At 54.8% G+C, this 59,017-nt stretch overlaps 4 protein-coding genes across 7 annotated transcripts; 1 reads left to right on the top strand and 3 right to left on the bottom strand.

Annotated features, from left to right (window-relative positions):
• Positions 1–768: 768 nt before the first annotated feature.
• On the bottom strand, positions 769–6,230 carry ARL5C (ARF like GTPase 5C; the record flags this gene model as incomplete). Its single annotated transcript, XM_079725101.1, is given in 9 exon segments — positions 769–817; positions 2,792–2,829; positions 2,831–2,941; positions 2,945–2,950; positions 3,468–3,494; positions 3,498–3,551; positions 4,262–4,409; positions 5,548–5,608; positions 6,185–6,230. Coding segments are annotated over 9 exon segments (540 nt in total).
• A 6,686-nt stretch (positions 6,231–12,916) lies between these two features.
• On the bottom strand, positions 12,917–30,219 carry CACNB1 (calcium voltage-gated channel auxiliary subunit beta 1; the record flags this gene model as incomplete). 4 transcript variants are annotated; one of them, XM_079725302.1, is made up of 14 exons in its annotated part: positions 12,917–13,378; positions 15,135–15,320; positions 15,744–15,839; positions 19,353–19,504; positions 19,654–19,763; positions 19,950–20,008; positions 20,452–20,532; positions 20,799–20,818; positions 22,194–22,270; positions 22,497–22,633; positions 23,202–23,324; positions 24,459–24,578; positions 27,611–27,697; positions 30,136–30,219. In XM_079725302.1, the coding sequence occupies 14 exons, from the start codon at positions 30,217–30,219 to the stop codon at positions 12,917–12,919; spliced, it is 1,794 nt and encodes a 597-aa protein (XP_079581428.1). The 4 variants fall into 4 exon arrangements, with proteins under 4 accessions (XP_079581428.1, XP_079581427.1, XP_079581430.1 ...); XM_079725301.1 differs by lacking the exon at positions 20,799–20,818 and adding an exon at positions 21,634–21,788; XM_079725304.1 differs by lacking the exons at positions 12,917–13,378; positions 20,799–20,818 and having other exon boundaries at positions 14,945–15,320; positions 20,452–20,528.
• A 3,260-nt stretch (positions 30,220–33,479) lies between these two features.
• RPL19 (ribosomal protein L19) lies at positions 33,480–37,742 on the top strand. Its single transcript, XM_079725815.1, has 6 exons — positions 33,480–33,505; positions 34,465–34,571; positions 35,919–36,041; positions 36,676–36,796; positions 37,166–37,276; positions 37,536–37,742. The coding sequence occupies exons 1-6, from the start codon at positions 33,501–33,503 to the stop codon at positions 37,657–37,659; spliced, it is 591 nt and encodes a 196-aa protein (XP_079581941.1). The 5' UTR covers positions 33,480–33,500; the 3' UTR covers positions 37,660–37,742.
• A 6,232-nt stretch (positions 37,743–43,974) lies between these two features.
• On the bottom strand, positions 43,975–56,113 carry STAC2 (SH3 and cysteine rich domain 2; the record flags this gene model as incomplete). The annotated part of the gene is made up of 11 exons (XM_079724629.1): positions 43,975–44,079; positions 44,783–44,920; positions 45,289–45,340; positions 45,727–45,824; positions 46,299–46,360; positions 46,453–46,525; positions 46,621–46,733; positions 48,138–48,228; positions 48,407–48,504; positions 48,843–49,149; positions 56,024–56,113. The coding sequence occupies 11 exons, from the start codon at positions 56,111–56,113 to the stop codon at positions 43,975–43,977; spliced, it is 1,227 nt and encodes a 408-aa protein (XP_079580755.1).
• Between the last annotated feature and the right edge of the window lie 2,904 nt (positions 56,114–59,017).

Below are 59,017 nucleotides of genomic sequence, written 5' to 3' on the forward strand. Positions count from 1 at the left end.
TTATTACACCTTCATAAAGTTCCTACTACAGTGTGAAAAAAATCACTAAGAAAAGACAAGAGAAGCAGATGCTCTAGGAATCTGAGATATTTGGGAGGGGTAGGATTCACACTGGAAGGACACTGGGAGTGAAGGTGTGGCTTAAAGCTCAAAAGCTGTGGTCAGAGGGAGTGGGAGGGTGAGGGAGGAGTGGAAGTCCCTGCAGTGTGAGGGACTGTCCCTGGCCAGGAGGTCCTGTCCTCTGTGCCTCCCCTCCCAGCTTTCGGCCCTGCCCTCCTTCTCCTGAGCCGACCCCTCCACCTTTCTGGAATCTCCTCTGATCAGAGGGTAGGGGACAAAGATGGCTAAGGGGCCAGAAAGCTGGAGTGGGGGTGAGAGGGGTTAGGGTTAGGGTTCTAGGAAATGAAGAAAGATTCCAGGGTTTCTTACTCGGTCCTCCATGTTTCCTACAGAGAGGTTGAGGGCTGAGGGGAGGGGGCTCCACTTCCTGATCCCCCAGCACATCCAACAGCTTCCCTGGTGTCTCCAAGAAGGATACCTGCTCCCATGGGGTGAAGAGCAGCTTTTACTGTTGTCCCGTCTGCAGCAGTTCCGGGTGCTCAGTCCAGCTCCTCAGTGGGGATTGGGTGGATTGTGGCAATCTCACTGTCCATGGCTGCCCCTGGTCCCACCAGAGAATCACAGAAAAATAACAAATAGTCACCTGGGTTTTCCACCCACATAGTCCATGCAAAACCCTCAAAGTTTCTGGTTGGCCTCAGGCTGACATCAGTTGACAGTGGCCCAAGACTGCATCCACTGAAGCCCGGCAGGCAGCCTACAGGAACAGAAGAACAGGGCAAGGATCAACATGTCCCATGAGGGTGATGGCCTTCCCAGCCCCCAGCCCCTGCTGACTGATGGAGCGACCAAATTTATACCCAATTTTGTGTTCAGTTAACAAATATAAACGGACTGTGTACCTACCATGTATCAGGTACTGTGCTAGGGGTTACTGGTGAAAGAATAGATGTGCCTTCTAGGGCTTACAGTCTAGCAGAGGAGATAGCTATTAAACAAATGATCAAACAATTCTGTAACTACGTACTGTGATAAAGGTTAGAAAGGACATGTACAGAGGCCTCTGGATGTCTGGGAGTCAGGGAGGGCTTCTTTGAGGAAGAGGCCTGGAGACCCACCTTAGCAATGTCTTTGGGCAAGGCTCCAGTGCCCCCTTGCCACCCGCTCCATCACTGGGTCAGTACCAGGGTGGCTTCAAAGGCCTGGGAAGAGGCTCCATAAGCCAGTTCTTCCATTATACTGTGAGCAAGCCCAGAGAAGGAGGAGAGCTTGGCCATGTCTGTATCACTTGGCACAGTGCCTGGCACATGGGGGTTACTTAGGAAATGCCGATTGAACTGAACCAACTGTGGTTTGGGGGAGGGGGTCCTCCTGACCCAGGAGTTGGCAAGGACGCTGCCAGAAATGTGCGGTTCCTTGGGCTGGCCTGCCTAAAGTCTCCCCTTCTTCAACTGGGCATCCAGGCCCCCAGCCTGCTGGGACTCCACTTGAGAGGGAAGAGGAAAGGGAGCTCTCCAGGCCTGATTCGAGGTCCTTTCTGTAGGGCCATGACCTAGCTCCCTCACATCCTTCAGGTGTTTAAGCAGCTACCTTCTCAGCAGCCCCTCCCTGGACACCTTATCTAAAACTGCAACATTCCCCACAACAGACATCCAACTTCCCTTTCCTACAGATTTTTCCCCTTTACGCTTATCACTTTTTAACTTACTGTATATTTTTCTTATTTTTATTGTTTATTGTCTGTTTCCCACCCCCCCACACACCCCACCCCCGCTGGAAAATAAGCTCCACAAGGGCAGGGATTTTTGTCTGTTTTGTTCACTGCTGTTTCTCAGGTGCCTAGAACAGTGCTTGGCACAAAGTACAGTCATTTCTCCATATCCATGGGGGATTGGTTCCAGGATCCTCGCAGACACCAAAATTCTCGGATACTCAAGTCCCTTATATTTGCATATAACCTAGGCATATCCTCCTATATACTATAAATCAACTCTAGATTACTCATAATACCTAATATAATGTAAATGCTATGTAAATAGTTGTAAATACAATATAAGTGCTATGTAAATCATTGCTGGAACACGGCAGATTCAAATTTTGCTTCTTGGAATTTTCTGGCATTTTCTTTTTCGAATATTTTCAATCTGCAGTTGGTTGAATCTGAGGATGTGGAACCCATGGATATGGAGGATGGACTGTAGGTGCCCAGTGAATGTTAAATGAATGATATCATTTATTCTCTATAGGAACTCTGGGAGGGAATAGGTATAATCACCCTCCTCTTTACAGATAAGGAAATTCAAGGCCAAAAGGACTCAGAGATTCCTGCCTGGAAGGCTTGTCCCCCAGGTCTTCCCATGGCTGTCTCTCCATTCAGGTCTCAGCTCAGAAGTCACCTCGTAGTAGAGATGGTCCCTGACGACCAGAGCTAAAGCAAACCCATCCCTGTTATTCAATTTCACTTTCTTCAAGCACTTCTCAGTGCCTAAAATATTTGTGTTTAGGTGGAGTGTCACCTCCCTCCCCACTAGAACAAACCCCTAGAGAGCAGGGACCCTGTCTTGCTCGCTGCTTACCCACGGCATCGTAACCATGGGTAGATGCTCAGCTGTCTTGACCCAGGAGCTAACTGTGAGCCAGATTCTGACAAGAGAGACACAGGAGAAGGTTCTGATGGTCAGCACCACTGGTTAGGCCAAGCCCTGGAGGTCCAGGTGGGACAGCCATTAACCTTTCCCCAGTGAGGGCACAGCAGCCTTGTATGTGCCATGTGCCACGGGTGGTCTTTCATGGCACTCAGGGTGAGGAACTGGGAGATCTCCATGGTGGTCATGGAGTCCTTCATGTCCTGCTTATTGGCAAAGATCAGGACGGAAGCATCTCATAGAGCCTGTGGACAGAGGAACCCAGCCCCAGTCAGCCTGCCAGGATCCAGCCCCCCTTCCCACTGCCCCATGAGTCCTCCCTATCTCCCCTGCTTTCCCAGGTTGGGTGGGGATGGAGATCCTGCCCAACACTAACAACCACATCCAGTGACACCGACAGCTCCTGGAATGCCTCTCAGCCAGCTCATAGTATCCTTACAACGATCTCAGGAGGTAGGAATTGGATGATCCTCTCCGTTTATACTTGGGGAAACAGGATTAGAGAGGTGACGTAACTTGTCTGGGGTCCCACAATGAGTGAGAAGTGGGGTCAGAACCTGAACTTGCAACTCTGGCTTCTGTGATCATTTGTGCTGAGGATGTTATTGGCCTTCATCTGGGATAATCTCGCCCTGCCCAAGCTGCTGGGATAGAGGTTCTCAGAGACTGGGGCATTAGGAATGACGCTCAGAGAGGCTAAGTGAGTAGACTGAGGTCACAGAGCTGGTACACCGGCTCCTCTCCCAACTGCAGCGGTCTTACCTCATGGGCCAGCATCTTATACAGCTCCTACACAGTGGCCAGCAGTTGATCCCGATCCGTGCTGTCAATCACAAGGATGATGAACTGGCCAGCAAAGGCGAGTTGTGAGTGACGGGCTTTCTCTTCAATGAACGTGTCTCCTTGCTCCCTGTACTCTGCCCTGATGTGAGTCCCACAGAAAACAAACTGTGCATTCTCAAGACCTCACTGCCCTAGTCCCATTTGAATTCCCTTTTCTATCCAGACCCAGGGCGGACTGAGCACAATTTCTGACTGTGTGCCAGAGGTTATACCAAGCACTGGGCCTTCATGACTCCATTTAGGCCTCATCACAACCCTGTGGAACTGGAACTGTTACTATGTCCATTTACAAACTACGAGACTGAGGGTCAGGGCGGTGATGTATCTTGCCCTTGGCCACACAACCTATGAGTAGCAGTACTGGAGCTTGAAATCAGCTCTCACTCCAGGAATGAAACCACTGGATTCTGCTGCTGCCAGAATGAGAAAGTAAGGCCCCCAGAGACAAAGGGCCTACCCCACCCAAGGCATCCAACAGAAAGCTGCCAGCAAGCAGACAAAGCTGCCAGGAAGTATTCAAAAATTTTAACGGGCTTTGTGCTGCATTAAATATTTGACACATCTGAATTAGCTCTTGTTTTATTATTTAATTTTCACAACCCAGGGAGGTCATTATTATGGTCTCCATCTCACAATGGGGGAACCAAGGCTCAGAGAGGTTAAGTGACTGGCTAATATCACACTGCTCCTCCAAGCCCAGGCACCCTCCTCACCTCAGCATTGGAGTAGTATGTGTTCCAAGCGGAGCGCAGAGCCTCCTCTCCTCCTATGTCCCACATGAAGAAGTGGGTCTTTTGCAAAACAGTCTTCTCCACGTTGCTACGGACAGTGGGACATGTATGGACCACCTCATTCGTCAGGCTGGGGAGGGAGGAGAGGGTACCAAGTGCTCAGCCCAGTCCATTCCCAGCTCTGGCCCCCACCTTAAGTCAGGCTAAATCTAACTTAGAACAATTCAGCCCAGGTTGACGGAGCCTCTGCTGGGCATGAGGGAATGCAGACAGGAGTGAGACCAAGTCCTCCCTCGCTTGGACCCCAGAGAGGGGAGACTTATTAGAGCAGTCTCCCCAAACTTTAATATGCAGCTGAATCACCTGGGAGTCTTGCTAAAGTGCAGATTGTGATCCAGTGGGTCTGGGCTAGGGCCCAGCATTTTGCATTTCTAACAAGCTTCCAGAGGATGCCAACACTGCCGGTCTGTGGACCACACTTTGAGTAGCAAGGGATCGAAAAAAGGAGACAGACATAAGTGAGGACCATCAGAAAGGGGTTTTGTTTAAAGTGACTTCGAAAACACACACGTTTTTATATGTAGGAAATGCCTCTGAAAAATCTGGGAAGTGAAACTGGGAGTTAGGGGTGAGAGGGAAACTTACTTTTCACTATATATGCTTGTATTGTTTGAATTTCCCTTTTCTTCTAATTAAAGAAATATATATATATGACTTTTTCAGGGGAAAATTTTCCTAAGTAAATAGGTTCCAAACAGGAGAGATGCCATCCAGAGTAAATATCGGGAAAAGCTCCGATGGATAATTACTCAGCACTTGTGCCAGACTCTGCTAGACCAGGAGCTACAGAGACCAGGCGGACCCAAAGCTGGCCCTACCTTCTGGGTTTGAAGAAGGGGGAGAAAATGCAGACACAAGACTGGGGTGCAGGAGTTAGAAGGAGAGACCTGACGCTAGGGGGAGCGAAGAGCACGGAGACCATCGGGCAGGTTCGGACCGCTTCAAGCCCGCAACCGGGTTTGGCAGGGGCCGGGGGTAGACGGAGGGGAGCAGTGGGGTTGCTCATACCGAGCAGGATTCGAAGGCCTGGCCGAGAAGTCATTGAACTGAGCGGCCACTATACCAGGAAGGTCACACCAGGTTCCGCCAGTCAAGCCTCCTGGCTACAGGGTAACCCGAGAACGCAGGAAGGGCTCCGGTGATTGGTCCAAATGCTTGTCAGTCTGGTGGGAAGGCCCAGCCCCGCCCCCCATCCGAGAGTCGCTTACAACTGGTAGAGAAGGGAGGTCTTTCCTGCATTGTCCAGTCCCACGATGATAACCTTGTGTTCTGGAGGCATCCGGGGGAAGGGCAGGATCGGGGCCAAACCCGATGACCAAGGGACTGTGTGCTCCACCAGGCCTCCCAGGAAGGAGACAAGTGTTCCCAGCAGGCTCCCACCTTACTACTTCTGCTCCCTCGCCCCCTTCCCCCACAAAAAACCAACAGGGCAGGTTTCTTTCCCACGGGGCCGAGACACCTGCGCCACTCCTGAACAGTGGAAATGGGAGCTGAGCCCCACATTCCCCGCTCCACATTTCCAGAAAAGCGATTGTGCCAAAGGTCGGGGGCGCTCAGGGCTTGCCAAGAGACGGGGTCTGAGGAAAGAGCCGAGCGAGCGTGAAGTCACAATCGCAGGAAACCGGCGACAGCGTTGAGCCGGAGGAAGGAGGCTCGCCCAACCCTGCGCCCCTGGGCGCACCGAAGCGCGCGACTGCCGAGGAGTGGGCGGGGAGGCCCCACTCAGGACCCTCCGAGCCCGAGGTCCCCCATCACATCCTCCCAGACGACTCCAGATCGGGGGAATGGGGGGACAGGTGGGAGCCGTATCAAACCGGCCGCTTGGATGCCCTGTGCGCCCCTTACCCTGTTTCCCGAAGATGCTCATCAACTTGCTGATCAGTTGTCCCATGGCACGTCCCGGGTCAGACAGGGATAGGACTCGGGGGCCTTCGGGTGCCCGGGTCGAGTCCCGGCGCTTGGAGCTCCCCACACACACACCCCACCCCGGAGGGCCGGGCAAGCTTTACCTACGGGGTTGCGGACGCCCCATGAGTCCGTCCCCTAAAGGGCTTGGGAATCCCCTGGGACGCTGGCCCCTCGAGGGCGCTATGAACCTCACAATGACAATGAGCTACGTGTCCAGAGCCCTGGAGGTGTAAGGAAAATGGGGTCCAGACTTCACATCCTCCCCCTCACCCTGAGAAAACCCCAGAGTCCTCTGGGTGGACTACTCCCCACTGCAAATCAAAGAGACCTAGCACAGGGGCCCACATCAGATGCCAGCTCTCCCTTCTCCGAGTGCCATGTCTGAGGCACTAGACAAACAAAACCCTAGGCCACCCACCTTCTGTACTTACTAGCTGTGTGAAGCAGACAGAGCCCACCGCTCCTCTCTGAGCTGGGAGAACATTCCAACCCTCTACGGGTCTCTAGTTGTTTCACCAGTGTGGGTCCTGTAGGCCTACTCAGAGTGAGTTCCCTTGGGGAAGGGCAAGGTGTCCCCTCCTTTTGCAGGCCCCTTGGTGATGAGCAACTTCTAGTAGAGTAGGGCTGCTTCTATGGTTCACTGACAAAACAACTGCTCCAGCACAGCTTTCGGATTCCCAAGGGTGGGCATCTGAAGACAGTGACGGAGCAGAAAGAGAGCTCTCTCAGCCGGAGACCCTGCAAAGGGGTCCAGGATACTAAGACCCAGCCAAGCAGAGCCTGGGCCAAGAGAGAGCCAGGCTGGAAGAGGGAGAGGAAGGGGGAGCTGCTTGTGGCTGTTTGTGAATTTCCTTCTTTGCTTAAACTGGGAAAAACCAGAAGACAAAAAGAGAAACGGGGAAGGCAAACCAAACTCAGGCTGAGGGGTTGGTTAAGAGAGACCAGTCACCACACGGGAGACTCGACTCCCTCTAGCCCACTGCCACTGCCCTCTTACATCCCATGAGTGTTCCCCTTCCCCAAGGGAACACTTTCACTGGTCTCCCTGCCTCCCCTTTACCCAGAGCATCCTCCTCACATCCCTATTAACCTTCCTAAAGCACAGCTCAGAGTCTGTTACTCCACAGCTGATAAACCTTCAATGGCTCCCTATTGCCCACTGGAGTCAGATCAGTCTCCTCACCTGACACTGAAGAGCCTCCAGGAACAACCCCCACCTGCGTCTGCAGGTTATCCCCCATGCTCTGCATCCACGGTCCTTGCCCACACAGGCCCAACTATGATTTTGCTTCTGTATTTCCTCCACCTGAATGTCCTTTGCCACCTCAGAAAGGTGGGTTCCTCTGTCCCTTTAGGTGCCCGCCATAAAAGCCACCTACTTCCCAAGCCCTGGCCTGGTTCTCCAACTAAATGGGGCTTCTTTCTACACTGAGATGATAACTGGCATGTCTGCTTTCTCCAGTCAACTGTGAGTCCTAGGGAATTCCCTGGCAGTCCAGCTGTTAGGGATCCACACTCTCACTGCCAAGGGCCTGGGTTCGATCCCTGGTCGGGGAACTAAAATCCCATGAGGTGTGGCCCAAAAAACCAAAAATCCCCAAAAACTGTGAGTCTTAGAGGGCGGGGTCATGTCATGTTCATCTGTGTACCCCACCCCCACTCCCTGCCCAAGCCAGCGCCTGGCATACAGTGAGGATGTGTTGTTATTGGACTGAAGGGCCATAAGTTAAGTTACAGCCTGAGAAATGGTCTTTGGAGTATTAAAAAAAGGAGTATGAGCACAAGTTGAAGAGGATTGAGGAAGGCTGGGAAGTTTGTGGAGAGAAGAGGGAACAGCTCACTAAATACAGAAATTTCATCCCACCCAGGGTGGTGCCCAGAGTTAGAAGGAAGGAGAACTGACTACCAGAGCCCATCTGGGCTGATTCCATTTCAGTCCTCGTTAAACAAGAGCTGGGGCTGCGTCTGGGTGGAGCAGGATAGGGGCGCTGAGGGTGCTAGGGGAAGCAGCAATTTTAAAGCATTTTTACCATCTGTTTCCTGGAGGGGAGGCGGGAAGGAACCTCTTAATGTACCCTGACCCCACCATCAATAGCAGAATTGAAAGTGACGTTGTGCTGGCCGGAGCACATTCAGTAAACAGACAAGAGCTGCCTCTGCTGTGAGGCCCAGAGCCTGGATCCTAGGGGGTACTCATTCATTTATTCATTCATTTGACAAATGTGAGTCAGGAATTAGGAACACACCAAGGAAACAAAACAGACCCTGTCCGGGTCTTATGGAGTTTGTCATCTAGTTCGGGAGACAAATACACGCACCAAAAACCAAAAAACAACCAAAAAAAAAAAAAAAACACACACAACCCTGAGAGACAGTAGGCTGGAAGGCCTGATTTAGAAGGGAGCCAAGGCACACGTCTCTGAGGGCGTGATTACCGGGGCTAAGACAAGATTTTTGTCAAGGGTACTGGGCTGGAAACCACACTGCTTTCCACCCTGCTCCCAGGCCCTGGTGGCCTCACCTCAGCTCACTTTTACAATGGTGGAAACCTTCAGTCTCTCTGACCTCAGCTCACTCTAGGGTGGAACCTACTCAAAAGACAGAAGCAGGGCTTCCCTGGTGGCGCAGTGGTTGAGAGTCCGCCTGCCGATGCAGGGGACACGGGTTCGTGCCCCGGTCCGGGAAGATCCCACATGCCGTGGAGCGGCTGGGCCCGTGAGCCATGGCCACTGAGCCTGCGCGTCCTGAGCCTGTGCTCCGCAACGGGAGAGGCCACGACAGTGAGAGGCCCGCGTACCGCAAAAAAAAAAAAAAAAAAAAAAAAAGACAGAAGCAGCTGGTCAGGGAGGTAGATAGGAGGGGTCCCCAGCATCTTGGTTCCTGAGTTCCTGAGTCCCTGAGGTGGCTGCGGTCATAGCACCAGTCTCTGGGCCTAGTCCCAGCCGGCCTCACGGTTGTGGAAATCCTCACATGTTGACGACCACCAACGTGCTTATTGTGTGCTGGTTGAGGGCTTATGGTTACCAGGAGACGAGAGTCTCTCTCTTCAGGGACTTCCCTGGTGGTCCAGTGGCCAAGACTCTGCGCGCCCAATGCAGGGGGCCGGGTTCTATCCCTGGTCAGGGAACTAGATCCCTCATGCCGCCACTGAAGATCCCACATGCCACAGCTAAGACCCAGCGCAGCCAAATAAATAAATAAAATTTTTTTTTTTTAAAGTCTCTCTCTCCTCATCTCTCAATATCTCTAAGCCACCTAGAAATGCCTCTGCCAGCAAGTTCTGGGCAAATGTAATTTCAGGCAGAAGGCACGTGGAGAGAAGACAGAAACATACTCAGACACCTGCCTCCTCTTCCCCTGCACCCCTTCCCTTGCAGAAGCTAGGGTATCCTGGGCCAGGGGAATTAGCACGAGACTTGGGGGTCACGGACACCGCAGAACTTGAAATCCGATCTCAGTTCATGTCCTTGCTTGATGGCTGTGTTACTATGGGCAGACTGCTTAACCTCGCTGAGCTTTATCTGTAAACTGAAGCTAATGAGCCCTGCCTTTGATTTTAAAGTACCAGGGTCCACTGCACATGGAGTTCCTCTGTGCAGCCCCAGACCAAGCCTGTTTTCTGCTCTCCTCCTCTTGGACGTTCTCCCACATGCACCTTAAACCCACCTTGTCCAAAGCTAAGTATCATTTCTGCCTCTGACCTGTTTTTTCACCTGCTTCCTCTATGTCTGGGAAGACCCTCACCCACAGTCACCCCAGATGCCTCCCTTTTTCTCACGAGCTGCCTCCAATCACTCTCCAAGAGCTCTCAATCGTAACTGCTAGATGTCTCTGGCAGCCACCGCCTCCCATTCCACTGAAAACCCGCCTCATTTTTCACCTGGAGCATTGCAGCTGTTTCCAAGCTAGGCGCCCCTCCAATCTATGCTCCAAACTGCAACCGAGGCAAGCTTACCATCGCTGCTTACAGTCCTTCGGTTTCTGATACCAGCTTGAGGACAAAGCCCAAACTCCCTAGTGTGACTCAAGGCCCCTGTGACTTGCTCCCGCTGACCCCTCTCTTACCACCACCTTGAGAGCACACTTTGCTAGCAAAGTGCCAAGAACGTGTCCTGCGTGTCACCTATTTCCTCTGCCTTGAACACTTCCCCTCCTTCTCGCCCAGGTTAATTCCTAACCAGCCTTCTAGACTCCACTCAAGCCTCACCTCCTCCACGAAGCACCCCCTGATCTCCCCAGGTTAAGGCAGGGACCCCTCTTCCAGGTTCCCCCAGGACCCACTGCTTCCCACATCAGAGAGCTCGTTGTGCTGTCCTGAATCGTCTGTGGCTCCCACTTAGACTTGTGCCTGGCACATAGTAGATGCTCAATACATGTTTGCTCAATGAATAAACACAGGAAAGAAAGATCGATTCCATTGAAAGGCAGTGGGAGGAGCACTACGATGGCAGGCAGGCTGGGCTCCTGTCCCAGCAGTGCTGGCTTTGTCATCACCTCCCTGCTGACTATGGGCCAGTCACTCGACCCGTGGGCCTTCCCAGCTCCTCGTTCCTTGGGTTTGCTAACCCCTCATCTGGAGGGTCCTGACGTCTGTTGCCCTCTACACACACACGTTGCGCAGGAGCATTCAGGTCCACCACCCCAAAAACAAGAACCACGAGAGTGGAGAAATGGTGTGTGCGTGCTGGGTGAGGCAGGATACAGGCGACAGCAGGAAGGATCAACCGTCACAAGTCCACATCCAGCCAGCTGACGGTGGCAGGAACGGGCACCGTCACGATCTCTCAGTCTGGGACGGGGATGGGGGTTCCTGATTCTCTGCCCTTTCCCACAAACAGACCTCTCCCCCTCCCACCAGGTTGGTTAGCAGGGGCTGGGGTGGGTAGTTGTGGAGGCATCGGTGGAGAGAGCCGGAAGCTCAGCCCATCCCTCCCTGGGGAGTTGGGGAGCGGCTGAGGCCACAGGAGCAGAGAAGCAAGCACCGGCCTCGAAGACAGGGTGCCAGTGGCTCTGGATCTGACCCCTGAACACCACCGGGGGCACCCCACTTCCCGTCTCAGCTTCCAGCTTTCCCTGGCTCTACTTATGGGGAGACAGAGCGGACAGGCATGGGGCTTGGGGCTGAGCAGAGCCGGGACTGGCCGCGGCTGTATTCCCGCACCCACCCCTTCACTCTCCCTCCCTGCACGTCAGCAGCTCCCACACACCTAGGCTGGCAACCATGCGGCGGGAACAAAGAAGCAGGCTCAGGAGGTGGCCGCAAAGGACAGGATGGCGGTTTTATATGTGGCAAAATACTTCTCCTAGGGGAGTACAGACGGACAGACAGACAGACGGGGGCACAGGACACCAGACAGGAAGGGGAAAGGTTGGGCAGTGGTCTCTGCTAACCAGTAAGTGGAAGCTGCACCCCACCCCCGGGTGGGACAACATTGGCACAGGAGGTGGCGAGACAGGCATGAGGCGCCCATCCCTGAGGCGGGCAGCCGGGCAGGGCCCAGTCCTCGTTGGCACAATCGGCTCTCTCTGGCCCAGCTGGGTGCTGGTGGGGGTGGGGGACAGGGCTGCTGGGCTACGGGATGCTAGGCTGAGGGACCATCCAGGGCAGAGGGGGTACCAAGGCCTCTCCTGGGGGGCGGGGACATGGGTAAAGGACGGGATCACAAGAGGCAGATACAGAGCAGCAGCAGCAGCAGCAGCAGCAGCCAAGCCCCCCGGGGGAGATCCGAGGTCCTGAGGCAACCCCTGGGGTGACGATTACCTTTGGGGCACCAACCCACAGGGCCTCCCCCCTGGGGCCTCAGGGTGAAAGTGAAGCAGTTTTTTGGTTTCAAAATGAGCTGGACCAGAGTGTTCCATGGGCTCCACACCCAGGTGACAAGGGGATGGGGGGCTCAGATGCAGAGGGGCCCCCTCTTCTGATGGCTGCAGGCAAGGGATGTTGTAGGCAAAGCTCATTCCTGGGGTAGGCAAAGCCTTGAGGCATGGAGGTGGTGGGGTGGGTAGCAGCATCTCGGGTTGCCCCCTCCTCAGGGTTCTAGGTCCTGGGCGGGCACAGGGCACTACATCTGATGCCTGCCAGCTTCTACCCAGACCACTCCCGAAGACGAGATCCCGGTGGGGCTTCCAATGCTGTAGCTTTCACCTCCCAGACAATGCTGCCAGGAAGCTAGGGGGAGGGGTGGGCATGGTGAAGGACCCTGGATCTGGGGCTTGGGGAAGACAGCCCTCATGGGAAAGAGTCTGTGGTCTCCCTCTCCAGGAAAAGCCCCCCTACCCTTCCCAAATACTCCAGGTTGGAAAAAGAAAGGGCCACCCCGTTTTAGGACACTCATGTAGAGCCTGGAGTAGAAGGAGTTAAGGAGCTGCACCTTTTCTCTGGGCGAGGGAAGAGAGCCCCCTGAGGTGGGGAAGGGGATACTGCAGGAAGGTTGTCACCCCCCCATGCACCCACAGCATGTAGGTAAAAACCTACCGCTGAGGCTTAAGGGAGCCCCAGGAGCTGGCTGGAATGCTACCACCAAAGGAACCCCAAACATTGAGCAAAGGCATCTGAAAGGAGGGAGACAGCGCCCCCTGGAGGCAGGATACATCCGCAGTGGTGAGCCCCTCTGTCCCCCACCTCCCCTGGGCTCAGAGCCCTTCCTCCCACTGTGTGGCCCCTGCCTCTCAGCGGATGTAGACGCCCCGCCCCCAACCCTGCAGCTCATTCTTGTTGCGTCCCAGAACTGGACCCCCGCCCTCCGCGCAATAGCGCGCCTTATTCCGGCCGCGGTTCCGGTTGTTGGTCAGCTCCTCTTCATAGTCTTCCTCATCCTCCCAGGATCCCTGTCGGGCTGGTGGGGTGCTGCCCCCTGCAGGGTCTCCAAGCCCTGGCCCCTCGGAGGGGTCAGTCTCCATGTCCACACACGAGTCTCCCAGCTCCGTGTAGGCAGAGTTTCGGTTGCCAGGGGTGTCGGCATCAAACGTGTCTTGGTGGGACAGTGCCCGCAGGGTGCCCGCCCGGCCTGGCGGCTGGCTGCTGGGGTAAAGGCCTGGGGGCTGGCCCAGCTCTCCCGGGTACTCGTGCACGCTGGCGTGCTCCCCGGTGGCCCGTTCCAGCGACTGGTCCCCGGAAGCAAGGTATGGTCCCTGGTTAGCAGGCAGATGGCACACACCATGCAGATCAGGCAGGAGTGAGAGAAACACAACAAAGCAAGGCAGGTTAGTGAGGGCACCATGACACCCAGCCTGGCTGAAGGAGAGGAGGGTGCTGACCCTAGGGGATGGGCAGCCGGCAAACGGCTCTGGAGCCCAGCCAGAGAGCCAGAGGACAGAATTCAAGGCATTTGCTCCTCCACTAGGAGAGGGGGCACCGGACCTTCCTAAGGTGGGTGAAGGCATGAACTCTCCTGGTAACCATGGTAGAGAGCCCACGAACAATTAGCCATCAATTCCTCAAGGCACACGTTAATGCTGTCTTGGGCTAAATCATCATTAACAGCTCATCAGTATTGCCACTTGTTAGTGGTTGATTGGGTTAGTCATTGCCCCCGTTTCCCAAATATCCTAAGGGGGGATTTCAGCCAGCTCCTTCAGCGCAACCAGCCCCTAATCACAGGCTTCCGGAACCCCACACTTCCCCCCACCCCATTGCCTAGTCAGATGACAAAGTCTCCAAGGTTGATAGGATTCCTCCCCTGCCCCCAACAAAGACTCAAAGCTGCAGGCTGGGGAAGGCTGATGGGTCTCTATCCCCACTGGCAACAGTGAGATGGCCCAATGTCCTCAGCACCAAATGCCACATGAAGATGGCCATAGAGGCTGCTGGGTGGGGTGCAAAGAGACCTGGGTTCTAGCCCCATTCCCTGCTACTTCAAGCTGTGTGACCCTGAGCAAGTGACTCCCATCTCAGTGGCCCAGTGTCTCTGTGGTGGTGTGATGGGGATTAGACTAGAGCAGCAATCTCCAAACTATTCCCTGGAGATCTGGGGTGGGTGGACAGGGCACAGAGCGCTTCAGGGGTCCCCGTGGAAGCGGAATGGAGGCCAAGGCCACTAGCTCCCTCTGAGCAGAGCAAGGATGCCTTGTCTACAGACTGAGCTGCCACATAAGATTCAGTGAACAAATGGGCTCTGGTGCTGAAAACAAATTTGAAAAGCAATGGTCTAGAATGATTTCATGGGTTTCTTCTGGTTCTAATCTGGAACCCAATACTTAATGGTCTGACCTCAGAGATAGAGGCCTTGGCTCCCATGGGAGGAGATCAAGGCAGGGTGGAGAACCCACAGGAGGGTCTTTCCTGGAATCTGTTTAACTGGGAGAAGGATGGAAGGTTCAACTCATGGAAGATGCTTCATTTTGGGTCCCTACTGAGAAATCTCCTAAGATTAGGGCTCTGGAGGAGGGGGCAGTTTCTCTGGTTTGAACGGCCCTGCTCTGTGGGATTCCCTGCGTCTGAGGGCCCTTGGTCTGTTGCGTCTAAAATGCTGTGACCTCTGTTGGGTCTAAAATGGGTGTAGAGTCCAGCAAACATATATTGATTTTCCTCTGTTTCTTCCTAGTCACGTATCCTACAAGGCCCCCAGGGCAAAAGCCCCCAGGGCAGCAGATATGGTCCTATGGGACCAGGCCCAGGGAGGCCCCACCAGCCAGCCCCAATCCCATCAAAAACCACAGACACCAGAAGCTGCCACTCACCACATTTTTTACAAAATAAAACTCTTCCCTTCCTTGCCCAGTGTTCACCGTGCTCAGTTCCTCAGTTCCGAGCCCTGGGCGGGAGGGGACGTGGGCGGGGCACCTACACGGGGTGCTCCTGCTGCTGGGGCACCGCCCTGGCCCTCTGCGAGGCCTCCAGCCCTCCCCAGAAGCTGAGATTTCTCCTGAGTGAGGTGAGCACCTGTACCTGGAGGTTGGAGACAGGGGCAGGGCTGGCAGCAAGGGCTGCAGTAGCCATGGTGCGGTTCAGCAGCGGATTGGGCGGAGTGCTGCTGGGCGGGTGTGTGGCCTTCCAATAGGCTTCCAAGTACTCGGCCAAATGCTCGCAGGCATCCTCCAGCTGATTCTCATCCAGGATGATGTCAAACATTTCCTGTGGAGGCGGGGTTAAGGGCAGGGCTGGGATGAGCTGGGCATGACCAAGGGGTGAGGGTGCGGCCTGGGGCAGTGGGTGGAGTCAAGGGGTTAAAGGACAAAGTTAAAAAGAAACCTCTGGATGTCCAGGAAGAGGGGGGCTCTTAGACATATAAATCGGCAGAACTACAAGAGGTCTTGGTACCCCGATACTCCAGCTCCCTCATCCTAGATATAAGGCAACCAAGGCGTGGAGAGGGGGCTTAACTCCCCACAGAGAAGTGGTGCTTCTGGGACTTGAACATCCAGCACCCTTTTCCCAGAAAACCCGCCTGCATCTCTGGACCCCGCCCAGGCGTTCCGGTCACTCTCTGAGGCAGGCCAGAGGACACATGGAGAACCCAAACGTCGCACCCCCCTTCCCCTGGGTCTGAGCACTCACGGGGGGACACTGCGCGAGCTTCTCCGAGGCTGCTATTTGCACATTGAGGTGCTTGGACTGAGACTTCCCTCGAGACTTGATGAGCCTCTGAAGAACCTGGTTTGTGGGGGGAAGAAGAGGAGCTCGAGGGACCCTGCAATGCACCAAGCCGGAGAGGCGGGTCCTGGTCGGAGCCAGTGTGGACAGACAGCATCGGGGCCGGGGGATGTTCCATGACTCTCAGCCCTGGCCGCCTCTTCAGAAATGACCTCACCAGTCCTGTGTCCATCCTACACAGTGCTCAGGCTCTCTCCTGGGTCTCATGCCAGCCTGTCCTGGGAAGTTCCAGCAGTGGCTGTAATGAAGGGCAATGATTCTCCTTCCCAACCCCTGTAACCTTTATAGGCTTCATTCTCTGGGCCAACTTCCCCTCCACGTTAACAGCAGTAGCCATCCTTTATAGGGACACGTGCTATGTACTGGCACTATTCCGTGCTTTTTACACAATCAATTCATTTAGTCCTGACAATAATGCCATTATGCAGCCACTATGATTATTCTCATCTCAGTGATAACAGTAATAATGATGATAATAGCTAAACATAAAGCTACAACCTTAAGTAAGTGACCAAAGTTAACAGCACCAATGATGCAACAAACCGACATCCTGTGCTTCCGGATGCAACGCACTCAGAAGGACACATCGCTTTGGTGATGTTCCTACCTGAAACATAAAACCTAAATCTAGTCATGGGGAAACATCAGACAAACCCACACCGAGGAACAATCTACAAAATAAGTGATCTGTACTCTTAAAAAATGTCAGTGTCAGGCTTCCCTGGTGGTGCAGTGGTTGAGAGTCTGCCTGCCGATGCAGGGGACACGGGTTCGTGCCCCGGTCCGGGAAGATCCCATGTGTCGCGGAGCGGCTGGGCCCGTGAGCCATGGCCGCTGAGCCTGCGCGTCCGGAGCCTGTGCTCCGCAACGGGAGAGGCCACAGCAGTGAGAGGCCCGCGTACCGCAAAAAAACAAAAAAAATGTCAGTGTCATGAAAATCCAAGAAAGGCTGAGGAAAATTTTCAGCTTAAAGACTATAAAGAGATATAACAACTAAATGCAACACATGATCCTGGATCATGAAGGGGAAATTGCTATAAGGGGCATTATTGGGACAACTGGTGAAAACTGAAGATGGACAGTATTTTAGATAAGATTCTTAAATTTGACAATTGTACTGTGGTTATGTAAGTTAATATCCTTCTTCTTAAGAAATACATGTTGAAATATTTAGGGATAAAGGCATACAATATCTACAACTTACTCTCAAATAGTTCAGGAAAAAAGATACACATATATAAGCACACATATACATAATACATACATACATAAAGTAGTGGCAAAATGTTCAAAATTAATGAGTCTGAAAAAAATTAAATTGTATACTTTAAATGGCTGAATTGAATGGCATGTGAATTTTATTTCAATAAAGCTGTTAAAAAAGTAGTGAATCTGAGTGAAGGGTGTTCAAAGATAGTCCTACTATTCTTACAACTCTTCCGTAAGTTTGAAATTATTTCAAGGTAAAAATCTAAAAAAAAAAAAAAAGAATAGATACAGTGCTTAGTAGGTACCAGGCACTTTGCGTGGTTAATGTGTTTATTTAATCTTCCCAAGCACCATTTGAGGATTCCTATTTTGCAGATGAGGAAACTGAAACATAGAGAAGTTAGGTGACTTGCCAAAAGAGCACAGAGCCGGTAAGTGGTAGCACTGGTACCTAAACTCAGGCAGGCTGATTCCAGAGTCCCCACCCTTAACCTCAGTCAGTGCTCAGTGGGGGCAATGGAAGTGTCTGTTAACTTTCTAGTTCACAAAGTGTTTTTGCAGCCGTTGTCTCATTTGATCCTTTCAACCACCCCAGGTAGTACTTAAATCCCATCACCCACTTTATGCTCATTAGAAACTTAGGACTCAGAAAGATTAAGAAACTGGGTGCTCAGGGACTTCCCTGGTGGTCCAGTGGTTAAGACTCTCAACACAGGGGACCAGGGTTTGATCCCTGGTCGGGGAACTAGATCCTGCATGCCGCAACTAAAAGATCCCGTGTGCTGCAACGAAGATCCCGCAGGTGGCAATGACGATTCCGTGTGCCGCAACTAAGATCCAGGGCAGCCAAATAAATAAATATTAAAAAAAAAAAAAGAAACTGGGTGCTACCATGAGATGTTAACAGTTACCACCTCTGGGTGCCTTCATCAGACAGAACTCTGGGCTCTTTACATCATTACCTCCAACCCTCTCAATGACATATGAGAATGATTATAATTCCCATTTTGTAGGTAAAGAAATTGAGGTGCAGGGGCTTCCCTGGTGGCGCAGTGGTTGAGAGTCCGCCTGCCGATGCAGGGGACGCGGGTTCGTGCCCCGGTCCGGGAAGATTCCACATGCCGTGGAGCGGCTGGGCCCGTGAGCCGTGGCCGCTGAGCCTGCGCGTTCGGAGCCTGTGCTCCGCAACGGGAGAGGCCACCGCAGTGAGAGGCCCACATACCGCAAAAAAAAAAAGAAATTGAGGTGCAAAGGCTAAATAATCCCCCCAAGATCACAAACTCAATAAAATACAACCCAAAAAACCAAAACCAAGATTTAATTAATTAAATAAAAATAAGCCAATCAGAGCTCGGATTTGAACCCCATGCTGTCTTCTCATTTCAAATCCTTCACCTAAGCTCACCTTCCATGTTTCTGAAACCCCTACTAATGTCTAGGAGGGAAAACTAACAGAGCCGCTGTATGACCAGGAAGTAAATCAGCCTTCCTACCAATTTCATCTCTATCGAGGCCTACATGAAGGCGGTGAAGGCGGTGCAGCAAAAAGGGCTGAAATCGAAAGACAGGAAAGGTCTTTTCCCAGCAGCCAAGTAGCTGCATGACACTGGGACAGAAAGCACAGAATTCTTTCTGTTTTCTGGACTCAAGAGGAGAAGTCAACAAAGTAGAGACAGGGGACTGGCCTGCATGACCCTAATAATAATATTTAAAATAGTTAATACATGACAAGGGGGACTTCCCTGGTGGTGTGGTGGTTAAGAGTCCGCCTGCCAATGCAGGGGACATGGGTTCTATCCCTGGTCTGGGAAGCTCCCACATGCCGCGGAGCAAGTAAGCCCGTGCACCACAACTACTGAGCCTGTGCTCTAGAGCCCGCGAGCCACAACTACTGAGCCCACGTGCCACAACTACTGAAGCCCGTGCACCTAGAGCCCGTGCTCCGCAACAAGAGAAGCCACTGCAATGAGAAGCCCATGCAACGCAACGAAGAGTAGCCCCCGATCACCACAACTAGAGAAAGCCCAGGCGCAGCAACGAAGACCCAACGCAGCCAAAAATAAATAAATAAATGCTTTAAAAAAAAAACATGGTCAGGTATATTATACCAGACCCTTTGCTAAGTGCTAAGTATTCACATTAGGTTGAATCTTCACAATATCCAGACAATGGACTTCGACAGAGCAGGGAATCTGGGCTCGAGGAGATTACGTCACACAATTAGTAAGCAGTACCTGGGGTTTAAACACAGGCAGCCCAACCAGAGCACTCCTGTCTCCAACAGGGTCAGATGCCTGCACCCACCTTGGGAGAGGTGATCTTGATGTAAACAATGATGGGGGCCAGTGAGGTCTTGGAGAGCTGGGCTGGGTGGTTGATGGTGTCGGCATCCAGAGCAACCAACTGAAGGGTCCGGGCTAGCTCGAAGATGCGCTCGATCTCGCTCTGAACCTCAGCTGGGGAAATGGAGTCATGGGGCAGGGGGAAATGTAAGGGGGCCTCCCAGGAGGCCGTGGGCAAAGAGAGCATTTCTGGAGATGCCCCCTCCCCCATCCCACATCTGGCCCCAGAGCAGGGGTGGGGGTGCAGTTAAGGGTGGGCTCACCCAGGCTGGAGCGTGTGTTTGAACGCTCGATGATGATGTGTTTGCTGGGGTTGTTGAGGACCGAGCGCTTAGCCAGGGAAATGTCCGCTGTCACACGAGTGATGGAGATCCTGGGGGATGGGACAAGAGGAGCCAGGGGTCAGGGTGGCCTAGAATGCCCTGCCTACTCCCCAGGCTCCAGGACAGCCTCTTATCCCTCAGTCCAAGAGTTCCAGGATTGTCATTCAAGCCATGCTGCCCATCCCCAGCAGCAGAGAACCATGGTGGGAGTGGAGAGCCAGCTCCCGGGGTCTTACCTGCCATCAAACCGATGCTTCAAGAAGTCAAATAAAGCTTTCTGCATCATGTCTGTAACCTGAGGTTGGGGGGGTGGGGTGGGGGGAGGAGAAGTCAGGTGTTTAAAGCCCCTCAGGGAGGGTGGACTGCTAGGTATTTGCCCCCTGACATTCCATTTTCTTCTTAAATCCCTGAGATGAGTAAGTCCCTGTTGAGAGGAGGGGGCAGTCCTTTTGAGTCTGAGGGGCCTCCACTGGGGTTTCTGATTGCAAAGATCCTTTAAGGTGGGATCTCTGGGAGGACTTTTCTGGGGTTCTTTTGAGAGGACGAGACCCTTCTGGGGTCTCCCTGGGGGTTGGGTCCCCCATGGAGGGGGGTGGTCTCTGAAGGTACATAGTCCTCTGGGGAAGAAACCCTGGGAGGGCCCTGCTGGGGGATCTCTCCGGGGTCTGAAGACCTTTCTATGGAGTCTTTCTGGAGGTCTGGGCCCCTCTGGGTCCACTCGCCTCTAGGGGCTCCTACCTCATAGCCCTTGAGCGACGGTCCCACCAGGATGATGGGCCTCATGGAAGGTACCACGTCATAGGGGGGCACATGCTCTGTCTGGGGGGGGAAGCAGGGAGGGGAAACCCCAGAGTGGAGATGGCATTAGCCCCTCTTCCCCCACCTCCAGGCTCCCCCATGCATCCTTTCCTCCCCCTGGTCCCAAAGTCCAGATGTGGGGATCGGGGTGGGGGTGGGGAGGTATGGCGAGGGAGGACCAGGAAGGGTTGGGGAAAAGGGGGGCAGATATGGGAATGGGTGTTAGAAGGTCCCCCTAGCCCATCCCAGGGGGTGGGGAGGGGGACACAGAAAGCTGTGATACTCACCAACTTCTGCTTCTGTTTGGCTGGGTCCAGAGATTGCCAAGAGGAGGGCGGGGGAGGAGAAAGGGGAAGGTACCCAGGCAGGGGCAGAGGGCGAGGGAGGAGCCGGGACAAGAGAGGGAGGGAGAGCGGGCAGACGAGGAGAGATAACAAGGCATGCGTGTTAGTGACAGACAGAGCCAGAGACAGGGGATGGGACCCCGTGCCAAGGGGGAGCCAGACGTGGCCCTGGATCGGGGCTGGGAGCAGGACTGACGGCCAGTCCAGTGAACTTGGGAATATTCAGACACCCTGTACCCCCTTTCTGGGTCTTGGAAAAGAGCTGGGAAGAGTGACAGCCTCTAATTTGGTGCCCATCTCCTGGCCCCAGTGCAGGCCAAACCGCCCATTTTAAGGGTACGCTAACTGTCCTGCTCTGCAGCCAGGAGATCCCCGTGTGCCCACCGTAGCCCCATGGAGTCCGAAAAGGGCCAAGAAGGTCACCATTCCACTCTCCCCTTCACACGTGGGAGTGGGGGCAAACACGGCCTATCCCACTGGCAGTGAGGGGGAAAGGTCAGGTCTCATTACCCAGACCCTGCTTTCAGTTGAGGGGCGGGGGCGGCCTTCCAAGAGAAAGGGTGCTTCCACCGCAAGGACCATCCCTTCCGGAGAAGTGGGCCAGGGTGGAGTTGTGTGTGGAGACAGACGTGCCCATTCTCGGTGCCATCCTACCCTTCCCTCCTCCTGATTCCCACAGAATCAGGCTGATGCCACATCGGAATCCATTCCAGCCGCCCTCCCCCGCCAAAGCGCTGGGCTCTGACCTCCCCTATCGCAAGAACCCAGCGAGAATTACCTTCTTGAAGAAGGGGATGCGCGTGCCGTGGGGTGGCGGGGTGGTGACACTGCTAACGCTAGTCTTGGCAGAGCCACTATGCTCACCGAGCTCCGCCTCCTCATCCTCTAACTCCAGGGGGTCTAGTTCAAAGGCTAAGTTAGTCATTTCATTACCTGGACCGGAGAGTCAGGATGAGGGAGGAAGGAGGCGAGGTGGGGAGGAGTGAGATGGACATGGAGACACAAGTACAAAACGCAGGGATGGGATGGGGAAAAAAGAAAGAAGAGGTGAATGGAACAGGGCTGGGAGAAATGAATGGGGGGTAGGGGGCAGGGCAGTCAGGCAGAGAGATGGAGCTACCAAAGAAATGGGAGAGTAGAGACATGACAGAATGGGCGCTGATGGACAGGCCCAGCTTGTGGGGTGTCCTGCTCTTCATGGAGGGGGTACCACCGGAGGTGTCTGGAGGACTCAGGATTGGGGTACCCCCAACTGCAGGGAAAGGAGGGGACAGGCAGTGGGGAGACCACCCGGCCCAGGAGCTCCACCCGACCCCGTGGGGTGGCGGCAGCTCTTACCACTGGCAGGGGGCGTGGGGCGGCGGGTGCCAGTCACCACGTCTCCCAGACTGGAGCTCGAGTTGTCACCTGATTTGCTGTGTGGGCAGAAAGGCAAATGGAGCCGTGAGCAAAGGAGGTGGGCGTGAGGGCGGGGGATCTGTTCTCTCACAGGCTGCCCCCCGCACCCCACCCTCATTTGCCAGCCCCACTGGTGATGCCACAGACAGTTTTGTGTCCTCAGGGCAATGCGTCAACCCTCAGGGCCTACTCCTGGCTGGCTGGCTGGCCTCTCCCGGAGGTGCCCTGGCCCCAGCCAAACACCTGGAGCTGAGGCGGTTCTGGCGCAGCTTCTGTTCCTGCAGCAGGCGCAGGCTGTCCAGTTTGACAGGGCTGGGGATGAAGCCAACCTCACAGCCCTCCTTCACCAGTCGCCCAATCCACCAGTCATTATTGTATTTCTGCAAACGACAACGGCAGGTGGGGTGGGGGAGACCAAGAGGGAGATTAGAGGTACAAGCCAGCAGCCAGCTCCGGGGGACACCACCCCCAGACGTGCCTACCCCGCCCAGGGGGCGGCACCCTCAAACAGCCCTGGCACCAGCCTCGGATTACAGCCCCCAATTCTCAGGACTCTCTGGAACCAGCATCCTCTTGTGCCATGGACCACCCACACCCCCGAGCACATCCCTGTTCTGAGAGTCCTTCCTCCCCCATGTGCCAGCTCTACCCTGGAAAGGCAGGGAGAGAAGTAAATGCTGACACCTCCATGTGCCTGGCACACTGCCACCCCACTGACAGGCCTCATCACAAACCCTCCCAACCACCTTGTGACCTAGGCATTACCGTCCCATTTTACCAATGAAAAATGCGAAGCTCAGAGAGATGGAAAGATTTGCCTAAGGTCACACAGCAGATTTAGCCCAGCTCTGCTTGGCTCAGAAGTCTTTTTCCACTAGAGGTCTGACAGCCCCTCTCCTGGCACCCACTACCCTGCCCTCCCTCCAGATGCCAACACATCCTCCCCACCTCTTTGATGTGCAGGAAGTCCTTGGGCTCGAAGGTGATGGCCACTCCCTGAACAGGCACCTCATCCCCTAGAGATGGGTTGTAGCCGACATTTGTCCGCACAGCGAATGCCACTGGCTTGGTCTAGAGGAAGATGACAACCAGAGGGTTAAATCACAATGGGATGTACAACTTCCTGACTGCGGTGGTGATTAGGGAGAGGTTTGTTTTGTAAATTGTTTATTAAAACATATACTGTACACACTACTATACATAAGATAGATAAACAACAAGGACCTACTGTATAGCACAGGGTACTATATTCAAAATCTTGTAATAACCTATAATGAAAAAGAATCTGAAAAAGAATATACACATATATGTATAACTGAATCACTTTGCTGTACACCTGAAACTAACACAACATTGTAAATCAACTATACTTCAAAAAAAATTTTTTTTAATAAAAACATATACTGAATGGCTTATGCAGTTTTTTACTGCATATATTAAATTTCACACACACACACACAAAAGCAAACCATAGAACTCAGTCCTCTCAGGGTGGAGGGGGGCATCAGGGAATGCTAAGTATGGGTGGTGGGAGAGCCTAGAATAACACCAAGAAGGAATAATAATAATAGTGACAACAACAATAAGAACAAATAATAGTAATAATAATGACAGCAGCTACTGTGTAGTGTAACAGGTACTGTGTTATATGTTTCACACCCATTATCTCATTTATTCATTACAAAAACCCTATGAAGTTAAGTACTATTACCATATTCATTTTACGGGTTTTTTTCTTTTCTTTTCTTTTCTTTTGCTGTGCCACGTGGCTCGTGGGATCATAGTTCCCCAACGACCAGGGATTGAACCCGGGGCCACGGCAGTGAAAGTGCTGCTGAGTCCTGACCACTGGACTGTGGGGGGAACTCCCACCATATTCATTTTAATGAATGAGAAGACTAAAGTTCAGAAAGGTTAAGTGACTTGCCTAAGATCACACAGCTAATAAGAGCCCAGAAAATCTGACTCCAGAAATGAGTGGAAATGTTTAGCTCCTATTATGTGTAGAAATTAGGCACTTATTGTACTTTATAAGGAGGCAGGTATTATAGCTTACACTTTACAGGTGAAAAGCAGAGGCACATCAGAGGGGTACATGAGCTAGGAAGTGGCTGGGCCAAGACTTGCCCCTGGGTCTGTCCAGGCTGTCTCTGAGGCCTGGGGTAAGGGAAATAATGCCAGCACAGCCCTTCCCATCTTTCTCACCTTGGCTTTCTCGAGCTGGGCTAATGCCTGGCGCTCTGCCTCCTTCCTTAAGGCTTCCCGGTCCTCCTCCAGAGACACATCGGAGTCTGACGGACGGCTGGTATAGGACTCTGCTGATCCCTGAAAACAGACAGGGCCAGCTCAGGGCCAACGCTGCCTCCCCAGCTCCTGGGCCTCGGAAGGCACCCGTCGTGGATGCCTCAAGCCCCAGCCAGCCCAGCATGATACCACAAGGGCTAGGAGGAGGTGGTACTAGATGGGAAGAGCCGGAGGACGAGATCTGCAGGCCCCTGGAAAGAGTGTGGCCCTAGGAAGGGCGACAGCAGCAAGCAGGGGATTACGGCAGGTCCAAGGACAGCTGCTTGGGGCCCAGGGAGGGGTGGGAACCTGATAGGGGCACAGCGCAGGGGTGGAGTGCCAAGGGACAGTCTCCACTCCCTGCTCCTCCTTCCCTCCCCTGCCCCCAGCACCGGCTGAGACAGACTCAGCACAGGCCCAGTGAGTCCTTCCAGGGGCTGTAGCCACCAGCTTAGGCCTGAGCTCTCGGCACTGGCGGCAATGGGCAGCCTGCTCCATGGGCTAGGGCCACACAAAAATTTGCCATTTTCTGCTCAAGGGTGAGGAAAGATAGAATCCTACCTCCTCTTCCAGAAGCTGGGGAGCCCCAGCCCTCAGGCTCTCATAAGATACAAAAAAGAACCCAAGATGCCTGGGGTGGTGCAAGAAGAGGCAAGTTAAGAGAAGGACACGAGCAGGCCTTTCCTCAGTCCTAGGGCTGCCGGCTGCCAGGGTTAAGGCAGGCTCAGAAGTCTGGGTGTGCCAGGAAGCAGGCCTTTATCACACCGACCATCCCAGAGCACAAGGAACTCCCTCAGTGATGCAGGCACATGTGTAAGACACGCATAGCCTGTCCAGACCCAGGGCGTGAATGAACGTGCTCATTCACAGGTGTGCTTGGGTGTGCAACTTCAAGGGTATGTTCTATGGTATGTCCTGGTGTGTATGACTGAATGCATACAGGTACACGTGTGTGCATACGGGGCGGAACGGGGGGACGCCCTCAGTGTCTGTGTCCCTGAGGGCATGTGAGGGCAGGAGCCAGGAGGTGTGGATTTGTGTGACCGTGCAGCGGTGGTGTTGCTACAAAGGGCAGGAGGGGACCTGAAGAAAGAACAAGACTGCAGAGGTGAGGGGGTTCTTTCCTGAAGACAGGAAAGGGTCACCTGGCCAGGAATGCCCATTAGCTTCGTATGGAGGGAACGTGGGAAAGAGAGAAGACCAATTCCCACCTCCCCCAGAGCGCCCTGGTGCATCAGTGAGTGCAGCTGCCCATCAAATCATGAAAATGGGAGAGCGGAGAGGGGAAAGGTGGGGGGTGGTGGCGGTACTAAAAGAAGCTGGAAAAGAGATGCAAAGGAAAGAGTGAAAACCGTTAATCTACCACTCTCCACCCCTCCTGACGGGAGCACTCAGAGTCAGAAAGACAGATGCCAGGAGAACCAGGGGAACAGACCCAGAGATGGAGTGGCAGAGAGACACTCACTGACCCCAACACACACACAAACACACATACACGCACACACACACCCAAGAATGGCGGGAGACAAGGAAACAGTGAGGCAAGGAGACAGGCTGGAGTGAAGGCCTCCCACCAGCTTTCCTGAGGGGCTGCTCCCACCTCCCCCCACCTTCTCTCCATCCCCAGCTCACCACTACGAGGGTCCGGCTGGGCGCCTCCATCCCGGCGCCCTCAGTGCCTGCCCCTGCTGGCCTAGGGGGTGGCCCAAACTGCCCGTTCCCCCAGGGGGCTCAGGTTACAAGCAGAGTTGCTACATGTGCAAACTGCTAGGGTATATTTAGCTCAGAGATGTGGCAAGGACTGCCCCCCCACTCCCTGCCACCTACAGGGGGTCAGAGCTGGGGAGCTAAGAGGAGGAAGGATTGGAGACTGGGGTCTGATCCCCTGGGTCGGCAAACACTGAAGGAATGAGGCCCTTTTCTGTCAAGAGGGGCTCCACTGAGCACAGTGTCATTCTTCCTGGCCCCGGCCCTGGCCCAGTCCTGCAACACGGGGGATGAGGGAAAGATCAAAGAAAGGGCTTCGTGTTTGTATGGAGATGCTGGGATGAAGAGCCCTTTTCCTGACCCTCTCAAGTCAGGCCCGGGCTCACATGTGCCAAGTGTCGTGGAGACGGAAGAAGTGAAAAGAAGGGCCTCTCTCCCATCTGTCGTGGATCTGCCTGGCATCACCCTCTCTCTCCTGGCCCGGGGGTGGGGGTGGGGGCGGCTGACTTCCCCACTGCCCTCTGCCCTCAGATGCTGCCCATGTTTTCTTCAATGTACTCCTTTCCTTGTCTGATCCCAAGCCCCTCTTGCCTTTTTTGGGTACCAGGCTTTGTTGAGATGCTCTGTAGTCATAGCAACTACATGGCTCTCTCACTGCTTCTCCCTGAGCCTGAGATGGCCTGGGGTTGACAGTTAGAACAGAGATGAGAACAGCATCTTCCTGATGGGAGAACAGAAAACCCCAGAAAGCCATTCAGCTACACTACCCGCCTTCATTCAGGGATGCCGGGCTAAAGTCCTCTCTGATATCAACTTCCTCCTGCCTCTCCTCCACCTCCCTCAACACACTTTCTCTCTCTGCGTATTAAAGAACAGTCACACACACACACACACACAAAGAACAGTCACATCTGGATGTGAGGAAGGCGTTTCCCTGACCCATACCTCATCAGGGCTCCAGGGACCCAAATGTCCTGGCTCCTCATTTCTTAGGACCTGCCTCTGCCCCATGCTGTCACAGATTCTGGGGGAGGACATGGAAGGAGACAGCCGGCAGGGGGAGTGGGTGACAGCCTGAAGCCAGCTAGAAGGAGGCAGGCCAGGCTGTCCCTGAATGAGATGACGCAGGCAGGCAGGCAGCAGGGGCTGGTGTCTGGTGCTGGGGGAGGGATTGGGTGGGGGCTGAGGGAGTGGGTACAGCTGACAGTATATGCAGAGGAGGTCATGGGGTGTAAGGGTATGGGGTGGTTGTAGGCAGGTGACAAATGACACGGGGGAGGGTGCCTGGAGAAAGCCTCACCCAGCTCACCAATCCTGGTCTCCACCAACCAGCCACCTCCCTCCTCTCAGCCCAGCCTACCCATTACCTGGCGGACAAAGCTGTTGGATGTTGTATCCGAGGATGTGCTCCCATCCGACCTTTTGAACCGCCCTTTCCTCTTGCTGTATTTGCCCTGGAGAAGCCAGGAAGGGACAAGAGTAGAATCAAAAAGGCCCTTTCCCAACCCTCATCCCATCAGGCCCAGAACCACAGCCAAGCCTTGGAAATATCATTCCCTGATCTCAACAGCCCGCCCCTCTATCTTCTTCCTGAGATGGTACAGCCCGAGCGGGAGGGAGAACCCAGACCACATCCATGGGGTGGGGGACAGTGAAAGAGAGCCCTAGGAAGCACACACAGAAACCCCCAAACCAAGCCAGAGAGGTTGGGAGGGGGGAGGCACTGAGAAGCTGGAGGCTCATTAGGCAGCAGAGCTAATTGAGACGCTGGGCAGGCTGCAGAGGCCTCAGGGGGAAGGGAGAGGCTGCCTGCAGTGCTGGGGGTGCGGAGAGAGCCCCTGGGAAAGTCCCCCTCCCCCTGCACCTCAGCTGGAGCACAGCGGGGCTGAGTGTGCCTGTGGCCCCCAGAGAGAAGAGGATTCGCCAGCCCAGGCCCAGCTTGGCTTTCCCCATGCCCAACTCTTGCCTTGTTTTTCGCAGAGTGGGGAGGGGAGTTGCAGCTCTCAGCTCTTGGAGACCTAAAACTAGATTCCCAGGGAGGGGTAGGGGGCGTGGAACTGTATTTGGAAAGTAAACATCTAACCCCAACCCTGACCCATGGGGGCAGATTTAGCACCCCGCCTCCAGCCTGGTAGGACTTTTTCTCAGCCCGTCCTCACAGTCACCGTGATCATACCTCTCCCCAAGGGGGCAAGAGGGATCAGGCCCTCTAACCCTCAGCTGCCAATGCCCACGTCCTGTCCCCATGATATCCATCAGGCTGCATCAATCTAAACGTCCCTTGGCCCTGCCCCGAGACGAGTCTAGAACACAGCCCCCCACAGGGCCTCGGAGAAGAACTGCTCAGTCCCACGGGCTGGGCTCCTGGCTTCGGTGGCGTGGACACTGCCTGACCTCTCACGCAGCCACCCATTCAGGTATTTCCAGGCCTCCTGTAAAGGGGGTTACTTCTTTCCTCTCCCCAACTCAAATATACACATTGGCCCCCAGCCTGTCTAGAGTGGGGTGGGGGGGGAAATCATTGAGGGTTCAGGCCCTCCAAGCCCCTGCCCCCAGCCTCCATCCTAGAGTTTCTTTGCCAAAGAAGCTAGGTAAGCCATGACCAGACTAGAGGCTCTGGTTCCTTGGGCCTGAGTACAAGGAGGAGGATGGATGGATGGGAGAGAAGGGCACCGGGGAACCCTTTGAGGATCCTCCCTCCCATCACCTTCTCTCCAGCAAGACATATCTCCAACCTCGAGGACTGAGGATCCCTATGAACTTAAGAGGATTCCCCCAGTGAGCCCCAGACTCTTTCAGACCACCACCACTATCCCAGGCAAGGAAAAGGGAGTGGCACCCAGAGGGACAAGGGACAGCTGAAAGGAAGGCCCCAGTCAGCTGCGTCCCAGGCTCCAAGGGGCCTGGGGTGGAGAAGGGAGGTATTTTTAGGTCTGACCTGACCCCCACACCCCACGTGCCCACATTATCATGGTGGTTACAGTTGCTCCAGGCTGGCCACAGCAAGAAAAGAGTTAATGCTATCCTAGCCTTGGGGTGTTGCCAGGTTGGATAAGGACACGTCCCAGAGAAATCCCCTGGCACGACCACCCCAGACCTTGCTGGTCACTCCATGGGCACCCTCACCACCCAAGAATACCCCTTTCCGGGGGTAACCTGGGGGCACAGGAGAAGTGTGAGTGGGGGGGCGGCAGACCACCCCCATCCCCATGCCCCCCAGGTAACACAGTTTCTTCCCCTCCAGGACAGTGAGTTGGCATCCATTCAACTTTCCAAACTTTGGAGGCATTTTCTGGGGCTGGGGGGGATGGGGTGGAGGAGGGATAACGTGGGTGTTTGTTGGGGGAGGGGAGGTGGTCCAATATAGGGGTGGAGCTGAAGTGGCTGGGACGGGGGCCTGGCCCGGAGCTGGCCCCTTCCCCACCCTCGAGGGCCAGTGTCCGCAGCTCTGAAGGCCTGCTGGCACCGCCCGCTGACCACCGCCTCGGCCACCCCCGCCCCACCCACACCCGCCCGGCGCCCCTGAGCGTGCTCTGCGTCCCCCCTTTGCCTGAGCTCGCTCTCTAGCCTCCTTCAATCCCCGGGTCCCCCCGCCAGCACCCACACTCTCAACCCACTGGAGCCGGTACCCGAGCAGCAGAGACCCTGACGCGTGGGAGAGGACGAGGCGAGGGTGACAGGCGGCCCGACCGCCTCCTCCCCGCTCAGCCAAACCGCAGCACAACTCCCGGCCAAGCGCCCATCAATCATTCACCGGCAGAGCTGGGGGGCGCACAGCCCTCCCCACTGGGCGCCGGGCATATAACCCCTTTTTCCCCGGCCCCCCTCGATCCGACCCCACAAGGTCCGCGGGACCGGCCCCCTTCCCTCGATCCCGGCCACCACGCCTCACCTGTGGGCTGGGGTCGAAGACCTCCATGGGGATCTCCTGGGAGGATGGGTAAGGGCCCCGGGACATGCTGGTCTTCTGGACCATGGAGAGGAGCCTCCCCTCCGGCCGCCGGTCCGGCCCAGCCGGGCGCCCTCAACGCATGAGAGAGGCCGTCGGAACCGAGAGCAGCGCAGCCAGCACCCGGTCGAGCCACCTGGCCCGGCCTTCGGTTGCCCTCTTCCTGCCTTCCCTCCCTCCTCCCGCTCTCTCCTCTGCTGCCGCCGCCTCCTCGGCCCCTGAAGGCTCAACATCTCCCCCCGCCCCCTCCGCTCCCACCCGCCCCTCCCTCCCTCCCTCCCTCCCTCCCTTCTCCGGCCCCGGCCCCGCCCCTCGCAGCCCCTCCGCTGGCTCTGCACAGACAATGGGAGGACGGCGGAAGGGACGCGGGCGCTAGCCTCCGACTGGCCTAGGGTGAGGGTGGCCCACTATGGGGGAGATTAGAAACCCGCCAAGGGGCTGAGAGCGGGCTGGGGTGCGGGGGGGTGCAGTATACCAGTGGATGCCAGGCGCGGATGGAGCTGAAGTGCGGATTAGCATGGCTGGCACCGCCCCCCTCTTCCGTCCCAAACCGCTCTTCCTAGCTGGTCTCCCTATTCCACTCCAGCTTGGGCCACCGGAACTTCACGGCCCTGGTGATCCTGGGACCCAGCTTTAACTCCTTTCTCCCCACTGTGGTCCCAGGCCGACTTGAACCAAACGGAAAGTCCCCTCCCTCGCCAGTATGGTGGTGCTGGCCGGCTGGAGGCTGAAGCTGCGGTGGGGAGGGTGTCCAAAAGGAGTCTCGGCAGAGACAGCAACAAGAAATCCTAGGCACTCAGGAGTCCTATTGTCCTAGTGCTAATATCCCCCAAGCCCTTCCAAAAGGCCAGGGGTGGGCCTGGGTGAGGTCTGTGTTCCTCGAAAGAAAGGAAAAAGGAAGAAATGTGGAGTTGAGACAGGAGAGACTGGCAAAAGTCAGATCTATGACCTTTTTTTTTTCTTTTCCCTGTGTTTTGGCCGCGCTGTTCGGCACGCAGGACGGTTCCCCGACCAGGGATCACACCCGGGCCGCCGCAGTGAAAGCTCTGAATCCTAACCACTAGGCCACCAGGAAACTCCCAGATCTAATGACTTTTGATCTAGAATTGCTCCCCCTTCATCCTTGAACTGGGGACAGATACCCAAGGCCTGAACCCCACCCACCATGATGTATGGAGAGAAAAAGAGTAGGGGATTCTGGCAAGAGACCTTAGTGTCCACTTGGTTCAGGCTCTTTGTGGTGGTGGCCCTGGACAGATCAGCACACCTCTCCTGTAAAATGGGTTTGCCGGTACTGTGGTGTCTTTGTCACCTGGGATTACTGGGAAGAAGAGGGAAATGAAATTAAAAGATGTATTGCTGGGGTGTTTGGAGATGCTGTAAGGTGCTGTGCAGGGGTCAGTCATGACAGGAGAAACTGTTACCTCCTTGTTTGACCCCTTCCAGGCCTCCACAAAGAGGAGAGCTGAGAAGTAGCATGAAGAAGATTTGTGCAGGTTCAAAGACCCTAAAGTAAGCCAACCTGGGAATTCCCTGTCAGTCCAGTGGTTAGGACTCTGCCCTTTCACTGCCTAGGGCCTGGGTTCAATCCGTGGTCTGGGGAACTAAAATCCCGTTAAGCCAGTGTGGTCAAAAGTAAAAAAAAAAAAAAAAAAGGGCTTCCCTGGTGGCTTGAGAGTGGTTGAGAGTCCGCCTGCCGATGCAGGGGACACGGGTTCGTGCCCCGGTCCGGGAAGATCCCACATGCCATGGAGCGGCTGGGCCCGTGAACCATGGCCGCTGGGCCTGCGCGTCCAGAGCCTGTGCTCTGCAACGGGAGAGGCCACAACAGTGAGAGGCCCACATACCACACAAAAAAAATAAAAAATAAAAAAATAAGGCAACCTGCTATGTTCTGCTGGAGGGGAGACTGTGGAACACACTGACTCATCTTTTTCACTCTGGGTTTTGCAACAAGTGATGGCCAGCCCCAAGAGCCAATACTGAGCAGGGCTCCCATCTTCCCCTTGGGCACAGGAGAGCCTGGCATGATAGAGAAGGCATGGGTTTTGTAGTCAGAAAGACCTAGATTTTCAATTTCTGCTACCTCAGCTGTAAAATGGCGATGACACTACTTGTGTTGTGACGAAGTGGCATAAATTTTGCATCCCTTCCTCTTTTTAGTTTTATTTTGGGGGGTGGGGGCGCGCCGCGTGACTTGTGGGATCTTAGTTACCCCGAGCAGAGATCGAACCCGGGCCCTTGGCAGTGAAAACACGGAGTCCTAATCATTGGACCGCCAGGGAATTCCCTTCCCTTCCTCTTTTTGACCTTCTCAGCTCTGTTTAGCAGCCAGGAAAAGTTCAGATGATAGATACAGGATTATCAGCTGGAGCGAAGCAAGGAGTTGGAGCCAGAACTCAGATCAATGTTTCTTGGACCCTGGAATGTACTCCTTGGTTTTTTGCCTTGGATGCTCCAGAGCAAGAGGAAATAACTATGAGAGGGCCTGTCATTCGATTTTTCTTTTTTGGACTTTCGCAACTATTCATTCACTCACTCGCTATTTCTCAAGTGCTTACTACATGCAAAGCTCCATGGCCGCTGGAATACAGTGTGAGCCAAACCAAAGACGTTCCCGCCATCAAGGAGCTTGTCTTAATGCCTTCTTTTGCAAGTTGCAAACGTTAACTCATGTGATTTTCACAACTAGACGACGGATATATTAGAACTAGGTACACTATACACAAGAGGAAACTGAGGCACTGAGAGATTTAGAGCCGCAGTGGCTCAAACACATACACTAATGTCTTTGGTGATTTATTCTGCGCTCCAGGGGCTGCCAATTACCGGGAGAGTGAATAAAAGGTTGCTTTTGTCTGATATCTGCCCTCATTACCTCTCTTGCTTCATTTTTTTCCCGCTGACAAATCATCCTTCCATAGAGTCCAGTATGCCTGGGAGGACTGGGCCGCTCTAGTAAAACTACTTTATCCCGCTTGCGCAATCCAGCTGACTTCCGGCTTCCACTGCCCACGTGATCAGGTACCCTTGCTGCGCATGCTTAATAGGAAGTCGGACTATACCACTTTGCCATACCGAAGGGAGATATTTTCTATGTTTTAAAGTTTAAAACCGATTCCCGATATTAGACTTCTATTATCCCGGGTATTAACAGAATATATAAGTAACTTTAGGGTAGCGGAAGATTAAAGGACCGGAGGGGAATACTGGCGAAAGCGGAGCGGGGGGTGGGCTCTCCCCTTCACAGATAATGGGAGGAGCCTAGGGAGAGCAAGTTCTTTCCTTTGGCCCCTGCGGTCGCAGCCATGAGGTAAGGGCTCTTGGGTCTCTGATATTGATTCTGGCTGCGGCCGCACAGCGGGGCTCGGTACCGCATCCCGTGCTGGAAGAGACGGGGTGGAGGCGGCCCTGAAGCGGCGCGTCCCGGAGCTTGGGATAGGCCGGAGCACACTAGCTCCCAGACTCGAGAGGAGGGGGTGGGGGAGCGTCCCCGGAACTCTAGGACGGGGGAAAGGCGGGCTTCGCGCCCCACACGTGTCTGAGGAGACCCACGCGGGCAGAGGAAAGGCGGCGGCGGGGACTGGGCTGTGGCCCCCTTACTCGCTGGGCCGATCTATGGCTCCCAGCCGATCTCTGCTTCCATGTGACGTAAGACAGGTCGCGAGTAGGCCCCAAGCCTCCGACTGCCGAGAGTGAAACGATCCCTAGGACCTTGATGCCTTCTACCCCGTAGACCCGTCATAAGAAAAATTTTAAGGCTAGTTTATTACTGGGACAAGAAAGGGAAAACGAGCCCAGGAAGCAAAAGACTAGATTAACTAGCAAATCAGGCCCAGTGGCCTCGGATTCTTCACGTTAAACACTTGTTTTTAGTGCTGGGTACCAGAAAGGGCATAAGCCCCATCTTCATTCCAATTGTATCCGTTAGTCTCATTTTCCAGAGGAGAAAACTGAGACACAGAGAGAATAAGACATAACCTAGAGGTTGTCGACATCCCAGGGTGGGCTGTTGCCCCCTACAGGAACGCACAGGCAAAGCTTTACAAAGGTCTTGGTTTAGGGAAGATTATTAACCTGGGGCTGCGTCGTGGGTGGCAAAAGTCTGGGGGGGACATGTTTGTCTTTAGTACTAAATGCATATACACATGCACCTCCCCCCCTCTATGTTTCACAACATTAGAAGACTTTGAAGGGCAGGTCTTGTTGGGGATGCTCATTCTTGCCCAGGAATGGTTTCCAGGACCTGATAGTGTTTTCTGTTTGTCACAGTATGCTCAGGCTTCAGAAGAGGCTTGCCTCCAGTGTCCTCCGCTGTGGCAAAAAGAAGGTCTGGTTGGACCCCAATGAGACTAATGAAATCGCCAATGCCAACTCCCGTGAGTTCTTGGGTCTAAGTTCCTTCTTCATCCTACGCCTTTCTCATTCTTTGTGCAATGAAAGGTGACACGATTGTGTTGACTGTTAACAAACCTAGGAGAGCTTATAGTTTTGGGGGGGGGGTTATAAAATGGAGGAGTCAGAGCAATATGGAATGCCAGATGTTCTCTACTTGCCAGAATGACAGGATGGAAGTTAATGGAACCACCCAATGTTATATTAATAAATATCGCTACAGTGGATGTTCTGTTTTATATCTGAGAAGGATTTGTGAAGAGACAGTACAAGGACTGGGGCGGGGTAGAGATGGCCGATGAAATGATGAATGGGAAAGACCTGGGGCCTCAGGCTTTATTAGAGGCCTGTTTGCATATAATTCAAAGTAGTAAGACAGTGTCAGTCCTGCAGACAACATCAACGTGCCCACATGACTTCAACATAATATTGTTACAGGGGAAAAGTATTCAGTGACATTGTTTAAAATTGTAAGGAAGACTTTATTCAGAATAATTGCAGTAGTTACAGGGACCAATGGGATTTTACTTTGGGGGAGAGAGATTGAGCTCAAGTCAGAATATAGCGTGGGCAAGTAGGAATTTATAGCCAAGGAGCATGGTGTAGGGGATCCGTGGATGGAAAATTACTAAGAGGGTGATAAACTATAATGGAAAAGAATATATATGTATATAAAGAATGTATATATGTGTATAACTGAATCACTGTGCTGTACAGCAGAAATTAACACAACATTGTCTTAAGTGTTTCTTTTTAAAAATAGAAAATTACTAAGGAAGCGGAGGTAAGGGGGATTCTGGCCCGGGTGGTCAGATATCAAGGGTAGGGGCTTCTGCTTAACTAACTTAAGCAGAGTTTTTACTAAAACTAGAATTTACAAGGAAGTGTACAGATGGGCCTAAGAGAAGCTTCAGGAACCTGATGAAAGTTGGTCAAGCAGGAATCTTTGTGAATATCAGGGAAATCCATTACCTGTTTGGGTTTGTGGTATTGTAATGTGTGCTCAAAAAATCCTTATTTTAGACTGGTAGCTAATAGGTGAAACAGGATCTGAAGGACTAGGCTGTATTTGTATGCTATTTTGATCACATATCCCCAAATATGTATATTTGGAGTGTGCAGTAAAACATCTAAAAGGGTAGAGGTTTTTTGTTGTTGCTGCTGTGTTTTGTTTTTTTAAGAAAGAAATAGAAGTTCCCCAATTTTCAGCATTTTTGAAAACCAGGGATGTGAGCAGCATCTCTGGCATGTCCTGTTTGGACTCTGTGTTGTGACTGGTGTACTTGGGGCTAGGCCCCACCTGACTGACCAGGTGCATTGTGGTTTCCCAGGTCAGCAGATCCGGAAACTGATCAAAGATGGGCTGATTATCCGGAAGCCTGTGACAGTCCATTCCCGGGCTCGATGCCGAAAAAACACTTTGGCTCGCCGGAAGGGCAGGCATATGGGCATAGGTAAGTACCTTCTTCCCGTTTCTCCAGGACTTAGGGATAAATGATTAAGTCTAGACTAGGACATACTCAGAAACCTTTCCCATTCTGACTCATTTTGAGCCCTTTTCCTACTCCATGATACTTGGTGTGTTTTTCTCCCTGCAAATCAGAAAGTTGGCACCGGTGTTGGAGTTGAAGGTATTGGTAGAAAGAGGTCACGTTTATTGAGCACCTATACGCCCGTACCCTCCCCATCCATTCTACTGGATGCTTGGGAAATGTCCAATAAATCCTAAAACCGCTTTCGAGGCTCAGGATGACCTAGAGAGATGAAGGTCACATCACCTTTTTAAAGCCCTTCCAGCTTACCATACTGCCTTGGTGCATGCCCTGTCATATCCACCTTCTGTGGAGTGAATGGGGAATAATTGCCTTGTTTGTGCTTCCTTGAAAATTGAGTAAATGAAAGAAATTAAATACTTGGGATCATCATCTGTAAAGTGGAGATAAAGCTACTTAACGTGAGGTACAACTCTTGGCACACGACCCAAAGAGTTACAAAGCGTTTCAGAAATGGGTAGCTATCGTTGTGACCAGTCAGCTGGCTCTAGTAACCCAGATGCACTACAGTGGGCCTGACTCATCTTCCTCGTAGGTAAGCGAAAGGGTACTGCCAATGCTCGAATGCCCGAGAAGGTAACCTGGATGAGGAGGATGAGAATTCTGCGCCGGCTGCTCAGAAGATACCGTGAATCTAAGAAGATTGACCGCCACATGTAAGTACCTTCTCTCGGGCCCACCAAGACCCATTGCTGTTTCGATGGCTTGTTCTTTGCGCAGATATAAGCTCTGTCTCATTGGCCTTGGGGAGAGCCATGTGTCTTGGTATTTTCTAAGAAAGTTCTTCCTTTCTGTCCTGTTCTTCTGCCCACATACACCATCAGGACAGCCCAAGAATTAAGTTTATCTGCCAGGTGAGCTCTTCTGTCTAGAAATTGCACAAAAAGTCCCGGGTTGGGGGAAAGAAGTGCCTGCAGCAAGAGGAACCCTACATGCTTAGGGGCCTTGTGTAGAGGAGCAGATCGCAGGCCAACCTCTGTGTTGATCCCATTGCTGACCAGAACCTCTGATCCTTGTACCTACAGGTATCACAGCCTGTACCTGAAAGTGAAGGGTAACGTGTTCAAAAACAAGCGGATTCTCATGGAACATATCCACAAGCTGAAGGCAGACAAGGCTCGCAAGAAGCTTCTGGCGTAAGTTTCTTTAGGAATTGGTGTCTGTCACAGGGGCAAGTCCTGAGACATTTAAAATGTGCTGATGTCTCATCTTGACTTACATGCAGTCTGTCCAGAATACAGTTGTTGTGTTAGAGGTATATGCTGCTCTGTCCTGTACATACCCACATACCACCTACCATCAATGTCAGGGTAGTGTGGGGACTTACTGGCTAGTTGAAGCAGGAGCTCTTGGTGTCCCCAGCAGCTCACCCGTCTTCTCTCTTCCATTACCCAGGGACCAGGCTGAGGCCCGCAGGTCTAAGACCAAGGAAGCCCGCAAGCGCCGTGAAGAGCGGCTCCAGGCCAAGAAGGAGGAAATCATCAAGACTCTGTCCAAGGAGGAAGAGACCAAGAAATAAAGTCCTCCTTTTCTTCTCTGTACATAGTGGCCTCAGCAATTACATAGATCACTCATTCAATAAAAAAACAAGGCTTTATCTGCCTACCTCTCTGCTTCCAGTTTCTGGCTGCTTGGTGGGTCTTCACTGTTTACAGGGCCAGAACTGAGGAATGAGATACGGGCCCTTCCCTGGGTTCCTGCTTCATTTCTTCCTTGGCTCCTGGCCTCTGGTCAGGCTCATGCCCCCTCCGTCCATGGGGTGTGGGGCCTACTTTGAAGGGAGGAGAGGAATGGCTTCTACCCAAGCCTCAAAGACTGTGCCTCAAAACTGCCCTTTTCAGCACAGCATGAGTGGCACCTCAGACATGGTCTCAAATGTTGGTTGGGAACCAGTATTCAGTTGTGGCATGAGTTGTCACATTATTTTAAAACAGAAAATAATATGCTTGCACTGCTCAACTGCACTGAGGTTGTGGTCTATTGCCTTGGAACTCCAGGACGGTGGGAATTTGAACCACCACCAGTCCAGAAGGTATGGTCTGGACTTGAACTGCTGACTACTGCCTAAGCTGTCTGTAGACAGCCTTATTGAGATAGAACTGAAACTGTCATCTTGAGCATCCCAATTTCTATTTCTAAACTTTTTCTCTTTCCTGTCCTTAAAAGGATTGTTTCCTGTTTTGTTTTTTGGTTTATAACCACCAAAAGTGGCCCAAAGAAAAAATGCTTTCTCAGCAGAAATTACAATAAAGGCACATAACATACACACTTGTCACAGCAATTTTGAGTTAATTCATATCCCTTTTTACAAATGAGAAGTAGGTTTTATTTTGCCTATTAACTGGTAGTAGTAACCACCAAGGAATTTTTCAGTAAAGTATCTGCTCTGTGAGCCAAGTACTGAGGCATTTTACACTGACTTGTATTGATTCTATAATTTTCACAACATTGTAAAGTAGGGTATTAGCGTCTCCATTTTGCAGATGAGAAAAGAAGTGAAGCCAGATGTTAGATTGACCTGTTAAGATGGCCTGAATGGGAAAAGTGGATTCAAGATGAAGTAAGATAGGACATTTGTAGACCTCAGGAAGAAGGCTAGCTTGGTCCCCAGGCCTCGAGCTTTGGAGGACTGGGCAGGAGATGCCTTTGGTGATCAGGAGAAGAAACTAGTTGTGGGGAGAATGCCTGGAAGAGCCGAGTTGCATACTTGGAGTGGGTGGCAGTTTGAGTGACAGGTGTCCAGGTGGAAGGGGTCAGTCAGCCAGTTAAATACAGGAGTGTCAGCTCAGAAGTCTGGGGAGGAAAGTTGGGCACAGCTAGGACTGGTGTGCCCGTCCTGGTTACCTCTCCGTGGTCTACCGGTCTCTGAGGAACTCTTGCTTGTGGGCAGTAATGCGAAGGCCAATGAGGGGTCTTCAGGTTGGGTACTGGGCACGTTTCCATCTGCACTTGGCGTGGGAAAGGCAGGGCTAAAGCGATCCTGGGGGCAGCAGACCTATCCCCAGCTCTGCCTGCAGTGTCCTCGTGCAGTCTGGACAGGTGGGGATGTGGGTAGCCCAAGGCAGGGAGGCCCGGACAGAATAGTCCACACCTCCCATCACCACCCATGTGCATCAGAGCCCCAGCTGGGAGGACACTGATTTTTGGTTTCCCTGTTGCCACCATAGCAGCCTGTGCGTAATGTATCCTTAGGCTTGCTCTAAGCCTGTCATTCCATGTGGGGAAGCTGTGGCCTGGAAGAAGGGCCTCGGCTAAGCTACTTGGAGCATGAGATGCCTTCTTCCCAGAGGAGGAAGGGCATTGAAGGCCGCCCACCTCCACTTCCTCCAGGCAGTAGAGGGATGACAGGAAGGAGATAAGGACCTTTACTGAGGCTCCTGAGCCTGCAGCACAGAAAAGGTTTCCACCATGGACCAGGAGATGGTGCTGTTCTCTCACAGGTCACTGAAGGTGTAGGAAACTGCCCCACTTTTGGCGCGGTGGTGGGGGAGGAAGAATCAGGTTGTAGGAGCCTCTCTCTTGGGAAGCCTTGCATGTAGAAGACACTTCTTTCTGAAGCTCACCCCAGGCTTAAGCTTACCTCTTTCCACCACAGGCCTCTAAGCCCTTCCCAGGGCAGTGCCTAGGAGGGCCCCCTTAGCAGGCAGACCCCTTAAAGTAACCGCTGGGTCACCCCTTAAAGTAACCGCTGGGTCTCTTCCAGGTCCTGGAGCCTTGGGAAATTCTGATGAAAAGACATGTCCATTCTCTCAAGGGTTTGCAACTGGTCCCATCATATCTTTATACCCTTTAAAGGGGCTCATGGCCCTGAGGTAAAGACTCCGTGAGCAAGTCCAACTCCATTTCTGGAGGAGGAAACTGAGGCCTGGAGGGGCCAATGACTCCCCAGAATACCAGTGTGGCTTGAACACTAGCACCCACCTTTGAGTCCTCCAGACATGGGAGGGGGTGACTCGGAGTGGGCTGCAGCCGAGAGGTACGGAGCACAGCTGCTGCGGCAGGGCCACAAGCTGGAGGAGGGGTACAGGGTACAGTGGGTGCTCTCTCTGAGGCTGAGACGGACCACCTAGGCTGGCTCCCCAAAGCACAGGGAGGGCCGAGGCCGGAGGTACACTGGCTGGTCGCACTCTCCAGCAGGTGCCTCTAATGTCCTAAGCATTGGGGAGGGGGTGTTAAGAATGGGGGGGTGTTGGGCTTCCCTGGTGGCGCAGTGGTTGAGAGTCCGCCTGCCGATGCAGGGGACACGGGTTCGTGCCCCGGTCCGGGAAGATCCCACATGCCGTGGAGCGGCTGGGTCCGTGAGCCATGGCCGCTGAGCCTGCGCGTCCGGAGCCTGTGCTCCGCAACGGGAGAGGCCACAACAGTGAGAGGCCCGCGTACCGCAAAAAAAAGAAAAAAAAAAAAAAAAGAATGGTGGGGGGGTAAAAAGAAGGCTGAAGGGGCCAAAGGGAGTGGTGCTAGCAAGATGGGTGGGGTTGCACAGAGGGAACCTGTCTGTCTCCCCACCCACTGCCTCGTATCCATCTCTCCGCCCTTTGAGGCCTCTTGTCTCTTGCCCCCAGACTCCCCCTCTTTTTGTGTCTCCCCTAGACCTCAATCCCCACAGGGTACATGTCAGCTTAAGCTCAGGCTGAGGTGGGGGGATGGAGGACACATGTGGGTCAGACAATAGAGCCAGATGGTAGGTTGGCACCACCAGCAGGTTGCTTGAAATCCTCTGCCCCGGGCCAATGGTGTTGCTGGTCCTGCTACCCCCAGAGTGGGCACGGAGGAGGGCAGAGGCTACAGTGGGGGCACCAGCTGTTCCCAGCCCCAGGCTGTGAGCATGCTGTTAGTGGTCCAGCCGCCACCGGAAGAAGGTGCTGTGCTCAGCAGTGCGTCAGATGAGCTGGGGAGGAGGCAGGGGTCCAGGCCAGCTGCTGGCTGGTGCAGACGCAAGTGGGTGTGCAGAAGGTTTGGCTGAAAGGCTCTGACCCTCTCCAGTAGAGTAGGGTTTTGATCCCTGGAGCCCCCGGCCCAGCATTTCAAGGCGTCTCTGTTTCCATCGTGCTGGTTTAAGCCACTGAGGGACCCAGGGTCAGGTGGGGGAAGAGCTGAACTGAGAGGCAAGAGAGAGAATTTCTGAGACCAGCTCGACCGTTAATTTGCTGGGTGACCTTGGACAAGTTTCTAGTGTGCTCTGGGCCTCAGCTGCTTCAAGTATAAAAGGGGAAAGGTTGGGCTGGTTAATCTGTATGACCATGGACAAGCCACCTAATATCTCTGGGTCTCAGTTTCATCATCTGTGAAAAGCGGACGCCACCACTTTCCTCACTGGGTCCTCAGAGGATAAAACAAAATTAAGTTCCCGGCACAGTAGGTGACTGTTTGTGTGAGTTCCCCTCTTTTTAAGACGCTGGACTGGGTTTGTGACCCTTTTATCCAGTCCCATCATCAGGGGTCCTAGGAAGGGGGTCACCCTCCTTCTCCTGCTCCCCCTACCAACCCCAAGCTCTAGAGTCATCCCTGAAGCAGCCCAAAAAAGCGGTTGGGGACCCAGGGTCTGGCCCCACGGGGCCTACCTTGATTTGGGGGAGCTGGAAGGCAGAGCCGGATGGGTGACTCTCCGGGAGAGCAGGGCACCCCCCCCCCCCCCGCCTCTCTCTCCCTCTCTCCCTCTCTCTCTCTCTCTCTCTCTCTCTCTCTCTCTCTCTCCCCTCTCTCTCGGCGCTCCCTTCTGCCTATAAATAGCACAGGACGTGCTCGCCTGGGCGATGACGCGGCCGAGCGTGCGGACGGGAAAGAGGCGGCTCAGCCGGAGCAGGTGGGCGGCGGGCACCGCTGGGGGCGGGGCGCCACCGCGGCCCCCTGGCGCCAGGCTCCCGATGAGTCACATCTCAGGGCCCCACGGCTGTCCTCGCCGCCAACGTATCCGCCTCGGGCTTAGGGGGCTGCGGGGGCGAGGCTGATCTCGGGTGGGTATTGAGCCCCCCCGCCCCCGCCCCTGGGTACAGCTGGTCTCCGAGGGCATCTCTGCCTGGGCAGGAACGGTCCAGATGCAGAGGTGTGTGCCCGCCCCCTGCGCGAGGCAGGAGCGCCTCGAACCCGAAAGTGGCCGCAGCCCCACCCTCTGTCTCTCCGGCGTCCCCCAAACCTCCTGCCCCACTTCCTCAGACCCCGCCTGGCTCAGGCTGCTTGGGTGGAAGGGAATGAGAAGGCTTGGGGACCCTCACTGTCAGGGCCAGCTGTCCCCACACCCCTCTTCTCGGAGATGAACGCATTCTCCGACCTTCAGGCTGTCCCCTTTCCGTACCTCCACCACCCACCCCACCCCCCCGACCCCTTCCCCCTTCCCTTCGTCTAGCCCAAGCGGATAGAGCAGACAGGTTGGGACAAGAAACATTTAATTAGGAGTCTGGAGGCTCAGCAATGCCCCAGCAGACGCCTCATGCAGCCTCATGTACAGTGGGCATTGGGCCCGCCCCTGGGACATTGCTGGAGGGGGGGGCCTCATGGCAGCAAACAGGGCAGTGTGGCTTGAGTACCCCCGCTCTGCGAGGGAGACGTGGGGCGGGGGCCAGTGGGTAGGAGGATGTGTCCCTCCCACTGCATGGGAGGGTGTGACTGTGCCTAGGATGGGGGGTGGCATTGGCTGGCATGATCAGGAGAACAAGAGGAGGCTCTGAGCTTGGGGGGAGAGGGAAGCTGGTACCAGAGGAAAGCAACCTGCAAGGGAGGGGTCCTCTTTGCGTGTCCCCACCCCACCCCCAGGATGCCTACCCCCTTCCCCTCCTGGTGCTCCAACGGAATTCTTTGTCTGTCTCCCAACTCCCTCTTCCTCCCAGGGCTCTGTGTCCTGGACAAGGGAGCAGATGCAACCAGAAACGGGACCCCTGCAAAGGCAGCCCTGTCCCCTGCAGAGCCTGGAGAGAGGGGGTGAGGGAGGGTCACTGCGGAGTCAGCCCTGAAGGTTGGGTTCCTGGGGTGGGCCTGGAGAGGACTGGGACAGGAACCGAGCTTTTAGAGTCCTGACAGTGAACTGGGGGTTATTTTGAGCAGGCGTGGGCCAGTCTTTTGTTCTTAATCAGGTTTCTGTGTTCAGGCCGCTCCTGGGTGTCCTTTCCCAGTGCACAAGGGTAGGATGAGGCTGCTCTGCGGTGACTGTGCTACTTGGGGGGACAGTCTCTGATTTACCACAGCTTCCCCAGACCTCAGCCCTCCCCTCCTCTGTCCACCCAGGTTTCAAGTAATGGGAGAGAGAACCGCAGAACTTTCCTGAGAATTGATGGAGTGACAGAGGTGGTGAGACCAGGATCCTCCTGCAGCCCTGAATTCCCTTCCTACCCAGAGCTGGGGCTAAGGGACCCTGGAAGGCACCTTCCCAAGGCCCCACTTCCAAAGGGGCAGCTGCAGGGTCACACACACAAAGACCCAAGCAGAGGCTCTGTGAGGAGAGGGGAGTTGTCAGGCAGGCAAAGATGCTGTGGGCAGGGGAAGGTCTCTGGAAGAGGCAGCAGGGAAGTTCCCCAGGAACTTCCGCTCAGGGCTGGACTCAGCATGGCAACGGGCTTTGGGAGTGCATGGGCACCAGGGGGACCCACCTGGAGCTTTCCCATCCCCTCCCACTTTCTCCTCCTCCCCACCTCCAAGTCTCAGAGCAGCGGCCTCCTCAGGGCACCCCAGGACCCATGAAATAAAACCCTCCTCAGTGCAGAAGCCTCCCAAGCCATGATGACTGGCCCCTAGGAGAAGGGCAGAGGGAGAGAGAGTGTGGGCAGATGCCTGCTCCCCTCCTGGGGCCAGAAGCAAGGGCCGGGCACAGGCAGGGGTGGCTTCTGGGTTCTCTTGGCTCTTCTCAGATCTCAGTCAGGACGTTGGCTGGCACCAGACCCCGCTTTTTGCCGCTGCTGACGCGGATGAAGCCATCAGCATCCTTGCTCCTGCCCACGCCCACACAGATCTGAGCGGAAGAGACATGAAGCTGAGGCTTGGCACTGCCTGCATCCCTGGCCCCAAGTCCTGCTGATGGCTCCCAGGCGGTCCATCCCAGGGGATGACGGGACCAGCATCAGATGTGGTTGGAGACCGGGTGATGGGAGCAGATCCCATGAGAGTACAGGGTGCAAGAGCAGGCAGTCAGCAGACACAGAGCATCCCTTCGGGTCTGACCTTTGAGATCAGCTGGTCTAATGCCCCTGACAAACTACCATTTCACAGAGGAGGTAACAGGGGGAAAAGGACTTGCCCATGTTTAACAAGAGCCCAAAGGCAGAGCCAGCATTCAAACCCAAGCCTCTAGACTCCTAATCCAGTGCTTCTCCCCCAACTGTCTCTAACATAACCCAGCCCTCTGCCTGTGTTAGCTGCCAGCCCCAATTCCCAGAGGGGAGGACAGAAAAGCCCTGCAGTCCCACTGCTGCTTTTTTTTTTTTTTTTTAAACGGGAATTTCAGTTCCCGGACTAGGGATTGAACCCGGCCACGGTAATGAAAGCCCAGAATCCTAATCACTAGGCCACCAGGGAACATCCCAGTCCCACTGCTTCTAGCCTGCCTTCCCTCCTGCTGCCAGGCTGCAAGCGTCCTCCTCCAGGGCCCCTGCCCACACCCCTGCCGCCTCTCTCCCACGCCCACCTCTCCAGCCATGCAGGGCCCAGGCCCTCACCTGGCTCTCCTTGAGGCTCATGTAGCCCTGTTCCTTGTTCCCGGAGAAGGGTTGACAGCAGCGCCAAACGTTCTCGCCTGGCCTCACCCGCTGCACAAAATTGGCTGGGAAGAAGCCAACCCGGTCGCCGACCTTGCCCTGGGGATGAGGCTGGCAATAGGCACTCGTGCCACCCCCTGACCCCCGCTGCTTTCTCTAGACCTAATGCCCACTCAGAGCCAATGCTGTCCTCCTCCAGATGTGGCTTCTCTGTATTTGAGCCCCTAGTCGGGTGGCTTCTGGGCTGGAAAGGGCACAAGGTGGGCGGAGGGACAAGACTGGGGCGGGGAGGGGCAAAGTGAGAGTAAGACCTGAGGGTGGGCCTAGGCCTGGCTAGGGCCGGTGGAGGAAGGAGAGGAGGTCTTTGGGGCAGTGTCCTCTGAGGGTGCGGGCTAGTGGGCTAGTGACGGGCCTACCGCTCCCCACCCTCCGCTCCCCACCCCCCGCTCCCCGCGCTGCCAAGTCACCTTCCACCAGTCCTCGTTAGAGTCATCCACCAGCATGATCCGGTCTCCAGGCCTGGGATGAGAGAGCGGAGGTAGCACATGGGGCAGGAGGGACCCTCCCCCTCTGAATCCCAACAGTCCTAGGCCCCCAGATGCCCTGCATGCCCCCCTCAGCTGGGGGAGAGTTCTCGATGCCCTTGGAGGACCCCGGATGACTACAGGTATGGCAGACACTCCAGGACAGAGGCCGGGCAGGGGGCAGGAAACGTGACATTAGCACCAATTCCTCTTGGACTCTGGCACCTCTGTCTCCTCTTTGGGCTCAGTAGCCTCAAGTGTGCCAGGAGGAGGTTCCCTCACACTCATGTTCCGAGGTCTGGGAGCACAGAGCCCTGAGGTTGGAGCCAGGCAGCTGCCCGGGGTGGGGCGGGGCGGGGACTGGGCCGCTGGAGGACTTACTGCAAAGCCAGGTCGTTGTTTTCCTGGGGCAGAAACTTGTAGAGCGCGACGTAGGAGTACATGGGCCCCACATCCTTCCGTAGAAGGGACCTGGGGGCCTGTGGAAAAGCTCTGGGTCATTGATGGGAGGGGGACACCTTTCTTTTTCCACCCACGCTCCCCTTGCCCTGACCTTGCCTACCCTGGGGGCTAGGAGATGGGGCACAGTGCTCCTGGGTCAATGACAGGGGAGGTGAAGACTATCCTGTCTGCTGTGCTTACACACCCCTGAAGGGACTGGGCCAGGGATGGAGAAGAGGGATCCTCCTCTGCCTGCTGCACCCTAGAACTGCCCACCCTTGGGGGAGCAGGAGTGGGCGCAGTAGGCATTGGGTCAGTGGTGGGAGTGGTAACACCCCTGCCTCCCGGGCCTAATCCCCCTGGCATTGCCCATCCCTGTAGACTGAGAATAAATGATGGAGCAGGGATACCCCCACTCAGCACGCTGTCACCCACCTAGGGATCAGTGACAAGGAGAAGAACATCCCCTTCCCACCTGGCCTGCCGGGGGCTCACTGCCAGCCCAGCCTCACCTGCTGTCCAGGGCTCTTCTCCTCTGGTCCTGACCCTTCACTCTCGGCCGGGGCTGTGAATACTGGAGATGCCGGGGTGGGGCAAGGGTGTGAGGCAGCAGGCAGCAGCCCGCACTGGGCTCCATTCCTGCCCCTGGTCCCCAGTCCCACTCACCGCTGTCGCCAGGGCCCTCCTCTGAGCTGCGGATGCTGCCTTCCCCGTCCTCAATCAGCTCATCCCGCTCGCTCTAGGGACACAGAGAGGGGAGGGCTCAACCCCTGGACCCCCCACCCTCTGAGACCTCTGCGCCCGAGGCTCCCCTTTGGTCCTCCCCATACCTACCAAGCTCTGTGTGGGGGACTCAGAGGTGCTGCTGAAGCTGGAGCGGTTCATCAGGGCCAAGGAGGTTCCATAGCGCAGGGTCTCATAGACGGGGTCCACCTTCCCGCTGGCCCCTACTGAGGAGTCACCATCAAGGCCGGGCGCCCTGCTGCCAGCCTCGCTCCGCCCTGAAGTCCTGCATCTCAGCCCCGGCTGCCCTGCTGGCTGTCCTGCTCAGCCAGCCCTAAACTGAAATCCGCACTCCCTCACCTGCCCCTCCCAGGTCTCCCTCGCGGCAGTGAACGCTCCGTGTCCTCCCACAGTGCCCAGGCACAAACCTGGAGCCTCCTGGACCCCTTGTCCACCTCACGGCCTGTGTTCACCCCATCACCTCGTCCTACCTCCCAAACGTTTCTAGAATCTGCTCACTTCTCTCCGTCCCCACTGCTACCAGCCTGGTCCAAGCTACCAAACCCTTTCCTGGCAACCATCGTGGCCTCCCAACTGGTCTCCCTGCTTCCAGTCCAGCCCCTCCAACCCACACAGTAGCCAGAATGCTCTTGTAAAAACACAAAAATTGACCTTATAAAAAAGTCCAAAGACTTGTGGTTACCAAGGGGGAGGCGGGGTGGGGGAGGGATGGATTGGGAGTCTGGGATTAGCAAATGCAAACTGTTTATACACAGAATGGTTAAACACCAAGGTCCTACTGTAGAGCACAGGGAACTATATTCAGTATCCTGTGATAAACCATAATGGAAAAGAATAGGAAAAATAATATATATATATGTATAACTGAATCACTTTGCTGTACAGCAGAAATTAACACAACATTGTAAATCAACTACAATTAAAATTAAAAAAAAGAATAAAGTCCAGAGAACACTCTTAAAATGGACTCAAAGGCCCTGCACCCAGGGTCCCATCTCACCCTTTTACTCTGACTCCCTCAGTCCCAGCCTCATTATCCTTTCTTTAACTCTCTGCCCCTCCCTATCTCTGGCCTGCCTTCTGTCCACAGTGGTCTTCCCCAGATCCTCAGACTAATTCCCTATCTTTCAAGTCTCCCGGATGCCTTCCTTGCCTCTGTGGACGAGGTCGGTGCCGACTTTATCCTCTCTTTATTCCCTATCCTTCTGTTTCAGGCATTCACCAAGTGATGGTTAATTGATGATTTATGTGATTTATTTCATGTCTAGCTCCCTTACTAGACCATGAGCTCCACCTTCTTCAGGGCTGTGTTCCCATGTCTGGCACAGTGCCTGGCACTTAGTAGGTGTTCAATAAAGTGTTTGTTGAAGGATGGATGAATGAATGAATGAACTCTACATTCAGGACGGGAGCATCCAAAGAAGGGAAGTGGGGAAAAAAACCAAAACAAACAAGCAAAAAGAAGAAGAAGAAGTCTAAAAAAAAAAGAAGGGAGTGGTAGTAGTGCCAAGAACGGGCAGTGCCAGTGTGACTCAGGTGCTCATCTGAGGAGGGCATGGGTCTCTCATCACACCACAGTGGGATCAGGGGCAACAGTGGACACTCACCAGTGGGTGGGGACTCCTTGCTCATGGCACAGGCTGGTGGCGGCTCATGCACCAGGAGGGGGGAGCTGAAGTTGCGGCGGAAGGAGGAGGACTGTGGCGGGGGGGTGGGGCAGAGAGAGGGCACAGGGAGGTCACAGCCCCTTGAGAGTTTGGCCTTCCCCAAGCCCAAGCACCACCCCACATGAGGAACCAGCCCTGCGGGGCACTCATTCCCCCACATGCCAGGCCTGGGAGCATCAGCCAGCCATCTCTGTGTGGTCTCCACTCACCGTCTTGCCTGGGCATTGCTGGTGGGAGATCTCCTCGGAGCACCAGAGGTGGACGCTGACTTTGCATGTCTTACAACGCAAACCCTGCTTGGAGTTTCCTGGGAAGAATGTGGGTTTGGCAAGAGGGGGTGGTCAAGAGAGGCTACATCCAAGGGCAAGGAGCACAGGAGGCAGGTTAGGGCATGAGGGAGCAAGGGACTGGGCATCCTCATGCCAGCCTGGGGCCTAGCTCCGACCTCCACACAGTCAGGGTGGAACCTGAGCTGTTAGTAAGCACAGCAACACTGGGTCCCCACGCACCCCCAAGGGTGCTTATGTGTCCTCCCAGAGGGAGGGGCACAGTTAGAATTAGCAGCAGCCCAACACCAGGCAGTCAGGTCCATGGGCCCACTCCCACCCCCGCCCCGACCCCTTCTGTTGCCACCCAGGCACCTACCCACAACGAACTGGTGGCACAGCTCACAGGGGCTGGCTCGCTTGAAGACGTGTTCCTGGAAGCTGTGCAGCCTCACTGGTTTGAGTGGTGCCAGGGGGCGTGAGATCGGGCAGGGGGACAGGGCTGGGGTGGGTAGGCCCCTGTCTGCAGACGCTGGTGGTGGGGAGGGAGGCGGCAGCGGGGTCGGGGGCGTCAGCAGCACCTCGGTGGGGCATTTGAGCTCAGACCCCGAGCGAAAGAAGAAGTTCTCCATGCTCTTACTTCGGAGGATGTTCTTGAGGGAAAGTGAGCGCTTGAACCTCTGGAGCTGAGAGAGGAAAAGGGGCTGTGAGCCTGGAGGGGACTGGCTCCCCGGGCTCTCTCCTCGGCCAGCGGCAGCCTGAAGGCTGAGAGCCAGAGGTGAGATGAAGTACTGAGAAAGAGGCTGCCAAGTTCCAGAAGGCAGGTCACCATTCCAGGTGCCCATAAGAGCCAGGCAGGGAACCTCCTCGAGCAAAGGAGTTCTGGCTGGACAGGCACCAAATTAGGAGTGGTGGGGACTGGACAGCCAGCGAGTAGCTGCTGGTCTCCTTTAGCCAGCTGAGCTAGTCTGTAGGGGCAGCCCAGCGTTGCCAGGTTTCTCAATTTTCAAAAAGAAATCTCGACTTTGTTTTTTAAAAATATTTATTTATTTATTTGGTTGCATCGGGTCTTAGTTGTGGCAGGTGGTTTCCTTAGTTGCAGCTCGCCAGCTCCTTAGTTGTGGTGCATGGGCTCCTTAGTTGCGGCATGTGAACTCTTAGTTGCGGCATGCACGTGGGATCTAGTTCCCTGACAAGGGATCGAACCCGGGTCCCCTGCTTTGAGAGTGCGGAATCTCAACCACTGAGCCACGTGGGAAGTCCCTAGACTTTTTTTTTTTTTTTAACATCTTTATTGGAGTATAATTGCTTTACAACGGTGTGTTAGTTTCTGCTGTATAACAAAGTGAATCAGCTATACATATACATATATCCCCATATCTCCTCCCTCTTGCATCTCCCTCCCACCCTCCCTACCCCACCCCTAGACTTTTTGTTTATAAAAGTAATTTTTTAATAAAAAATATTAATCCATTTCATGAACTTATGAAATTTAAAGTCAGTTAAGAGGGACTTCTTGGTGGTTCAGTGGTTAAGACTCTGTGCTTCCATTGCAGGGGGCACAGGAAAATCCGCATGCTGCGTGCAACCAAAAAAAAAAAAGTCAGTTAAGAAATCTAGAACTTTATGTGAAATTGGATAGAAACAAATTCAAGAGGTTTTATTTCCTTTTTTATTTGCAGAAATGGTAGTATACTATTTCTCCCGCGCCTTGCTTTTTTTCTTGGAAATCATTCCATACAAATACACAAAGAGTTTCACCATTCTTTTTGTATGGCTGCACAGGAATTTCACTGAATGGATGTACCATTTACTCGACTTAACAAAATAGTACTTTGGGGGCCAAAACACACCAGGTCCTCGGTCCTTGAACAGGGAGTGGGGGAGTGGTCACCCTGGACCCTCATCCTCAGGGCTGATTCTCCCTCCAAAACACCTCTCCAGTTCATCCCCTGCAACACCTCAGCACCCCAGAGCCCTGCCCCGGTTCAGGTTCCAGCACCCTGTCGGGTGTTCAGGGCCATAGCTCTTTGCCTCCACCTTGCCCATCCCCACTTGTTCTCCATTCAGCTGCCAGGGAGGTGATCCCTGACCCCACAAAAAAACTTTCACGGCTCCTCAGGACCCAGCCAAGGCCCCTGTCCCAGCCATGAAACTACAGCTTGGCCAAACCTTCCCTTCCACCCCAGGCCTTCCACCTGAGCCCAAATGTGAGGACTTGAACTCATCCGTGTTTCATGCCTCTGAGCTTTTTGTTTTGTTTTTTTTTTGCGGTACGCGGGCCTCTCACCGTTGTGGCCTCTCCCGTTGCGGAGCACAGGCTCCGGACGCGCAGGCTCAGCGGCCATGGCTCACGGGCCCAGCCGCTCCGCGGCATGTGCGATCTTCCAGGACCGGGGCACGAACCCGTGTCCCCTGCATCAGCAGGCGGACTCTCAACCACGGCGCCACCAGGGAAGCCCCGTCTGAGCTTTTTATATGTGTGTCCTCTTCTTTGCCTTATCCAGTTATTTCCCGCTTTCTTCTTCAGGGTCTCCTGTGATTCTTCCTTCTCTGGGAAGCTGTTTCTTTTTCTGCAGGAATTCCTTTCAGTGGGACCACTCCCTCCTCTGGTTGGCTGCATCTGGATGGGCTTCCATGATAGCTCCGATCAGGTTTATGTTGTCATTTACTTCTCACTCCTCCGGGAGGCTGTGAGCCCCTGGAGGGTGGGGAAAGTTGCTTCAAATCTCCATAATGGGCCTCAGCACATAGTGGGTGCTCAGTCAATGTTTGTGGAATAAATGATGAGCAAGTGGCTGGAATCCTAAACGGAGCACGTGGTCTGGAGTGCAGGGTGGATTCTGCGGTGAGGCCAGAGTTATTTCCATTGCTCACCCAAACACACCCTTATTCTACCCGGTGTGAGATCTGGACCTCTCTACCCAGGCCCCTGTCCTACGCCCCTCCTGTTGAAAGCCCTTACCCCTCCCATTCCTTTCTACCAGTTAAAAAAAGAAACGGGTGGAGGTGGGGGGCAGAGGCCTGGCTCTAGGCAGGGAGACTTGGCCAGGGTTCCCAGCTGGGACACCAGGCAGCCTGTGTGCCAGGGATGCCAGCTTGGCAACCGTGTCAAGGGAATGGAAGTGGTGGCCCCTCTAGCCCTAGGGAGGCCAGCAGGCCACATGACAGAGAGGGAAGCAGAGGAGGAAATGTTTGGGCAAAAGGCGGGCCCCGGTGTGCCAGCTGAAAGGCCAGAGCCCTAGGGGGACCGGCATGCTGAGTTGCTCAGCTCCTTCCAAATCCAGCTTCCTGGCCAGCACTGTGGGCTTCTTTGTGCGTCTCTGAGAAGCAGGGCCCCAGGCCCCAGCTGCCTGGGCATTGGGGCAGAGGTCGAGGCCCAGAGGGACAATTAATTAGAACACGAATATGTTCTATGTGGCTCTGGGGGCTCTGACAGGCCCAGAGGGGCGGGTGAACCACCCACTGCTCTGCGCAGGGGCCGTGGGCACAGAGCACAGGAGGTCTCTGGGAGGATGTGCTGGGGGTTGGGGGCAGAACGCAATCTGCTGCCTGAAGGCAAGTTACTTCACTTCCTCTCTCTCTAAGCTTCAGTTTCCCCACCTCCAAGTCAGGGTTAGATGCTCTCTAAGCAATACAGGCTCAAGTCCCCAAAGCAAAACCTAAACTTATGAACATAATGAGGGGCTGTGGTTGTCAGAGTCCTGGAATTGATATGCAGAAGCTCATTAACCCTGGCACTACCCACTGAGGTGGTGACAATTATTGGCCCACTTTTCAGATGAGGAACGGAGGGGGTTAAATCACTCACTCATCATGAGTCCGCAGCTGCTAAGAAGCAGAGCCGGGACTTGAACCAGTGGCTTTGACTATTGAGCCCAAGTGACCAGGAGCGCCCTGCCTTGGCCCTCACCTCTGGCCCTCAGTTGTGCCATGGGCTTGTCATGACATGTAGGGTTAGAAGGGACTTGAAAGACTGGGCACATAGAGCAGTCCCCACCCCGCCCTGCTCTGGTCACGTCCCCTCTGAATTGTCTGACTCTGTTGGTCACCTCTTGTGACGGCAAGCACATCCTCTCTTGGGACAGTCATTCCATCTTTGGGCAGCTGCAACCGCTGGAAAGTGCTTCCCTATTTAGAGCTGAAACCTGCCTCCCTGCCTATCGGCCCTCGTCCCTCCCTTGGCTCCAGGAAGGGCTACTCCCACTTACACACATCAGTTCTTCAAATATTTGAAGACATCAATCATGTTCCCCCCTCCTGAGGCCATTATTTCCAGAGTAATCCTCACAGGATGAGACTTCAAGCCTCCCTACTCTCCAGCCTGTGCCCTTTCCTGGTCCCCGCCTGGACTCAGTGCCAAGAGCCACCTCTGCCGGGTACCAAAAGCCTCTGGAACAGAATGTTCCCCACCACCAGGGCAGCCCCGGCTCTGCCCCAGATCCCAGTAGGGTGGAGAAGTGGGAAGGAATGCCACCTGGGGTGGCTGGCAGATGTCAAGGGCTGTGGCTGGAGGGCAGAGGATGGCATCTCTGCCAAATGGCTTAATGCCTGCCCACACCAGAGACATCTGGCTTGGCCACCCAAACCTCATTTGGGCTCAGCCTGGCCAGGTATTTCCACTCCTGGGACTCCTAGTTCCCAGAGAAGACCTTTCTCTACCTCCCCACCCTCTATCTTTTTGGTGCCCCCACTGTCCCAGGACCCATTCCCTGGCATGAGAAGAAGTCGTCATATACCCTGGCAAGCTGGCCCACCTGGACCCCATTCCCTCCCAAAGCACCAGGAACTTGTCTGGCTTGGAGCTTGGACCATCAGAGCTGTTATTCTGAATCCCCTCCTGGAGGCAGGACATGGCCTGCCTGCCTCCTCCCCACCTCCCCACACCCTGGACAGTCCCTTCCTTCCTCAGTTCCTGCCAGCTCCTGAAATGGCACGAGGCAGCTGGCAGAGGGTGGTGGCAGATGTGACACAAGCTGACTCAGATGGCAGAGCTGGCATGGCAGGGTCTTTCCAAAGATGGCACCAAAGGGGGTGATGGCAGGCCCTATGTCGTAGGATGGGATGGGGACCCAGAGAGGGCGATGCTGACACTAGGAGGGTGGCTGAGTAGCCTGGGTGCCGGAGTGATACCTGACTTTAGGGTGAGCAGGAGGCTGGACTTGGGCTGGCAAGAAATCCCCAGGGGGCCCCAAACACTGATGAATAGGTCTGAAATGTTGACTTCACTGCCTAATGAAGACAAGTACACCAGCCACCTCTGTTGTACCTGCCTCAGACTGAGCTGGGTGGGCAGCACTGACCCTCTCCCTTCCTCTCCTCCACTTCTACAGTCTGAAGACGGAAGCTACTTTGGGACAAGTTGAGGTGGGGGAATGGAAGGAGGCTGGCAAGTGTTCTGAATTCTCTCTCTGCCCACCTCTGCCCTCCTGAGTACCTTCTCCCAGACCTGCAATCCAGCCTGTGTTGTTATTACTGAGTCCTTCATAAATGAGGTACAGGGGAGGACGGCAAAGGGGCAGGGCTCCAACTGGCCTGGCACAGAGGGACCAGGTCAGGTGTACACTTCCCTTCCTTCCCTGCTCCGCAGATCTCCGTGGCTCAGACCCAGAGGTGATGGCATGGGACAGTCCTTGGGCTGGGAGGAAAGAGGTACAGACCTGCCAGGCCCTGACCACCCCTCCCCACACAGCTGAGCCTGCAGCCTGCTGACTGCTGAGGCAGCACTGCCCAGCCCTCCTGCCTGCTCTGGGAGCACTCTTAAGGAGGGGGCTGAGTGGCCAGGCCGCGGTGTGGGAATCAGGGCAGGACCTGGGAGGCCCTCAAACCCCTGGGAAGCAAGCAAGGGGTTTGTATGTGTCTGCCCAGGGTGACTAGAAGGCAGCTGTGAAGCTCAGGAGCGCTGGAACTCAGGATGGGGCTCAGTTCCCTCAGGATGAGGATCTTCTGCTTGAAAGAAGTTGTCACAAATATTCCAAGCAATATTCTGCCCCCCAACACCTCATTCCTTTCCCAGTAGACTTGGCTCTCTGAGGGGGAGGTAACTCTGTGGTCTGAGAGCCCAAGGTCTAGTTCTCAGATGGGAGCAGGAGAAGGTCAAGTGTGAATCTGAAGACTTGGCTGTGGAGACCCACTGGTTCGCTTTGGTTTAGGGATGGGGAGCCTACCTGGGGTGCCTCAGCCAGACACCAGCCACTCTGGTCCTACTCATCTTCCCTTGGTCACTCCCTTGATGACCTTGACCTTGAATTAACCTCATATCCTGGGGGGCGGTCAAGACAGAATTAGGAGGAAGATGGGCATTGGAAAGAGCTATAGATGAGCCAGTGATACCAGGGGGAGCCAAAGACCCCACCCATTTCTGGTCCTGGCTGCCCCCCTCCTCATCTGGGTAACAGAAGCCGGGTGGGAACAATTTACCAGGGTGGAAAGGGAGCGAGAAGTCTTGGCCTGAAATCTGGTCGGTGGGGGCGGGGGGCAGAGAGAGCACTGCCCCTTCTTCTCTCCCCATCCCCAGGTCCCCCGCTCAGGTCGCTTCCCGCAGAACTTCTTGCGGGTCAGCACCTAGAACTCGGGAGGGAGCAGGCAGCATAGAGGCGTGTGTGTGTGTGTGTGTGTGTGTGTGTGTGTGTGGTTGAATGTGAGCAGTGTTCTCCCCCACCCCACCGCCTTCAGCGCCAGGAGTCTGGGCTCCGCCTGACTTCATTGGGGAATAATTTATTCATTGTGACTCCCGCGGGAGTAGCAATCATACATAATTAGGATTAATTATGACATTCATTAATTATGATGACTTCCCTTTTTGCTTCTACCAGCTCCCCGCCCCCCTCCCCGGCCCACGGCCCGCTGGCGTGGGCTGCCTGTCTTTCTCATCCGGAGCCGCAACAACGGTCCCCGGGTCCCCGCCAGTGATGGCCCGCGCCGCAGCAGCCCCCAGCGCGAACCCCGGGCCGCGGCCTCACGTCCCCAAGCCTAAGCCGGTTGGGAGGGAGGGAATGCGGGACTGCGGCGGGTCAGAGAGAGACATCTAGAGAGACTCAGAAATAAACACACAGAGACGCCGAGAGGACCCGAGAGAGGCGCACACAGAGAGATACCAAGACAGAGACAAACAGGTTGTAGAGACATTTTCAGAGAGACACAGGCAAAGAGAGAGGGACAGAGACCTGGCGGACACGGGAGGGGTGCGCCTCGCACGCACACGCGGGCGCGTATACCAGCCCACACCCGCTACACACCGCTACACACTGCCTCCGCCTTCGCTGCGCCGACTCCCTCCAACAAACCCGAGTTACATACAACCTCCCTGGAGGGTCGCGGTGGAGCGTCCGCTCATCACGCGCGCAAGGGCGTGTCGTGCTTGTGTGATGGGGGCTCCTTGTGGCCCCTCGTCACGAACCCACTGCCCCCGGGTCGCCGCGCGGAGCGTTAGGGACCACACGGGCCCCGCTACTGTGACCCCAGGGCACCCGAGGCCACAGTGGCAACCGCATCGGGAGGAGGGCGCCCGGGCTGGGGGCGCACTGGGCAGGGGTCCAGGCCTCGCGCCTCCCGAGTTACCTTGGTTTCCTGGAGGGCGGAGACGGTCCCCGGGGGGGTGCGGGCGGCCGCGTCGTCCGGTTCGTTCTCCATCTCGCTCATTTCGGTCATGGTTAGGCGAGAGGGGAAGAGAGGGTGCCGAGACCCGACGGCAGCCCGGCTGGAGGCAGGCTGAGGGTGGCAGGCGTCTCCCTGGGACCCTGAAGCCCTTCTCTAGAGACTGCCCCCCAACGAACCCCAGGAGAAACCCGCCCAGGCAAAGCACCCCCCCCCCTCCCGGGTGCGGGCGGAGAAAGTTCCCGGGTTGGTGGGTGGGAGGAGGTAATTACACGGAGCCGCGGGAGCAGGACGACCCCAGGAGTGAGGACCAAGGATGCTGCTCCGAGCGAGGGGAGGAGGGAAGTGGGGACTCGGGGTTGAGCCGAGGGAGGGAGCGATGGAGCTGTCAGTGTCCGGCAGGCTTCGCCGTCCTCTGCGCCCCCACCCCTTCCCCTCCCCCTCCCCCGCCGGCCCCAGCCGGGCACCCCCTCCGCCCAGTCCTCGCCTCCCAACTTTGATTTAGGAGGTCGCCTGGTCCCTCCCCTTTCCCTCCGCGGCTCCCCAGCGCCGCTATGCAAATAAGGTTCTCAGCTATTGGCTGCCGCGGTGGCCAGGAGGGCAGCTGGGCGGAGCCTGGGGGGGCTTGACAAGATGGGGAGGGGCTTGGAGGGTAAAGAAGTAGAGGGAGCAGTTTTACCTGAAAAACCCGGAATTGGGGGCGTGACAAGGTTGAAGGAAGCCTCAGGAGATCATATTGGAGTCTGGAAGGGTTGCGGGGGGGTGGTGGTGGGGAATAGAAATAGGTTGGATCTGCAGAAGGATAGCTGAAAATGAGATAAAGGTAGGACTTCCTGATAGCGACGTGAAGAATGGGGACACTTCCGCCCAGTTAACTGGATGTCTCTCTGCCCTGGAGACATTCTCCCCAAATGTGTCTCTCCTCGGACTATGCAGGGGTTTCCTCAGCAGAGAATGGACAAATGAACATCATGTGTCAAAGGCCAGCCCTGTCCTGGAAAGCAGGACAACTATATTGCTTTCCAGTCTTGTTGCCTGGACTTCAGCAGAGCAGAGGCCTCAGTCCCCACACTTGAGGTCCCCAAACCTCTCCAAGACATGCCCCCTCCTAAAGATCCTACCACAAATGGAGTTAGTTGGGGGTAGGGAGAGGTGAGGGGGAGGAGGTTTCTTACCCTCCAAGGTGTCCTCTGTCCACTTGGCCTGACGCTAATACATGTCACCTACCTGCTATGTCCCGAACTTCCCCTACCTCTCCTCCTGCCTCTGCTGGCCCTGATCAAAAGGTCTAGCTTCATCTCTGGGCCTATCCAAGAAAATGGAGGTAGGTTGGAGGTTGAGAGAATCCTTCCCTGGGTGTGGGTGGAGAGACTTCTGGGTCTAAGTCTCCTTCCTCCTCATCTTCTGTGGGTGATGAGATGAGGGGAAGGTGGCACTCAAGAGGGTCCTGCCTTTATGCCAGCCCTGGAGGAGGGGCTGAACCTAGAGTTCCCTCCTCCGCCCCCCCCGCCCCCCCCATGCACATAGCCATTCATGCCATCCATCTCCTCCTGAGGACGAGCTCACCGGTGGAGCACTGCTCAGGTTACTGCGTCCAGGAATAGAGATTTATTTGCCACTGGCAGAATTAGGACCAGGGCGGACGGGAGGGTTTGTGGTAGTGGGGGCTTAGTCCCCTCCCCCTCCAGATCCACACACTGCAGACCCTCTGAGTGCTAGCTTTCCTGAAAGGAGTTTGAAGAGAACCTGGCCTCAGCCCTCAGACCAGTTTCCCCAAAGGCTCATTCATTACCCACTGCTCCCCTCTGAGGGCCACCCTCCTCCCTCCTGCCCAGCACAGGTCAGCCCAACGACCCCTCCCTAGGCAACTCAGACTTAGAAATGCTTGGAGCACCTGAGATGGGGTCATCAGCCCTCTATCTCTACCTGTCCTGGGCTGGAGCAAACAGGGGCTTCGTTTGTGTTTGTGAGGCCTCCTGGGGGGAGGTACCCCTGTTTCCCTCCAAAGAGAAGAGGCTCTGGGTTCCTTCGAGTCCAGTACCTGTGTAGTCACTAATTCACTTGACCTTGGGTAGGTAACTTTTAAAGCCTTGATTTCTTCATCAGCAGAATGGAGATTGTGCCTACCTCACTCCCGGGAGAATGAATGAGACAGTGTAGTACACCACTTAGCCCAGAGAAGACAGGCACAGAAAGTTCATTTTCGTCTTTCTCTCCTTTCTTCTGGGAGATTTGTCTCTTCCTGGGTCTTTTTCTGAGGTAGAGAGAAGAAACAGCTTCCTTCCCTCACTTTCCTCGGCTGTTTGGAGCCTGTTATTCCATGAGAGAACTGACCCAGGAGACTCTGACTAGACATGGGACAGAATTCCCAGGGGAATCAGTGGGGAAAGGCAGGGAAGTCGGTGGGCCCTGGGGCCCATCTGGTCTGGGTTTTAGAAATCGGAGGTGGGGCAGCTGTGGAGGAGGCAAGGGGCTGGATCCCATGACCTCTGGATGTCCTTTCTGGCCTGTGGCCTTCCTGTTTCAGAGCGGTTTTTAATGATCTAAGTCTGAGTCACTGTCTCAGTGCCAACAGTTCCCACTGCAGTGGCTCTGAGATGGGTCAGGAGCAACTGGGCTAGCTTCTCCAGGAGGAACGCTGTCCATCTTAGATTTGGAGGGCAGAAAGGAGGGGCTGTCAGAGCAAGTGACGAGGTGGTCCAGGAGGACGAGTGGCAGCCATACTCTCAGAAGGGCTCTCGGACCAGAAGTCATAATAGAACTACCAGGGGGCCTCTTACTAGGAGAGCTGAGTGAATGAGCATGGGCGCTGGGCTCTCGGGAGCCTGGGGGCAGAGGGATGGATGGAGGGATGGACAGATGGCTTCAAATCTGCTTATGGCACAATGTCCAGCACATTAAGAGCACCTGGTCCTCATCCTGGTCTGCCCTTTTTTCCTACTCTGTGACCTTGGGCAG

This window comes from Hyperoodon ampullatus, assembly GCF_949752795.1.
Source record: "Hyperoodon ampullatus genome assembly, chromosome: 19".
Lineage (NCBI taxonomy): Eukaryota > Metazoa > Chordata > Mammalia > Artiodactyla > Ziphiidae > Hyperoodon > Hyperoodon ampullatus.

Coding starts and splice junctions, on each gene's coding strand:
- RPL19 (XM_079725815.1), top strand. Junction 36,042..36,675: donor GGGCAGGCATATGGGCATAG/GTAAGTACCTTC, acceptor TCTTCCTCGTAG/GTAAGCGAAAGGGTACTGCC. Junction 36,797..37,165: donor AAGAAGATTGACCGCCACAT/GTAAGTACCTTC, acceptor TTGTACCTACAG/GTATCACAGCCTGTACCTGA.